The sequence below is a fragment of the Phalacrocorax carbo genome, chromosome 9 (assembly GCF_963921805.1).
Source record: "Phalacrocorax carbo chromosome 9, bPhaCar2.1, whole genome shotgun sequence".
NCBI classification, from domain to species: Eukaryota; Metazoa; Chordata; class Aves; order Suliformes; family Phalacrocoracidae; genus Phalacrocorax; species Phalacrocorax carbo.
Genome location: NC_087521.1, coordinates 20,328,852 through 20,400,940, shown reverse-complemented (window position 1 = coordinate 20,400,940; position 72,089 = coordinate 20,328,852). Strand labels below are relative to the sequence as shown.

General features: G+C 38.6%; 2 protein-coding genes across 5 annotated transcripts; one reads left to right on the top strand and one right to left on the bottom strand.

The window, feature by feature from the left end:
- Nucleotides 1-15,629: 15,629 nt before the first annotated feature.
- Nucleotides 15,630-20,741, bottom strand: LOC135315022 (one cut domain family member 3-like). Of its 3 annotated transcripts, XM_064460588.1 has the most exons (3): nt 19,664-20,741; nt 18,491-18,532; nt 15,630-16,271 (listed from the first exon to the last, which is right to left on the bottom strand). In XM_064460588.1, exon 1 carries the CDS (start codon nt 20,739-20,741, stop codon nt 19,950-19,952), a length of 792 nt encoding a protein of 263 aa, XP_064316658.1. In that variant the 3' UTR covers nt 15,630-16,271; nt 18,491-18,532; nt 19,664-19,949. The 3 variants fall into 3 exon arrangements, with proteins under 3 accessions (XP_064316658.1, XP_064316656.1, XP_064316657.1); XM_064460586.1 differs by having other exon boundaries at nt 18,491-20,741; XM_064460587.1 differs by having other exon boundaries at nt 15,630-18,532.
- Nucleotides 20,742-21,154: 413 nt separating this feature from the next.
- Nucleotides 21,155-67,636, top strand: PPP4R3A (protein phosphatase 4 regulatory subunit 3A). Of its 2 annotated transcripts, XM_064460584.1 has the most exons (15): nt 21,155-21,296; nt 29,837-29,892; nt 39,773-39,871; nt 42,291-42,908; nt 51,765-51,842; nt 51,944-52,060; nt 52,550-52,666; nt 54,013-54,144; nt 54,242-54,344; nt 55,621-55,779; nt 56,996-57,165; nt 59,001-59,143; nt 62,617-62,807; nt 63,333-63,559; nt 66,780-67,636. In XM_064460584.1, the coding sequence occupies exons 1-15, from the start codon at nt 21,155-21,157 to the stop codon at nt 66,891-66,893; spliced, it is 2,466 nt and encodes an 821-aa protein (XP_064316654.1). In that variant the 3' UTR covers nt 66,894-67,636. The 2 variants fall into 2 exon arrangements, with proteins under 2 accessions (XP_064316654.1, XP_064316655.1); XM_064460585.1 differs by lacking the exon at nt 29,837-29,892 and having other exon boundaries at nt 21,188-21,296.
- The last annotated feature ends 4,453 nt before the right edge of the window (nt 67,637-72,089 follow it).

Here is a 72,089-nt window from a genome sequence, read left to right as displayed (position 1 = left end):
CCTATCCTGTGCATCCAATATGATGTGAGCTACACCTAACCCATCTGTGCAGGCAGGAAGGAACTCATGGCATTCTTGACACTGAAGTACTTTATCCTACATGGAGCAAGCACTCTGCTGACAGCAAAGAATAATACCAGGATTTATAGCATGAATTTCCATGAGGAAATTCTTTCATGGAAAAAGTACGCACACCCTTCAGGAATGCTAAAATCTTGATAGTCGATTTATTAGTTTCAGGCCCAGTTATTAGTTTCAGTGGTACCTGTCTGACCTTTCTGCCTCTTAAGGGAAAAACAAGCAACTGTGCTGCTGCCACTGATGCTTGTGTACACTGCAAATGTACAGCCAATCTTGCTGTGATTGCTGTGGCCTGAATTGTTCCCTCCCATAGCTACCAAATGAGTCCAACCCCTGCATATAAGCCCTTCATTCTGGGCTCCCTCTCACTGCACAATGACTTTGCAGCTTAATAGTTGAACTCTGGTCTCTGATCTTAAGGCTATTGTTATTAATCACTGGAGTAAAATATCAAAACCAGTTCCAGCCATCAACCAGGAACTTCAGACTCTCTTTTTCCCCTGCAGTGCTATCAGGTTGAACCATCATGCTCTCCCATGCATGCTGTATTTCTGGCTTCGTTTCTCTCGTACATGGCTAACAGCAAGTATTTCAACAATAGGAAAGGTGGAGACAACAACATGCTCACCCAGCTTTATAAGCTAACAATCAGGATGCTCTCTTGAGAAAAGGGTCTGGACTAGGCTATGGAGGAAGTTGAACACAGGGCTTGTACTTTCTGGGTGAGTGCTCTGACTGTGCTGCCAATGATCAGCATGCCTAGCAACAGCTGGTTTTGGAAAACTAAAGTAGCTACATATACATTTTAAAAATTAAGAGGGGCACTTAAGATTCCTTTTAACCTGACTCAGTGTGCCAACCAACAGACCTCCTTAGGAAATTGATGTGCCACTCCACTTATATTTGGGTCCCTATTAACTTATGTGAGAGCTGGGTAGTTACTTGCACAGGCCAGAGCAGCCTGGTAATGCTCAGGAGGAGTGTTGAAAGAACAAAACAACAAAGGCAATGGTCATAAAAGGAAATATTTAAATACAAGAAAAAATATTTTACTCTGAAGGTGGTAAAACACCACCTGTGGACTGTCCATCCTTGGAGATACTCAAAACCTGACCTCACAAGATCCAGAGCAGCCCTTTCCAGTGGATTCTGTTTTGTGCAGGGGTTTTAAACTAGGCGGTCTCCAGAAGTCCCTTCCAACCTCAACCATTCTGCGGTTCTGCAAACACTGAGAATTTGCAGGCCAAACAGAAAGGCAAACTCTGGCTTCAGACTCAGCTTTTGGTGCTTCAAATTCAGCTAAATCCTATTTTAAGTACGCAAGTCCTTACTGACATCAAAGTAAAGAAAACCAGCTGTGAAGAGAACTTTCTTTACACTTGCATGTATTTTCTTTCATGCACTAACATGGATAAACGAGAGAGAGAGAGAGAGAGAGTGAGAGAGTGAGTGTGAGTGTGTGTGTGTGTGTGTGTGTATGTGTGAAAAAAGAAACAAAAAGAGGGAGGGAGCTGGCTTGTAAGAAAGAATCAAACCCAAGGGCAATTTTTAAATCAACACTTTGTACAGACTTTACAGTGTGAAATAAATGGAGAAGGAAAGGCTGCAGACAAAAAAGTTAAATATGCTTCCACAGTTACTTTCATTGTCCTTGGCTACAGTGCAATAAAGGACTAGTTAGCCAGTCCGCCAAACTGGCAAAGAAGCAATCGCTGGTATTGTGGAGGGAGTATACACAGAGTTATGACAAAGAAATTTTCCCTATTTCATTCATGTAGCTTTGAATGGAAGTAAGTTCTAGAGCTTGAATTATTTTTTTTCCATGTCCTTTGGATTTTCTTCAACTACAGAGAACAGAGTACTCAACATGTATCCTCACTTTCTTGCTCAATTTCACAGCCTATCCAATGTTTCAAATGCAGTTAAACCTTGTTGTTGGCAATCCATTACTGCTGGAAGTGAATGCAAAAGAGGACTGGGATGAAATGGATAGTTACACACTGGAATTCTCTGTTTCCAGCAAACATTACAAGCCAGTAAAGGAAGACCATTCTGAGCAATAGCTGTGCTTCCACCATTCTTTTATTCTGAATGGTTATTCAAATACAGCATTATTTTATCCTGAATAATTTTGGTAAATGGGGGAGTTATTTTTAGATTGAGTCAAAAAAAGTAATGATTTATTTATGTAGTGTAACAGATAATTATGTAAAATTTTACTGAAATTTCCTGAGCATCTTTTCTCAGTCCTTGGATAGAACATTAATATACGTCAACAAAGCATTCCTCTGCATAATGAACATTGGTAAAAAAATTTTATGATATATGAAAATTCAGGTAGGAGTATCCCTCTTCTGGTTTTGGATCACTTTTGTTTCTTTCTATAACTTCTTGCAGTTCCTTCATACCATTCTCTAAACAGTCAGTTTCTTTCTGAACTTTCTCAGTTTGGAGCCCTTGTCCTATTCGATAACATAGAGGTGTGCATTTAATTATAAACAGCACAAGAGATGTAGTTCAGAAAGATTGAAGGAGATCAAACTATAGGCATTGGGTGAGGTCAACCTTTGTAAGAATGTCTTCTAATGGAATGGAACTACCTTGATATAGCACGGAAATCTTAGATGGGTAATGGGAGACTTCAAGAACTGGAAAATAATCTGAGAACTCTCTCACACTGACATGTCATTAGAAAAGGCTGTAGAACAAATCAGTTAAAGAAATAGTAACTAACTGTCAGGGCATAGAATGGCCATTCAAGAATTTTAAACATTAAATTCCTCACTTGAAAGTTATGGTGAATAATCTACCATTTCAATCAGTCAGGAGAGCAGAAAATTACAGGCATGCCACCAGTTTTTAAAAACTACTTCAGGGATGATCTGAGGAACTGACTTTCATGGGTGGCAAACTGGTTGAAATTATTGTAAAATAGAACTGGCAGAAATTTGAATAAATTAAAATACAAGGGAAGAATCAACACGGATTTTGAGAAAGGAAATTGCATAGCAAATGTAGCAATCATGAGGCTGAGCTAGTGATTCTTCCATATTTGGATTTGTAAAATGCTTCTTGGAGAAAGGAGCCTTACTAAAAGATCTCAAAGATGTTAAGATGTCATGGAACAGGAGCAAAGATCATCCATGGGCTAGCAACTGGATGGGAGATCCAAATAAATGATAATTTTTTACAAATAATAAAGAAAATAGCCAGTGGGGGTACCACTGGGTCTGCAGACATCCAGATCCTGCTGTACAAGATATGCACAAATGACAATGAAAAGGTGGATAATGAAGCAGGAAAGTTTGCAGAACATAAAAAGTTGTGCAGCAAAGTCACAAGTAAAGCCGACAGCAAGCAGTTGAAGAAAGTTTTAACCAGTGCTGAGCAGCCAGACAGTAAACCCTCTCGTATAATGCATGCTTAACAAATTCAAACAAATGCACTTGAAAGAAAAATATAAAACAGAGTGCTCTTAGCTGTTACTACGCATGAAAGGGATTTGGGATTTATTTGGATGCACAGCACCATGCTCTGTGGGAAGAAAAGACAAACTGAATATTACAGTTATTTCCTTATGGAGTGAATAGAGAACAAAACAGGAAAACATCGTGACGCTGTTGTACCAATCTTAAATCAAATACATGCACTTCTGGTCATTCATCTCAAAGACTACTGTAGTAGCACTAGATAAGACACAGAGAAGTTAGACAGCAGCGATCAGAAACAATTACTAGGTTCTATACAAGGGAAACCAAATAGGACATTCCTTCATTGAAAAGACAGGATTAAAGGTGGATAGGGCATAAAATGGTGGTATAAAGATGGTGATTCATTGTTTCTCAGAAGTGCAAAAGCTCCATAGTATTTTGAAACAAACAAAAGGAAACACTTCAAACACTTTTTTTCACACATTTCTTACTCAAATTGCTGAACTCATTTCTAGAGGACGCTTTGGAAATCGAAAGTATAGATAGGTTTAAAAAGAGATTAGACAAATATCTGGACGATACGTCCCTTGTTGGCTATTGAATTCAATGGTCCAAAATGCTTTAACAACTGATTGTCAGAAATAAGGACCACTTTGTATTATCCCATTTCTTACACTCTTTCTCTGAACAGTCACAACCGGTCACTGTGCAGAATGCTGAATAGATGGACCTTTGGTCTGACCAGTGTGGCAGTTCTTACAGTCTTGTGACAGACACTTTTTCTTTGACTGTGTTCAGTGTCATGCTGAGGCAACATCAGTTGAGCAATATGAGAAGTTCAGTATAAAAATAACATCCTTTTCAAAGTATTCTTTCCGTTTGTATCAACCACCCCTCTCTACTATGGCAGGCATTGCCAGTAGCTAAAAATACACAAGCCCATAAATAACATCAGCACCAATCAAGTCTGGCAGTGATCTGCTTGTACCATACTCGTCCACCTCGTTTCTGTTATCAGTTTTTCCAGCTTATAATTGGCAACTGCTTCCCCAAGTACTCTGGTAAAAGTATGGCGTTGCCACATATGCTGAAAACTAACAAAATCAGGCTTTGTTACATTAAAAGTAGACCTATGAATTCTTCAGTCAAAAACACCTCGCTAAGCACATTCTGCTATAAGGCCATTCCTAACAAAAAGAGGGAGCAATTAAATGGTCTTCTGATCTTTACCGAAGGAGCATTATAAAGGGAGAAAGGCAGTTTTTAAATTAATGGCTCCAAGATAAACAAATCCAAACCAATCCCTTTATACCATTGCACTAGGTTAGTAGGCAGGGGGAGCAAATTTTGCGATGCAGATACATTTGTTAGTGCAAACATGGTATTTACCATATTCTTTTAAATGGCTGTCTTTGTTTTGGGAGTACCCATTTATTTTCACAGTATAACTACCTGTAAGGTAAATCTGCAATAGCTGTGATTATCCCGGAAGCATCGTGTATTTGTGATACAGTAGCATATAACACTGAAGAGTGGCAGCATATGTGGGAAATCAGTTCATTACATTTCTCCAATTCCAATGACTGCTGAACTGTGGCTACAGAAAAATCCAAAAGATTAAAATGGTTTTCCACCCTTAAATGAACTGCCAGTAAGAAAGCTAAGCGGCCATTAGGTGGTGCCTAGGAATTGGTATAGAAAGGGAAGGACTTCCTACCTTGTGCATTCATTTTTGCAAAACAGCCAGAAGCATGTGTATACTTACGTGCGTGTTTATCTGAAGAAGTTGTTAACAACAGCCTACCAATTTCTATAGCAAGAATGCATTGTGCAGAAATAAATCAGCATGCAAAATCAGACACTAGATTGAAAAACTGCATAAAATTAGTCTATTTTTAATGTATGCTAAAATATGCCTTTTTGCTATTTAGGTTGAATAAATTAAACTGCTACTTTCCATGTAACCCCATGACCTCCCAGGGCTTTTATTTTCAGTGCAGTGTTTTGAAAAAAAAGAAAAGTTTCCCTTAGGATCCCTAAGTTCTTCTGTTACGAAAGATCTGAACTGAGATAGCTGGAGGCAAGAAACAGCACAGTTCCCAATTATGAAACCATTCACTGTACTGCTAATAGAAAAGTACCATTTAATTGTCATGCCATAAACATTTCCTTTTAAATGGCTGAAGATTTCTTTTGCCAAAAGTTTTTGTTTCATTTTGTGAAATGCATGGACTTGAGTTTAAGCTATTATGAAACTGCATAATATGTCCTGTGTTTAAAATGCAACTCACTAACAGAATGTGTATCTCATATTAAACTCATATTTCTGGTTTTGTTGCCTAAATAAGATGTATACTCTGTTCATCTCTTTGATTTAAACTTAAATCAAGCCTGTAAAAGTAACATACATACTGAAGATCTCTGGGGTTCAGTCACAGTGGACTGAAAGCATGACACTTCTGAACATGGTTTCTGAGCAGTGTCAGGTAGAGGTGAGAGCCTGAAAATCCTGAGTCTGAAGGACCCAGTCAAGAAATTATGGCCATATATTAAATCACATAATCCATATGAGTAAGCACCTGTTGGCTCAGTTGTCACTGCTGAGGTGATGGTTAAGAATGAAAAAAAAAAAAAAAAAGATGGTTCTTTTTCTCTGAGGAACGTCCTGGGAACTGAAATAATTGATACAGATTAATTACTTGCTTTGTTTTATATGTTTTGGAATTTAATGTCATACCATTTCTTCTGTTGCATTATCCTGACATTAAGAATAACTTTTTATCATCCCTTCTGCACAATAAATGTATACTTAACCTACATCCCTCTGTCTTATGGTTCATTTATGTGCAGAAAGACTACAGACCTGTATCTGAACAGATAACAGATATTCCACTTGGTGAAAACATTTATAATGCAGAACCCAGCAAACTAAGAATGAGAAATTATCCTAAGGATTAAAAAGTAAGTCTTTTCTAATCATTTCATGGTTACTGAACATATCTTAAAATGAGTTATTTTACCATCATTTATGTCATACACAGTGTTCTTTGGTTTTCTACAATGTACTTTAATAATCAATATTTTGAAAAGCAGACTGTCCAGACAGGACAATTCAGTGGTGTGCTTGCTGCAGCCCATTTTCTTTCAGTTAAGACCTTTTGGTTACCCACTATTGGAGGATACATATATTTATATCAGGCTCTGAAGGATGTGATGGTGTAAAATTATGAATAACATTAGTAGAGCGGACAGACAGTGGGACAAAACAGGAATTGAAATACAAAATCAGGTAACTCCAATGTAAATGTTTAAATCATAGTCATTAATGAAGAAAGCACCTGTGCCAGAGTTTACACTTCACATCTATTCTCATCACCCCTGGCAGAAGTACTGATAAGACGTCATGAGTTAAAATAGAAATACATGAGAGGATATCTGTAAACCTAGCTCTTTCCCTCCCAAAACACTGTTATTAAAACAACTGGCATAGTGTGCCAGTCATGATAATTCTGAAATTGTAAGACATATAGGAAAAAATAGCTTTGTTATAAAAATTTTCAGATTGAGACTTTTAAACAGATCTTTATTTTGTGTGTTAATAAACCTGAAAACTTAATACAGAGTTGACACCATATGAAGAAATAGAATTTTTGTGGTTCCTCTGTGAAAATGTTGTGTGGAATGTGCTCACAGGCTTTCTTTTTAACTTATACCTGCCTGTCTACGTTCCTGACTTTTGTCTACACTACAAAAGGTTTCTAAACTTTAAAGACCTCTTTATAGACACTTCCTAACAACTAAAGCATATGTTCACTTTTTGCTTGTCGCATGAAAGGGAAAGGCCCATTAGATGGCTTGTCACCGTATTGTGAATTTAAAGAAATAGAACTTTTGGCGATGAGATAAGCTGGGCCTGACTAAAGGAAATCTCAGGTGAGAAGCATGGTAATTCAGGCAGGGTTGGCTTTAGGCATAAGTACAAAATGCCGTTGCTTAGGCCAGAGATTCATGAGGGCAGCAGAGGAGCTTCCCCAAGACCATCCTCCCCAAAGACCTCCCCCAGTACCAGTTGGCTCTGGACTCACTGCTTACACCCTTGGCCCCAGTATGCATCTGCCTTTATTTCTGCTTCCATGCTACTGAAGGGGAAGGCTTATGCAAGTAGAGGTATTCTCTCCAGCAACAAATAGTATGAAGATGGCACAGAGTGTCATCTTTCCCCTTGCCTTCCCTTCTGCTTCTTGGTTTGGGCAAGGGGAGCTGTATCCATCCAGTGCTGGTCCTTTTGTTTACCAGAGTCTTTTAGGAATTGCAAACACAGTTCATTTTTCTTCCCTAATGGAACAATTTTGTGCTGGAAAATCCTGTCTCATCAAAACAAAGAGTACTGTCAACATTTTGACAGAAAATTACTGAAACTTTAAAAGGTCAGAATTTTTGGATGTAGTAATATTAGTGGAAACAATGAAATACAGATGAAATTTTTTAATCTTAACAAAAACATTTTGCAAGCCTGGAAAACTTTTTTTTTAATATCAGAAACTTAGAAAAATCCTAAGACTTAGATATTTTTCCTGGTTAGAAATGAAACAAAATTTTTGGCCTGGTATCTGATTTGTAGCAAATATCATTATTTTGAAATCACCTGCACCATATAGGGATACGTGCATTGCTTTACTCATAACTTCTTCTGTAAAGTCTTGTATTCAGGATTTAGTCAAGAAACTGAGCTATAATCAGTTTTCATGGCCTTTCCACAGATTCCTGAGTTGTATAAAATTGTGGTAACAAGTAATCTTGAGCTGAATGCAACTGTACCTTGGCTGAGAAAACGTCTTCACTTTCAGCTTTCTCAGACTGCACAGAGAAGGTAAGAAATAAAACAGAAGTATCAAAGTTATTGTCTCTAAGCTAAATACTGGTACTTGGCCAGACACCCAACCAGTATTAGAGTAAGAACTGCTCAAGGAAAATTGTGCTTGAATTGGACTATAAAGGAGACATTCCAAACCACCACTGAAGCTTGAAAGGCTTAATAAATGCCTGAACTAACCAGAGCAGTTTTTCCTTTAAATGTAGCCATATAACAATATAGAACTTACATTTCAGGTTCTAAGAATGAAGTATCCAGTTACAATGCTCCCAATCCATTTCCAACTTAAGCATTTCCGGTCCATTAGAAATCTGTCATTTCCTTATTTTGTCACAGTTACTGAAGTCAACCAAAGGACCGGCTGGGAAGTCAAAGGGAAGGATAATTTGAAATTTAAAATTATAGAACAATTTTTACCCCAGTGAGTCTATGGCAAAACCCAGTAATTCCAGTGAAGCCAAGAATCATGATCTTTAAAGGTCATGATAAATCCAGAACTCTTTCTGAGTATTACTTTAAGAAAAGCATCCCTTTTCCCCCATACTGTTACTTTTCTCATGTCCATGCCTTCACCATAGTTTGTGGTTACAGTGGATTCTCTATACAGTTGTTTTGCAATATTATAAGGAATCTTTTTCCCCTTGCCACTCCTCATGCCTACAAAGAGGTTAGACTGAACGAAATTATAAGGCTGTGTGCAGGAATCCGCAAAAAGTCACTTCCTGGGAAAACTGAGAACAGTATTTGCAATGTGAAGAAGAAAGGGCACTATATGTGGGATAAACCAGAGGTTGATACATGCTGACTGATAGGGGAAGGCTTTCAAGGCCGTATAAGACAGGAAGGGGAAGGATAGAAAAAAATGCTGAGAATGTATTGGCTTGAGGGGGGAACCAAGTTGTATAGGACCTTGCAAGTGTAGAGATTGGTCCTATAGCAGGGGACATGGTAAAGAAGAGATTTCAATCTAGTGAGGGGTATGAGCAGAATGGCAGGTGAGAACATAACCTAAGCACAAATCATTAGGGTGTGCTGAAAGGAATCAGGAGAAATGCAGTAAAGAGAGAAGAAAGGCAGCTGCATGACTGAAGGAGGGGGATAAGCATGATTGGATCCATGGTTTCCTAGGTGAGAAGGTCAGGGAAGGGATTTAGTGCTGGTCCATGTGATATATAAAAGGTAACAGGAAAGCATAAATCATAATCCGAATGGTTTGGGATTATGAGAAGTGAGAAGCACAGAGGAAAGCAGGAAGGGATCAAGACTGCAGCTTTACTGACTGGAATTAGTCTTGTTTTCCTTTATCTCTAGCTGCCCTAGAATTCTCTCATGCCTGCAAAGCACTGTGAGACTTTAGGTGATCAGGGCTCTAGGGTGGCAGTATCAGGGGACCTCAACAAATGCCTATTGTGGGCTGGCAATTCTGTTGTCCCCATATGTATACATTAAATCGAATGGCTATGGTATCACATATTTGAAATACTAGAGAATATCTTGAAATCAGTGAGCCCCAAAACACCTATGGAGGCTAATAAAAATCAGAAAACCCCAAAAGTCTAATAGGCAACAAATGGAAGTGAGGAAAAAATCAGGCCCACAATTTTTCCATGCACTGCTGCAAGAATGCGAAGAATGCATCTGACACCTCCTGCTGCTGTTTACACACTACGTTTGCCAAATGAGTAGGGGGTTAGATTGTTTATCCAGTTTACCCTCCAGTACTGGACTCCCTGGAGCATGCCCCACACAGCTTTCATAGCATCCTGAGCCAGCTGCTAACCCAAAGACACAAGACCATTGCTACTGAAATCTCTCAGTCAGTATGAACAGCTCCTACAGCTGCCCACTAGGAGTTTGGGCTCGCTTTTTAATGGGTCTCAAGATTGTCCAGCACTCATGGTGCTTGTCAGATTGGGTTGGAGCTTATAAATGATGACTCAGGCATGGACCCTGCATGACATGCTGGGTTTTTATTCTCTTTCTCGTGAAGCTTCACTTGATATATTTGGACAATCTTTCACAGTCAGCAGCTTGCTCTGCTGATCCTCGAGCATTGTGTTAGAGACAGGATTCTAAACAATTCCAAACGCCTCTGTCAGTGGTGAATGTAACCTGTCATTGAATGGGAGACTGCTCAGTGCCTCCCAGGAATCAGTTAGGGGAAAAGTTAGAGCAAAAAGAAAAAAAAAAAGAAATTAATTAATTCTCTTTGCCTACCTGTCTGTGAAACCAAAAACTACCTCAGGTGGGGAAAATTGAAAAGTGAAAACATTTTGGAAGTGTGGGGTTTTTCTAATTTTACAGGTATTGATGAAGCACCAGGAATGTTAAAAATAAAAGACTATTCAGGAAAATACTCCAGGCTACCATATGTAATCCAGAGTCTATGTTCTTAAACATATCTGTAATTTTCATAATTCCAATTTAAAATAAGTATTATAAACAGATATAGGTATAAACCACAGTTCCAGAACTCATTATCTTTATGGCAGTTTTCATATGAATTGAAGTATCTTTCCAACAACATATTTACAATTTGGGCCCATATCTAGATGGGATAAATTGGGGCTTATATTTTATGCATCATGTAATATTTTAAGGTGCTAGTCCCAGAGCCAATGAAGGAAACTTTTGATGAGTCTTTTGTTTATGAACCTTTAGAATAAGTTGCTTTAGACATCTTGTTAACAACCCTGCCTTTTTTAACTAATGAGTTTATTCTATACACTCACCTAGATTTTTTGTCTTAGAAATATGACTTATTAATCTCTGTGATTATATTGATATCTAGATTTTAGAAGAATAAGTATGTCTTATTTGAATGGATTGAGTGATGGCAGCTGATTTTGAACCCCCTAAATGCCTCTGTGGAAGCTGTATTCTCCTGATGTGCTGCCGTTTGGGCCTGTATCACCTGTTTAGAGCTGAGCTGTGATGATGACTACATCTCCTGCAGCAGAATGTCATCCTGCTGCCCAAACTAGGAAACTGCACTTTTATTTTGATCTGACTCATAAGGAAACCTTTCTTACCGATCAAGAAAAAACAAAATATGTAAAGAAAACAGTGTCCCAGCTTTCAGTTCGCTTGATAGCAGACCGTTTGTGAGCACCAGAATGCAAAAAATACCCACCAAAATTGGTAGTCAACTGAAGGTGCTTATTTAAATCTTGCTTGATTGGTTTTAAGAGCAGCATAGCTATGTTCCTTCCTATCCTTACCTTCACTCAATTTATATTCAAAGTTCATCAATTCTTATGGAACTGACTGAAAATGGTGTTAAATGTTTCTGCTCAGCAAAGCCTACATTTTGTTTCATTTTCTTTTCTGCAGAACAAAGAATCCATCAACAACAATGATGATTTCTTTTAAAAGGATTCTGGACTTTTCTATTTCAAGATATCAACTATTCCTGCAGTTTCCAATTGTCACCTGTCCGATGAATTTCAGGTAGCATAAACAGTCTGTAATTTATGTCATTTATGGTCACTATATGTCATTGTGTCACTATATAATTGAATGGTTTTAGAAATAACAATCATGCCATTTCATATGAAAATAAAAAAAAAAGCTTCACTTGTGCAAGTCCAACCTCAACTCTTTTGTTGAACAGTGTCCCGATCACATATTTGGCCATTTGCAGAATAAGCTTCCCTCAAATATTTTGTTATAGTTTTCTAGACGTGGTAAGCTGAATCCATTTTGATCAAATACAAACTCCATCTAGATTGCGCCTGCCAGTTACACAGAGGTCTGGAACCCCTGCAGCTGTGGTCTCTGTCCAGAGACCCTGGGGCCTGTCATGGCTCTTGACCTACCTACTCTCAGTGCGCGTCTCTAACGGGAGACAATCGGCACAAGGACTGCGCGTTAACTCCCACCCAGCCTCCAGCCCTCTGCCTGTCTGCAGAGAAGTTTCCGATAAAAGGTACTGGCCTGGGACCCTTGCGACTCCACAGAGGTTTGCAAGCAGATGGTCTTATTCAGTATATATTATTTGTTAAGATAATGTTTATTCGCAGTTAGAACACAGCCAGAAAGTGCTTTTAAAAGGTCATTATTATTGTTTTTGTCTTTCAGTTGGAAAATGACAACACACAAAGATCCATACTGGGGTTTGGGACTTCATGATTCAATGTTTATAAAAAAGTAGATTTCGATACAGCCCTGAGCCCGAAACACCTTTAGTCAAAGAAAACACAAAAAAGGTAGAATAAGGAACTAATGGAACGCATGTAATCCTAATTCAGCTTTTTATTTACAAACACAATTAATACCTACTATGTAAAAACATATTTTTGATAGTCCATCACTGAAATTGCTTCCGTGTGGTGACCACCCACCTTCCACCTTGCAGCGTAGTGATTTTGTTCTGAAATACTGAAGAAGGACAAAATTTCTGCTGAGCTCCCGGATTGTTTGCATCTAAGACAAAAAGACCACACTGTTCCACCTCTGTGCTGAGAGCAATTTAGGTTTTGTACTAGAAATTATAAATTCAATGCATTAAAACCTTGATATAGAATTTTAGTAATAAATAACAGATATTTTAAATGTCTTCTGTTTCAGATTTATGTTGATGATACTGTGACCTTTTCTGAAAAACATTTTATTTGGATATTAGCAATTGTATTATTATTGGGCATTACCTTTGCAGCAGCTCTGAATTAAAATTATGGAATCATAAAGAACAAAGAAACATAAATTCAGGGGGGACAACAAAGAATCATCATTACAAACTTCAAATACTGCAACTGCTACTTCTGCCTAGATGGAGGAGCAGTGTTTTCAAATTATGTACAAGAAGATACCCAAAAGATAAATTGTTTCTTCCCCTGCATGTTTATTGAAGCACTTACAGATGCTTTTTGTTAAAAGTAGTTCCTGATTTGATAATATATTACTAATCTTCTGAAATTTTTATTTTTACATATGTAGCTTTTTCATTAGAATTTGAGTTATCATTTCCAAATTGCTTTTGAAATCTCCAAAAAGTGTATGTTTACAAGATTTTTTTTATGCATAAGATTTCAGAAAATGTAAACAATTCTCTTCTCACTGCACTGTTTTAGTCAGTATTAAACACCCATAAACAGGTAGAGCTGAGACATATTCTATAGATTCTCGCATGATTATTTTCTCAGCTTCCATCATCAATGAAAACTGTAAACCTCATAAGTAAATCTTTCATGTTAATTAGTTTAGACAATCGTGAGTTAATATTTAATAACTATTAAGTAATTTCTACACAGTGACAATATGATTAATGAAGTGGTGTGCTCTTACACTGTCTTTGGCAGCAATGTCCAAGTGTGCTCCTAGTCATATTTATTTAGGACTATTTATTAGTCCTGTTTATTTAGGACTATTCCTAGTCCTATTGGCATGCACCAGGCAGACACACGGTAGAGGCCTTGGGGCCCTGCAGCACGTATAACTGCATTCATACTACACTTCAACGCACTGGGGTGTGAAAGCTGCCACACTGTCTTTGCACCTCGCTGCCACAGACCTTACTAGCACACGCACCATTCCCAACCTTCTTCCTCCTGCACATCCACTGATAATCCCCACATGCCACTAATGCCTTTGCCCATTAGTCACAGAAAGTCCCTGACTTAAGAGCTCTGCTTTGAGGCTATCCATATGTTCTGCAAGAAAGCTTGGTAGTAGATTAGCATGTTGGACTACCACATTGGACTTCAGCATCCATGTCACCTTGCAGCAGAGCATTCCGTCACTTTCTTCCAAGCAATATGAAGAAAGGCCTCTTTTTCCTGTTTTGACCATGCCACCAACTAGCTGGAGTTCTTGCTCCTCAGTTCTTGTATTGGAGAAGATATTAAACAACTGACCCTTGCTGACCTTCTTCATGTCTTTCAAGAAGTTACAGACGTGTGCCACATCTATGTCTGGCAAGAGCCAGAAAGGAGCCAACATAAATGGAACATCAGGGGACTAGGCTGTGAATGTAGAATCAGGAGAATTTCAATGTGACTACTGAGGCATGCCCATCCCAAAACAATTTATGTTGTTATTTTTAGGTGACAATAAAAGCAAAAACTCTAATTTTGCATTTGGTCTGCTAAGCTTCACTTTTGGCTAGAGAAGAGATGGCATGTGAGGACAGTGCGCATTTCCCTCCTTAAATGCCTGTCCTCTATTACTGCAGAGCTCATCCACAGATAACAGAGCCTGGGTGCCAGGTTCTCACCTCTATTTTGTTAGCTTCTCATGCAAAATGGAAGATACTAGAGCCGATTTAGATAATTAGTAATCTCTCTAGTGGCTGGATGTGCTCCCAATCTGCTTGCTATTCATACTACCTAGTTGCAATTTGTACCACAGCCATTCCTGCTTTGTCCAAGTCTCACATTCTTTGCATTTTTAAGGCCATCATTGTCACAAACACTGACATGACGCTTAAGTTTTAAAATTGAAACAATAAGCCTATATTTGAGTTGCTGCCAGTACAATGGCTCATTCTAAAACACTTACTTCAAAAAACTAATCTTTTTTTTCACTAACATTTTTTCAGGTTTCTGATATTTTTTCACATTTAATACATTTTATTACGTAGAGGGGTATTATTAGCTTCACCAGGTTTTGTCCAGGAACCTGATCCTAAATTTACATAGGTCCAGTCCAGTCATCCCAGATAACTGCTCTAATTAAAGTATCAACCTACTGAGACTCTGTGTGTGAGTGTGTATGGATGAATGTCTACCTGTCCGCATCCATGTGCGGCTGTCCTGCTCTTGCTCTGGCAATGTCCCTTCTCCTCCCCTTTTGGTCTTTCTCCCTTTTTGCTCAAATCCACCTATGTAGTTCTCATCTACACAAACTGGAAACAGCTTTAACAGTTCCCACACTCACTCCAGGATGCATGTAAGGCAATGAGGAATTCATTTTAATGACAGTATTGCATTGGTTCGTAATTTTTTAGGTGATTAGGTAGACACATAATAGGAAAATGGGCTAGTTTTTTTCTCTTCTGGAGTTTTGGTGGGCTTTCAAATCTTCTTGGAAACAAGGTTATGAGGTAGATCTCATACTTCCTGCCCCTTATCCAAAATTTTCTCAGAAGCCAACCAACCGTATTTGTCTAAGAGAAGCCTGTTGCAGTCTGAGTTACAGATAAAGTACTGGAAATCTTGTTAAAAAAAAAAAAAAAAAGATACACAGGAGCAAAAGTTAGCGATAGGAAGTCTGCCATAGAAAAAAAGATAAAAAGTACTCGGTAACATTTTACTAAAAGTCTTTACAAATACAGTCAACAGGCACAGTAATAAATGTAAAAATAGAAATACGCATTGTATAGGGACAGCTAGCATGATTCAGATGTCTCAGAGTTCCCCTCTCAGAAAAAGTGACATTTTCACTATCAGACGAATAAATGACCCAGACATGTTCTCTGTATCCAGCAGCTTCAACAGTGCTTTGAAATCCTTCAGTCTTTGATGACAAGGCCTACATGTTTAGATAAAGTAGCACTTCCAGAGAGGAATGGTGAAATTCAAAACAAACACAGCCTTTGCACAACTATGCAGTTGCACAGAAGTTGTACAAGGAAGGTCTGTGTGGAAGACTAGGGTCTTTTCAGCACTGTGAAATTTAAGACTATTATACGGGTTGAAAGAAAAGAGATGACATTTCTGTTGGGGGGATTCATATGCACATTATGTAGGAGGAAGAGTCACAGAATTTTAACTGCTGACCTACACAGGGTCAGGTCTGTGGTTCAGGGTCAAGAACAGGGGTACTGTTTCTAGGGGATCTGCCGTATGTGAAAACTGAGCAGCGGCATCTGAGACATGATTCATAGGGTGTGCAGCAAAACAGTGCATGCTGCAGGAATCTGAGATGTTGAAGTGCAACAAACAAATCTGAAAGAAAAAAAAAAAAAAAAGTTCTTGAGTGCTCCTTTCTGACCCTTTACAATTTCTTAAAATCTTTTAACAATGAGGACACCAGAATTTATGGCTGGACTCAATGATCTTAAAGGTCTTTTCCAACCTAAATGATGCTATGATTATATGGCATTAAAGCTACTTTTAGTCCTGACGTTACATTCTTCCACAGCTTGCTGTTTTACAGCATACCCAAAAGGTACTGGATCTTACAGATACAGCGTGATATAAGAAGTTTGTGTTGGGTTGTTCGTTTACTATGCAGCCTAGCTTCCTTCAGAGCTGCCTTACTCGGCCTTACAAGGTGTGACCTTGTGTTTGGCTGTGTCTGAATGGTCCCATTTAGGAGGTGTAAGTCAGAGCACAACCAGGCCTTCCCTGGCTGACCATGGTGCTCTGACCCTGTCTGCCTGAGCTGCTCATCCGTCAGCTCTTGAATCAACAGTGTTTACAGCTCAGAATTTTAAGTGTCATTGTTTGCCTTAAAAACACAGTGATGACTTGGAGGTACTTATGAGCTCACGGACATTTATAAAGCTGGACTAAGACAGAATTAGCTGCCAGTAACCTTCCCAGCTATTGCAGGCTAAGCCATTCCTTCTTTTCCATCAGCACCTTCAGTAGGTGAACCTGTCTGTTTCTGACCACTCTGTCCTCAGCCATATGTATAACTCTTCCAGGCTCCGAGGCATACACAGTTTTTGTTCGCAGAGATTTTACGTTTACTTTCTAATCATTACTACAAATCATAAGTAGCATCAGTCCTACTCTTGATTTCTGCACAATCATCTAGAATCATCTCCATTGATCGATATCTTTTGACCAACGTTGGTCACCCCGTATCTGATGCATGCAGAGTGAGCTTTCTTCACAGAATATAACGTTGACTTTCCAGAAAAAATCCCTGAGAACTACCCAAGTATATTATACCTGCACCATGACCCTTATAAGCAACTTCATAATTTAACAAGAAATTAAACTATTTTTTCCATAAAGACACATCAGCTGCTACTGCCATATGCCCATCTTGTAATTCCTTATTGCATCCTGTATCAGCATTTATCATGTGATTGATGTCAGAAAATCAGTCCATTATTATCTGTGTTCTCACTTGTCCGATTCAGAATCATAGAATCACAGAATGCTTTGGGTTGGAAGGGACCTTTAGAGATCAGCTAGTCCAAACCCCCTGCAGTGAGCAGGGACATCTTCAACTAGATCAGGTTGCTCAGAGCCACATCCAACCTGACCCTGAATGTTTCTAGGGATGGAGTCTCCACAACCTCTCTGGGCAACATGTGCCAGTGCTTCACCACCCTCATTGTAAAAAATTTCTTCCTTATATCCAGTCTAAATCTACCCTCCTTTAGTTTAAAACCATTGCCCCTTGTCCTGTCACAACAGGCCTTGCTAAAGAGGTTGCCCCCATCCTTCCTATAGTCCCACTTTAAGTACTGAAAGGCTGCAATAAGGTCTCCCCACAGCCTTCTCTTCTCCAGGCTGAACAACCCCAACTCTCTCAGCCTGTCCTTGTAGGAGAGGTGCTCCAGCCCTCGGATCATTTTTGTGGCCCTCTGGACCCGCTCCAGCGGGTCCATGTCCTTCTTGTGCTGAGGGCTCCAGACCTGGATGCAGTAAATTTGATTTGAATACTTCTAGTCAACCTCCATGTCTTGCAGAATTTCTGTGATAATTTAAGATTTATTAAAAAATTAGTATGACTTCATGCTTCCTGAGATCACACATGCAAACTCCTTTAGGACTCTGAAATTCAAGTTCTTCAGGACCTGTGTACTTTAAAATGTTTCTTTCTAGGAAAAGTTGTTCAATATCCTTCTTAATAATGACCAGGAAGGCACTTAGTCATCATCATACGATACAAACACATCACGCATTCTTTCAAGTATAAAACAAATTTATGTATTAAGCACTTCTACTTCTTTATATCTATATCAATTTTTTAAAATCTAGATATAATAGGCCTATAATAATGCTAAGATTTAGAAAACTTGAGCTGTTCCTAAAACTACCAACCATGCATATTCCTTGATGTTCTCATCCATATTTATATGCTTTATTACTTGCAATGATTGCTAGGTTTGCAGTTTTTCTACCTCTGCCAGGGCAATGTCCTTCATTATTTACAGGAACTAAGGGAGCCTAATCTTTTAACTCCATTAAGAATGGCCTCTCACCATCCCTGAAGACATTTCTTCTGGACGCAGTCCTTCAAACCTCTGGAAATGGAGAGAAGGAATTGAGATGTGACACTCTTTTGCATTCTAACTCATGACTCTAAGAAGAATAAACTGAGTGGGTTGGGTTTTTTTTTTTTGCATCTGCTTTCCAGCGTGGGCAGTTGCCCTCAATACCCAACCTTTCTTCTGCAATCACTGGGGTGGAAATGCTTAAAAAAAAAAAAGAAGCCCTTGGCAAATATAATAAGAATTGGGATAAAACCTGCCAAGTGGGCACTATTGTTGGGCTGAACATTGTTCGGACTGATACCAAAATAACACAAGGCTGATGAGAAGAAGCTGAACCCAAAATTTTCCTAACGCAAAGTATGTAAACTGAAATCTCATTGAAGTTCCTGTTTTCAATTCACAAAAAAACCTGAAAGAATCAAAACCGCAGTGAACAGTGGTCTATGATTAATCTGATGGCCACAAGAGGGTACAATTTGTAAACGAGCATAATGGTGCCACAGAGGTTTCTCTAAGTGACATCAACCTTATTTGAAGTCACGACAATGCATTTCCAGAACTGCCCAAGAGAAATTCAGGCACAGCACCTCCCCAGGCGTGTCCCCTTGCAGGTTGCCAAATGGAGGCCATGAGCATCTTTCTGTGCACGTGCCGGCCACTCTTCTCACGGGCCACCAAAGCAGAAGGGAGAGAAAGGAGGGTAGTGCTTGACTGGAGGCTTCCTAGTGACACGCAATTAATTCTGGGGTGACAGCTCATCACCTGCGGGTTCGGCTCAAACCAGCCCCAGTAGAGCTCACTTTGACAAAAAAGTATCTGTACTTGTTTGAAAGTATAAAATAAAAATAAATGGATCTAATTGGGTATATAAATTGCAGTGAACTCCCATGTACACAGCATGTCTAGAACATGCCCTGAAATGCACTCCCTCATGCAGCGGGGGTCCCAAAAGCACTAGTGTTTTTGCATATTTTAGAGAAATCTGTCAAACATATGTTTAGATGTTGGCAGCAGCAGCAAAAGCAGAGACTCGACAGCTTCCGTTTGGTATTGCCATGGTTAGACCCTACGCCTGTGGAGATCCAAGAGCCGCTCCTCGGAAGCCGTTTAACTTTTGGATCACTCGGCAACGCGCGACAGGAGGAAAAAAGGAAACCGAACCCTTTGCGAGAGGACCGGTCCAGTTGTGCTCGACAGGGCAAAGACACCCTGAAACAAGGTTCCCGGTGCGACCCAGCGAGGGCGGGGCGGGAGCAGCTCTCCGAGGACCCCTCCGCGGCAGCACCCGGGGCCGCCCGGTTCCCGCTCCCCCCGCGCATACGCGGGGCCGCCTGCGGGCCCCGCCGCGCCGCCACCTCCCGGCCCCAGCCGCTGCCGAGCTCCGAGGCGCCGCGCAGAGCGCGGGAAGAGCCGCCCCTGGGCCCGCGGTAACAGCCCGGCCACAGCCTCACGCCTGTCCCGCCCACACAGTCCGCGAGCGATCGCGGTGCGGTGCGGTGCGGTGCGGTGCGGTGCGGTGCGGTGCGGTGCGGTGCGGTGCGGTGCGGTCCCACTGCCCGCTACAGGGCTGCTGGCCCTTTAAATGCTGGCGGGCGGCCCGTGCCGCCGCTGGCTGGGAGACCCCGCGCCTCCAGTGAGAGGTGAAACCAAGATGGCGGCCGTGCAGTGACTGAGGCGGAGACGGAGCCGGTGGGAGCCGGGCTGGACGGGCCGCGTTGCCGCTACTCGCCCCTTCCGCAGGGCAGTGCGCCTCTCTGCCGGCCGGGCCGCTGAGCGACTGGGGCGCAGCCACGTCGTGGGGCGCGCTGAGGAGCCGGGACTGAGCCGCCGCAGCACCGGGAGGAGGAGGAGGAGGAGGAGGAAGAAGAATATGGCGGCGGAGTCGGGCTGGGAGTGAAGCCGCCGCCTGCGACGGGAGCCCATGGGGGAGACGGGGCGCTGAGCCCGCCCGCGTCGTCCCGCCCCGGGACAGGCAGCGCCCGCAGGCCCCGGCCAGCCCCGGCGGGAAGGAGGGCAGCTTCTCGAAGCCCCGCGCTGACGGAGGGCGAGCGAGGGGCTGCGGGCCTGGGCAGCTGCTGCACAATAGAGCCGAGCTCCAGGCCGGGGCGAGCGGCCCCTCTCCCGCCTGCCTCACCCCGGCCTCGCCAGCCTCCCGCCTGCTTCCCTCGCCAGGGCCCCGGCCTCCAGGGTCGCCTGCTCCTGTCACCTCGGGCCGGCTGCCCGCTGCCACCCGTGCCATCTGCTGTCCGCCGTTGCTTCCACTCCGTGGATCCACTTCTTCTCCAGGATCCCTTCTTCACCGTCTCTCCTGCCTGCCCTTCGCCCTGCAAGGAGCCTCTCTCCTCTCTGCGGCTCTCTCCTGCGTAGTCTTACTCGCCTTTTGTGCAGCGCCTGACTGTGCCTGGAGCAGCTCCCCTTTCTTTTCTTGTTCCCCCGCTTCCCCTGCACCCCCCTGTTCTCTGTTACCCTCGATAATGAGGATGCCGGTGGAGCACTGAAGAAGAATAAGAAGAGCTTGCTTGGCCTGCCCGTGTGGGGTTGCTACCTTCTTTCCCGCTCCCCTCCTTTGAGGGGGGCCAAGCCCCTAAACAGCCTCCTGCTCCTCCAGCAATTGCAAGCCAGAGTGGTGGCTGTGGTGTAGCAGGCGGCAGGATGACTGACACCCGGCGGAGGGTGAAGGTTTACACGCTAAATGAGGACCGCCAGTGGGATGATCGAGGCACGGGGCATGTGTCCTCTTGCTACGTGGAGAGGCTGAAGGGCATGTCCCTGCTAGTCAGGGCGGAGAGTGATGGTAAGTTTGTATGTCTGAAGGTAGAGTCTTTCCTCATCCTGCCCAGAAAAGGAACTGGGCTTAGCTTTGTGTCTGTTGCCTTAATGTTTTGCTGCATAACTCAAGTGTGATTCCTAAGAACAAGTAGGTACTAACCATAGTTCATTCGTGGTAGGCCAAGTGCAAGAAATGGAAGATTGCCATCAAGTGCAAGCATAGTAGGTACTTGCTTCTTAGTGAATACACGGTGCTGCGTACAAAATACGTTCAGGTCTTGCTGTAGATCTTGTATGGGTTTGGATATCTAGTTATCTATCACTAGATCCCCAGTGTACTCCAGTTTCAAAACATGTGTTCTTAGAAGTTACTGGAAACGATCCCCATGTGAAAGTTGTTGTTCAAAACTTAGATCATGTTGTTTTAGTATACATTTTTTTAAAGGTCATTGGATGGCTAACGCCCCTTTTTTTTTCCCTCCCCCACCCCCTTCTTTGGTAGCAAGAATTATGCAAGACATTCTTAAAGTTATCAACAGTTATCAAAGTACAGTTATAATAGTAAAGACAATGCAGCGGATAGAACAGCATTTTCAGAGATGCGTTTTTTTATGGAATAGTAGTTCTCAGTTCTTCAGCAGTTCTAGATCTTCCTGTAAATAAATTTAAAACAATGCCTTATCAACTTCCTTCACGTTTTCTGACAACCTGTGACAATAGTGTAGGTTGAGTTGTGCTGTCTACTCCTGTAGCTACGTGTTTGGGCTAGTCTTGATTATTGATTGAGTTCCTGACTGCAATGATCAGTGCAGATTTTAAAATGTGTACTTTGCAATATCTAGACTATACCATTTTATTAGTAAAGTCTGTCAATGAACGACTTATTACTTCATTAGATATATAGCTACTGTATCTAGTGACTTGTCGATCTAGTTGTAGCTTGTGACTGTCAACAGACCCTGTAATTTTCTTTATTTGGCTTTTTCATTTTAGGAACTAGGATCAAAAGCAACTTGAGAATCATTAATTTTTACTGTTTTAGAAAGTTCTGGCACACTGTACCATAATCTCTACAGCAAAGATCATAAATTGATATGGAGGAATCAAACTTTCATCTAAGCAGGATTTTGATAATTGCACTTCTGATAAGCATGAATCTCAGGGGTTTTTTTTGTAGTTTCTTGATTATACTTTAGAAAGTTAAATTGATACTTGATTTTATTTATTTTACACTGAAGAAGATGCATTTATAGTTTGGTCACCTTCATAGTGTAAGAGAAAACATTGACATGGAAATAGTTTAATTTCAACATGAGGGAAGAAGGTGAAAAGGTTATCGCTAAATTTTTAGGGTAACTTTACAGTATATTTTGTTGTAGATATAGTCCTTTCTGTCTACATGGCTGCTGTGCTCGTGTTTAATAACCACCATGTCTTCTATACACTAAAAAATTTCCTGATTTTTTTTCTTTTTAGAAAAGCAAAAGAACTGCAGTTCATAACCTCCTTGTGAAGAAATAGCCCATTGAAACTAAAATCCCGTTATTGACTTTCAGTGGAATATGTATGCTTAAGACTAATTAGAACCTGAATTGGACTGTTGTTGCTAGCTTGTTTGTTGTAAATGAACATCTGTAAGAAGTAAAATACAGATTGGTATAAATGATCCCAAACCAAAATGAAGTCATTACTTCGTGTTGCATAGCTAAGATACGCTAATCAAAGCAGAACTGGCTCAAACTTACTAATTGCACCTAATACACAGAACTAAATAGGATACGCACACTAGACCTCTCTCAAACAGCATACATATACTTCAAGAGTATTGAATAATATACAGAGCTTAAGTTCTTAATTTAGTAGGTAGTATCAGTCCTGTGTAAATGTGCACTCTATTAATAGGGTAGTTTTTCTAACTTGCTTATGTAAACAGCTTATAAAATTTGATTTATATTTTGTTTACTCTTAGTGTCAATTGTTTGTGGGCTGGTTTTTGAAGGCAAGTGCAGTCATTTTTATTGAAGTAAATGGTTTGAAAAAAGGTAACACCAGACTAGTGTTTTAGGTACTATGCAATTTGTGTTTCCTGGTGTGCCTTTTTTTAACCTACATGAAGTAGTTAACTGTGATTTCCCCCCACTCCCCCCAGTCATCAAAAGCATACAAGTGCTAGGAACCTGACCTATACACCATTTGCCTCCACGTTTCCATTGCGTTCTTGTATTGTCTGTCTTTGTCAGCTCCTCCTCTTTCCACAATGGAACTTCTTCCTTCCTCCTCTTCTAAACAAGCTTATCCTAGCGTCTGAGCTGAGATTCATCCTGTGCATGCTGGCGTGTTCTTACTGACTTACTCCAGGAAGCTGACTGAAAACCTCGGGGTCTGCCTGAAGCTGAGGGCTCCGTTTCCTGAGTGGGGGAGGCCGTGGGAGATGTTAGCAGTGGTTCCTGCTGTGTATGGGAAATTCCCACTCCTGTTAAAGGGCCAGTTTGGCTGTGCACAGAGCAACAGCCAGAATTACCAGCGGTTCATTTTGGCTGACTGTGTGGGCTAGCACATAGTTCAGTCTTTTGATTGTGCAGCTGTGACTTGGTGTAGCTAAGTAGCTGCTTGACAAGTGGTTGAGATTTTATGGCAGGGTCAGGCTGTTCAGATAAGGGAGCTACAATCAGTATGCTAAGGCAAGCTATCATCTGGAGCTGGAGCAATAAGAACTGAATAATAGTATAATTTCTTTATCTGTAGGAGTGGTGTGGTTTTTTTTCCTTAGGTTGGTGCCTTTTTAACACCATCTTAAAAGAAAATATTTCAGAGCAGATGAGTGATTTGTGTTGCTATCTGAGATGTCTAATGCTCCCAGGCACAAAACTTTAAGAGTCATTGCAATTAGGAGTAATCTATTACAGCACAGAAATTCTTGTAAGCTGCTTTCAGATCAGATATAATGTGCTTTGAAACAGGGAATTGTTTGGTTTTTTTTTTACGCTTAAACAACTGTTAACTTTTTTCACTTAAAACCCTGAAAAGCTTCTCTGATTCCTAGGTCTGGTATATTCTACTTGAATTGCAGTAGAGCAATAACGAACTCTTTTCTTATGAATGATCACCTTCCATGTGAGTTTCTGTGTATAATCAGAAGCCTTTCTTACCTGTTTCTCACATGGTATTTTAGGCTGCTGTGGCCTGCCTCATTCTTAAAATGTCTACGTACTTCTGGATTTTTACTGCATGGTTTCAGATTGCCTTTTTTTGTTTGTTTGTTCTGAGCCTAGATGGCAGAAGTGCCCTCTGAAATGAACTTTTCTGTCCAACTAACTTGGGTTAATTTGAAGGCTTAAACTTTTAAATAAAGCTGACTAGTCCCATAACTAAACTTTTTGTCAAGCCAAAATGAACTCCCCCATTAGAGGCCATATTTGCCAGCTTTCTTTTAGGCACTATCTAATCACTTCTGAATAGAAGTTGTAGTTTGCCAAATCTGAGTTCTGCATGTTGTGACTTTTGCCACGGGGTAGGTATCTGCATCCTTGCTGTTTCTTTGGACCAGGTATCAGTATTCCTGTAATACTGGCAGAAGGCTTAGCCAAAATTTGGCTTAAGTTTCTTTACTTTGCTCAAATTCAAGGTATGAATTTCATTTATTTTCAGGAAAGTAACACAGAAAATTTTGTGGTTATGTACTTACCTTAGGATAAAAAGAAAAAAATATGGGGGGATTTGTTTTTCTCCTTGCTCTCCCCTCTCGTTAACGTTTGGGTTTGACCCTTTAGAAATGTTAGACTGAGGAGTAGTCTCTTTGAATGCAGAGCACATTCTTGGACCTTGGTTTGAGATGTTTCCAAAGTTCCTGTGGATTCTGAGATTCAGTAGCAGCAGAACTAATTGCAGAACTTAAACCTCTATATGCATCTTGCAGAAAACTATTGCTGAATTGAAATTTTCATTTGAAAATAAACGTGTTTATACTGATGAGGAGTAACGAGTGACACTGTACCTTTTCTCCTTTTGAGGAAGGATCCACATAACAGTTTGATGGGAGAGGAGCAGTATTCCGTATCAGTAGGTCTCCTCCATATGCATATATGTAAACAGGTCTGCAGATTTGTTGTTTAAGACTACTGGATTGGGATATTTGGTGTTGTCTAATATCTTTGAAAATAGCATTGTATATCTGTATGTAATCTTTCGAGCACGTCTTTCCCTCTACACACATTCCTTTCACAGCACAGAACGGTGGTGTCGTACTAACAAAAAACCCCAGCTGTGCTATATTGCATTACAGTGGCACAAAACAATTCTGCAAATCAGTGTTTTCTTCTTTATAGGTGGTTTCAGATGTTACTTTCTGCCACCAGTGTTTTGCAGTTACCTTCACAAATTCTATCAAGGCTATAATTTAGAAAATACCTAGATCTGCATAATTTTGGGGGGTTCATTAAAACCATAGCTTGTATTAAGGCGAGTTTCCAAGTGTTACCTTTGAATAGAGTAGTTGAGTCCATGAAGATGAAATTTTGTTTGTGTATTTTTATGAAGTAGACTGGATAATCTTAACATATTCTAGGATAGTACGAAGAGGAAAATATGTACATGGAAAGTAATTGCTTATGAGAAATGGAAGAGTAAGCATCTTGAACCGTGTTTAGGAAGAAGTACTGGTATTGCCTGAATGGAGAAGGACTTTATTTGCTATATGTTAAATTTCTGTAACCTTTTTTTAAAGGATGTATTTGTGTTACAGGCAGCTGTTACTGTTGCCTAGTTCCCAGAAGCAAGTAACAGAGACCTAAGACTGCCTCATACCAGGAAGGGGCCTGATCCTGTAAAACTTACTGTATGAAAATAAACTCACTGAACTAACTAGTTGCATAGTCACTGATCTTGAGTCATTGAACCCTTTTTGGGGAACAAATTGCACAAATGGAGTATCACGTTCTCCAGAAGGATGGATTTGGAGCAGTTATAGGTTTATACTTTGGTATGTTTCTATCTCCAAATTAATATTTTTCTGGTTATTGTCCGGAATGGTGAGGAGTAAGTTGAATCATGTGGTAATGAGAAGCAAGTCAAGCCTTATAAGGCTTGATTCATCTTTCCTGCAAGTGTCAGGTTTAGTAGAGAAGAAGAAATGCTCTTTTGTGGTAAGTCTAGTAAAGAGGTCATTCTCTAGTGTCTGCTTCCAGCCTGGAAGATGAAATGTCTGTATTCATTTGTCTTCAAGACTTCTTTTTTAATAGTATTTTGTCAAACATGGTGTTCAAGTTATGTATAATATTCTGCTAATTTCAGGATTTCCATGTCTGTAGTTCTGAGTTCAGCAGTTAAAATACAATGTTGAAATTAAAAATTGTTTTTAATTCTTACAAGATTCTAATTAATATTTGCTGCTATTAAATATTTCTAGACAGTAAAGACTTCCTGGAAGTTAGTCAACCAAGTTAATAGCACAAAATAATGTTATAAAACTTCATGTAGTTGAAGTTGAGGCTTTGAAACTGAAAGTAAGATTGAAGTTAAATACTGCCTATAACTGATGATGACAACAGAAAAGGGAATTCTGTTTCTAGATGTTCAGTAAGCAAACCCAGAATTCAAGGCTCGAGACTATTGCCTAAGTACCACAGTGTATTGGATTAATTAGTAAAGCTCATCTTAGATGTTTTCCTTCTCTGTCCTGCTCTATAGTTTGTGATTTTTTTTTCGTTAGTTGTGCTGTTACATTTAACCAAATAAACTGCTATAACGGAGCTGATGTGAGTTAGAAAACTGCAAAAAAATTTTTTTAAAAAGAAGGGTAGCATATGTGCTTTTGGGGGTAGAAAGCTTTTTCGTTGTGTCTTGTTTTCCCTTGAGGGCTATGTAGTTCAGTTTTGGTTTTGGGTTTTATCTTAATTTGTAAACAGCTCTTACTGCAAGAACAGTTGAGACAGGGCGATAACTTCTCAAGCCAACTTCATTAGTGAAGGCTGCTTCGTGTAGAACAATAGACCTAGAAACTAGGAAGAAGCAGCCATCACAGGTTCATTACTTTATTGATTTAAAAAAATTAATTAATTGTATCTGATTATCACATACATAGTAAGGTATTGAATATAAAAATCCTTGGTAAAGCTTCTAAATTCATGAAGCAATAGCCTTTCTTACCCCACCTGGAGTGCTGCATGCAGCTCTGGAGTCCTCAGTACAGGAAGGACATGGACCTATTGGAGCGCATCCAGAGGAGGGCCACAAAAATGATCTGAGGGCTGGAGCACCTCTACTATGAAGAAAGGCTGAGAGAGTGTTGTTCAGCCTGGAGAAGAGAGGGCTCCAGGAAGACCTTATTGCAGCCTTTCAGTACTTAAAAGGAGCTTGTAAGAAAGATGGAGACAAACTTTGTAGCAGAGCCTGTTGTGATAGGACAAGAGGGTAGATTCAGACTAGATATAAGGAAGACATTTTTTACGATGAGGGTGGCAAAACACTGGCACAGGTTGCCCAGAGAGGTTGTAGATGCCCCATCCCTGGCAACATTCAAGGTCAGGTTGCTGTGGATTTTGTAATTGGTATACTCCAGATAGAGTCAACAGTGACTAGCTGGTTTTCACTATTGTGAGATTTGGAAGTACAATTTGCAAATCAAAGTAATTTGTTCTCTTGTCCTGTCTTCAAGTTCTCAGGCTTCCATATCTGAGATCATAGAATCACAGAATGGTGGGGGTTGGAAGGGACCTCTGGAGATCATCTTGTTTAACCCCCCTGCTTGAGCAGGGACACCTAGAGCAGGGGGCACAGGAATGTGTCCAGGTGGGTTTTGAATGTCTCCAGTGAAGGAGACTCCACAACCTCCCTGAGCAGCCTGTTCCACTGCTCTGGCACCCTCACAGGAAAGAAGTTTTTCCTCAAGTTTTGCTGGAACTTCCTGCATTTCTATTTGTGCATTGGCCCTTGTCCTGTCATTGGGCACTAATGAAAAGAGTCTAGTCCCATTGTCCTGATACCCACGCTTTAGATATTTATAGGTATTGATGAGGTCCCCCCTCAGTCTTCTCTTCTCCAGGCTGAACAAACCCAGGTCTCTCAGCCTTTCATCATATGGGAGATGCTCCACTCCCCTGATCATCCTTGTAGCTCTCTGCTGGACTTGCTCAAGCAGTTCCCTGTCCTCCTTAAACTGGGAAGCCCAGAACTGGACACGCTACTCCTGATGTTGTCTCACTAGGGCAGAGTAGAGGGGGAGGATAACCCCTTCAATCTGCTGGCCACACTCCCCAGGTACCATTGGCCCAGGGGCAGCTTGCTGTCCACTAGCACTCCCAGGTCCTTCTCAATAGAGGCACTTTCCAGTAGTTCAGCCCCCACCCTGTACTGGTGCATGGGGTTGTTTCTCCCCAGGTGCAGGACCTTGCGTTTGGATTTTGTTGAATTTCATGAGGTTCCCCTCAGCCCAGCTCTCCAGCCTGTCGAGGTCTTGCTGGAAGGCAGTACAGCCTTCTGGTGTATCAGCTACTCCTCTCAACTTGGTAGGAGATGGTTGAAGCATTTTAATTTTTCTTTAGTTTAGATTTTGTGAGGATATTTGGCAAATATTCTACTAATGTAAATATAAGACTGCCTTAGAACTATAGCTATGAAAACTGAGACGTTGAGACTTTTTTAAGAAAAAGTTTGGAATTTTCTTAAAGAATAAATTTAAGTGGGTAAATGAATGGAGAAGTGCCTCTGTCGAGGGGAGCATGCAGCCTTATGTTTTAATTACAAGACTGATTATGCAAGTTCATTTATCAGTACTTCATATATGTTGAATGAAGCTCTGCAGGTACGTAAATTTAACACATGGCTGTAAAGAATCACTTATGCACTGGCATTTGTGCAGCTGAGCAGCAAGGTGGATGAGGGAAGTGATTGAACCAAAAATAAAAGCAGTTTTGAGGGTTGTTTTCACCCATATCAACCCTCTGAACCATTTAAATATGACATGTATTAACACTAATGCTTATGCAGAAGGAAGGGCAAGAAAACCCAGACATGAGAATGGATTTGCTGTTTTATGTCTTAAATCACTATAAGCTGCTGTGAAACCATTGTTCCTATATTTACCATGTCTGAGGTTTTCTTGGTATGGACAGTCACAATGGTTGCTGCCTCAAGCATTTGTTTCTAGATATTCGTTCCAGCTAACTAATGTGAGCATTTTAGCTAAACTTTAGGAACAAATACCACATGATCAACAGATTTCGTGTGAAACAACTGTAGGTGATGTATGGAACGCAGCTGTGATGCTTTTCATGTGCTGATTTTTTTGCAGACTTAATAATCTCTAATAAATTTTCCATAGAAAAGTCATTACTCAGAGTAAGAGGGAGGTTAAAAATCAGTCCTTAAAACACTCTTGAATGTTCTGTACTATATGAGAATATCTCTGAGGAAAAAAATGGAATAAAAAGCTGTAGAATATGTGTTTAACAGACTTATTGTTGGGAGGAAGGGTGTTAATACCTACTAGAGGAAAGATTGATCAGAAAATTCATGTTGAGATTGAAATTTTAGTACACATGTAAATAAGTGGAACTTTTCTTTTCCTAGGCTCTCTTCTTTTGGAGTCCAAAATTAATCCGAACACTGCATACCAGAAGCAACAGGTAAATGTACTTTTTTCCTCACATTTCAAGGCTGGTTCTTCAACTTCAGAAATACAGTAATTTTTTTGCTTTTCTTGCAAATTATATATTCTTGTACCAAAAATAGGAGGCAAAGTAGTTCTTGGCATTTTTGTGCATTTCATGATACATGTGTGTTATTTCTCTGCATTTTTTGTGAAGTTACCTATCTTGCACTCTGTTTTCCACCAAAAAATGCTTTGGGAGAGATGGGCAAAGCATAGTTGTGAAAATCACAAAGTAGCTGAGGTTCCGGAGCATTACAGTGTCTTCAACTTAATATCATCTGGCTTTTTTCTTCTTTGTATTTCAGATACTAAAACTTTAATGTATTTTATTTAAGAGAAGACTAGAAGGCTTTGAACTTGTTTGCATGTTTACTTTTTGTTTGTCTTTTACTTGGAAGATGGATATGGATTACTACTGCTTCAAAGCTTTCTGTATACATAAAAGCAGCTTCTCACCTCTAGTTTGCGCCTTGCTTCAATTATTTATGCCATACCTTGTGAGACCCTAAAGAATGCTGCTGGGATGGGTGAGAAGTGAATTGTAGGTCTTGCACTTTGTTTGCTGTTCTTATCTGATGGATGCTGAGAATTACCCTTAGAGGCTTAGAAATGCTGAACCAGATTGTATTTTGTTGCCTGTCTGGTCAGCTCAGACTTGATAAAATCCTGTCAGGTACAGTTAGTGTATTAAAACACTCTTGTCTTCAGCTTTAATTGTTTATGATAAGCGTAGAGGTACTGTATTTTTGCTGACAGGCAGTCCCAGTGGTTGGGTGGCTGCAGCTGTTTGTAGGATTCTATGCTGAACTGAATGGGTAGAACTGGTCTGGGTTTAAAATACCCTTCCTTTGAAAATCTGGCTTGTATCTGCCCCTTGATGTAATTCATCATGCACTGTATAAACAGTCTGTACTGAACAACTGGCAAGGCCAATGTGGGGTGGAGAATCAATTGCAGGGAGTAAGAAAAGACAAGACCAGCAAAAATGCTAAGCAAGCTAACTCTTAGTTGTAATCCTGACTAGCCTGAGGTCATGGTTCTATGATACAGTAACTTGAGCATTAGGACTCCTAAAATGACATTGAATATTTCACAGCTCTGTGACATAAAGTGCTGATCTAGTGTAAACTTGCTTTGCTCATTGAAATCTGTTCAAAGAGCATTGAGGGGCAAGCTTTATATCAGTAGGCTTTATGCCAGATCAAACATGAAGCCTGCTTTAAGTAGGCATAAAATTATAAGATCAGTGCAAACTACCGCACATGCCTGTCAGTGCAGCAGCATTTCGTATCTGTGCTCATTGCTCTGGGTCAGACATGCATTGTAATCTAGCACTGCACAAATCAATAGTGGTGATAGTGAAAACATGGTTAGAGAAATGAAAATATTAAACATGAACCTGTCCTGTTAGAACAGTACTGTAACATTTTCTGTGCGGGAGAAGGAAAAGTGCTGTTCTTAAAGCTTTCAAATGCTGCACAGACAGAAATTTGTATTTGCAGGTGGATTGTTCATGTTATTTAAGCAAAGCCATATCTAATAGAGATTAAGTGTAGGGCTCCACTCTGAATCTTAGAAATACCCGGTCTTTCGTGGTGTGTGTATTAATCCTACTTTGTAGCACGTTCTCTTTCAGGTGAGGCCTGCTTATCCTTTTCCTTAGCAAAAGGCAAGTTCAGAGTTTCAACCTGATTCTATATGAGTTAAGCTTGGAGCTTAGCAGCTGAAAGGAAGAGTTGCTTGTTTCCAGCTCTGCTCATAGAATTCTGAGCTGCCTATATTCACTAAACCACAAGAAAAATCAACTTGGGTGCTTCAAATCCCTCTTCAAAAACCGGCAAGTCTCTCTGTCAGCAGAAGTTTCAAGCCACCTCACACAAGATCGATTTGTGGAACTGTGGGATGGAAGAGTGAGTGAACTCTTTCCTTTTTGGCTGCACAGTGCCACTTACTTCACTAGTAGCTTATTTCACCTTGCAGCCTGAGATAGAAGACTTATTGCCTGCAGTTGTAAGTTGTACTCCTAGAATTGCAAGAAAAATCTCTCAGAAACATAAGACTTAAAACTTCAAAGTAACTTTCCAGTTACTTTGTTACCAGTATTATGGTCTTACCAGCCTTTTATCTCAATTTTGTTGTGAGGGTGAAGCCCCATTCCCTTTTAAAGGGGTACAGAGCAATACATCAGAGCTGTTTTTACTGTGACATACTTAACATGTGGCTTGTGGGCACTTTGGATATCTAATGGAATAAGTGGATGAGTTCTGACTTTTGTCTAGGTTGACGTGAGGCTTGTAAGAAGCAACAATCTTTTATTGGACCAGCTAACATAATTTGTGGAAGGACAGATGTGTGATAGATAAGCTCTTGGGGAAACTTGTTATGCCAGTTCCTTTGGGTTCTTCAAGCCTATCAATAACTTTGATATAGTTAAGTTCTGCTGGTGGAAGGTTCTACCTATGCTGCACTATTAGTGCCAACATGAAACAGATTGTCTCAGTAATTGTTAATATCACAAATTATGCAATGCGTATAAATATGTATACTTTAGTGGTAAGTGTCACAGCTTAGATCATTATTTGTCAAAATAATAGTGTGAAGATGTGAAAAAAATGTTGCCTTGCTGCCTCTGTTCTCTTGGTGCCTAAGACATCATAGAAACAACAACAAAACACACGTGTGCACATACACACATGTGCGCACACACAAAAAACCAAAAACCACCAAAACAACTCACACAAAACCAACAACAACAAATCCCACCAAAAGCAAAATCCTCAAAAGCAAAAAAACCCCAAAGAAACCAAACCCAACAAAAGCCATACCCTCTGAACCTGCGCTTCAAGTACAATTTTAACAAATTCCCTGCTTTAGATTTCTTGGGGTTTAGGACTGAAAGCAATGGTGCCCTTTTTTTGTGGATTAGTCAGGTCTCTGTGTGCATGTAAATGTTGATCTAATTGGTGGTAGGTAACAACTGTCAGCTTTTGAGAGGAAGAATACTTGGCAGATCTTGACCTGCTCGAGGACTCATTATTCGTAACATCAACATGGTCCTGAGATACTTCAGTTTGCACAATCTAGTCCTCAGTCTTCCCAGACTTACCTGCCATCTAGAGGTTTGAAATAATTCCTTAAAGCATGAAGCACATTAGCAAAAAGCTAGTTAAAAGGCTGCTTGTTAGATAAATTAGATTAGCCTTTCTGTCACAATGAAAGGTTATTTTCTGCTGTGCATTCAAAAAGGAGGATATGTCTGTGGATCTGATTCTGTATTATAGAATTGCTACCAAGGGAAGTTTTTAGATGCTCTGAACTGTGTACTGCCTGGAAAACTCATCCTTACTTATGCTAGAACTAAAAGAAAGGCATCCATATGAGGAAGAGAAGCTAGAAAGAAAACAACTTGAGAAACTAATGTCCTGTGGCTCAGAAAAAGGACTAAAATTTCATGTGTTACGGTACTATTTATAGACAGAAGATATCTTCTGGAAAAGTCTGTACTGATGCACATTTTACATTTGTCTTCCTGGCTTGTATTCTTTTTTAGGGCTATATGTGAAGTTTTATTGTTATTCTTATTTTTAAATGTTACAGTAAGGGTCCTATAACTGTGATATGGAATGTATTGGATTTAATTATGGGTAAGTAGCGTGCAGCTTAAAAGCAAATTTTGTTTAGTAAGTGGAATTTAATTATACTATGAGTTGCTGGACCACACATGGAATACTTAGTTTTCCTCTTCTCTTGTTGATTGTTTTCTTAATATACTGGTAAAGGTAGAAGATACTTTAATTGTTTTGTCTTGGTGAAGTCAGTTTACACATCTCCATTCGTGCTCTGGTTTTTTTTTTAAGACATTAGAATGATGCAGTTCCAGAATGCTAGTGACAGAGGTGCTGTTCTTAAACAAGTGATCCTTATTCAGAAAATTAATAATTGCACTAGTATTTTAGGACAACACACCTCTTCCGGTGCATCCTTAAAGGAGAAATAAACTCTATATACATAGTGTTTAGGGAGAAAGCTGATATGGTTGTGGACTGGGGTATATGCTTTTCAATATACTTTGGCAGTGCTTTAGCAATAGAACAGTAAAGACTTATATCCTGAACTTTGTTTTAGATATATCCCTGTACATCCTGTAAGCCAGTGATGAAGTGTGTATTGAATCCCTTTTTGTGCCTGAAACAAGGAAGACTTGAGTTGCTTCCAGCTACAAAGTCTTGCCTCTGCACTAGAAACTTCAGTGTCTCGTGTCATCTGCTTTTGCAGTCCCTTTTTCAATTCCTCACAACAATACAAAGCTTAAATTCATCTGGAGTACCATCTACTAGCTGTGTGGCTTGAAGGTGGCTATTCTTGAATGATGGAGAACAGACTTACTAATAACAAAGCTAAATTTTGAAAAGATCCAAAAAGGCAATGGCAGAATGCTCACAAAAGATGAACTTTCTACCCTTGCTGTCAGGACAAGCAAGGCAACAGTGAAACTATTTCAATAAAATTTCTTCCTACTGTAGCTAAGATAGTAAGGAAAGGTATGTGTTTTTGTGTGGTGAGGGGAGAAACAAGGGGAGTGACTGCTGTTGGTTTTGGGGTGGGTTGGTTCATCTGTTTTAAGTGATCACATGTTCCTTTATCTTCATGCATGTTTTTGTGTGAAATCTAATATTTTTTTGCTGTTTCTGGGTATGGTCACTAGGCCATTGAGTCAAGATTTTGTTATAGAACTAATAGACTGATTTGATTCCATGTGATTCATGGGAATGCAGCTATGACATGGCTAACTGAAAAGTTATGTATGATAGTTGAGCCTTTCATAGAAGCTAATACAATACATTCTGCCAAAAGACTGAGTGTGCCCTTGACGTGTTTATTCCAGTTTTGGGGATAACTTGTCAGCAGATCCAGATATCCATGTTTTGGGTGAACAAATGTGCAAAACCAAATGCAGAATTGAAACTTTATATTACATTACTGGGGCGTTTTTTTAAGCTTGAAGATTCTGCTGCAACTTACCACTATAACTTTTTAATATATGTAATATTTATATGTGTATTATAAATATATAGTGTATATATATTTAATGTAAAAACCTGGGTACTGCCAGTAGTATACTTTGTAAGCAGAAAGCTGCTTATGAAACTACTTTTGGCTGTAAATAACTAGCTAGCCAGGTCCTGAAAGGAGGTTTGGCATGTCCAGGGAAGTTTCTAACTGTAAACAACATAAGGACCTAGATAGGGAACACTAGTAATCAGGCAGCGCAACAAGGGGAGAAACAACCCTTCTCTGTCAAACTTCCAGTGCAGGCCAGGAAAGTGTCTTAGGCCTAAATTGTTTGAGGGCTAGAGATTAATTTGCTTTTTATGATGGAAAGCAAGGATTTGTGAAAGACCTGTATAATTTGGGGGATCACTACTTCTTGAGAGTAGCCTAAATCTCATAGGGATGCCAAGAGGATATTTTGGAGCTACAGAGAAGATTAGTGTTCTCCCTGGATGTGAACACCAGCAAGAGGACACTGTCAATAAGTTTTCTTCATTTTGTTACATTAGGAAAGAAATCTTAAATCAGTTTTACAGCAGAATCAAATCCTGAGTACTAATTGCTCTGAAGTTCTTCATTGTGAAATCCCAGGGCTTGCTTTGGAGACTGTATGAATGCTGTACAACACACCTGCTAATCAGCTGCCCAATGGTTAAATAAAACTGACTTAGTATCTAAGAAAAGTGTGACTTCTGGTGAGTGATATGGCACAAACTTGAGACTGATAGTGTGTATTCAACAACCTTTCTATTAAGGAAAGTAAAAAGTGAGGAGAAATCACATAGTAGATGCAAAGCCTTGTTCATCAAAGTACAATTGCAACCGCTGCTGGCTGAAACTGTTGTGGTAGTAGTTCTGTTTGAAGGTTAGCTTCTTAGGAATGAAGTCTCAAGTAAAGCTGTAGCACACAGTAGTGCTTCCTTGAAAACCTCTAACTAACCAGAACTTGCTCCATGTGGGCATGATGCAGCCAATTATGAGACGTGCAGCAGAGAAATGCCCAATTGTATTCTGAAGTAGTTTTGCCTCAGGCCATGTCTTTATACTGATAAGAGTACAAAAAGTTAACCTCCATTGGTAGAGATGGTTGATATCTCTTTATAGGAATGTTAAATACATAGGTCTTCTAGAAAGAGGCCATGAGCCATGATCAGGGTTTTTACTTAAAATTAAGAATTCCTCATTATATCTTAGCAGTCATAATGAACAGTAATATGAAAGACGACATTTATTTAAACAGTCTTAGGGAGACAGCAAATTTAATATGGGCTAAGGTAGTGATGACACAGCTAACTGGCACTGTTGTCAAAATATTTTTTTTGCAAAGCAGCAAATGTTTTTTCAGACTCTGAATATGATCATAAACTCTACGGAAGTAGTTTCCTGATTATCATCCTATTTTAAAAAAATCTTGCCAAGAACTATAATGCATCTTGAGAAATGTGAGGAGCTAGAATACTAGGATTCTTGCAGAGCACACAATATAAAAGCCTTCAGTAATAAAACATTTGTCCATGTTTATAACTCAGTTCACACAATGTAGCTGCGATTTAGTATTGTGGTCTTACATTTTAATTGTTTAACAACAACCTAGATAAGAAATTTTACATGTTTTAGTCATCCCATCTAGTTCCATGTCTAGAGGCTAACATCTTGTATGTAATGTGAAAGAAGGACATGTTTTTGACCAAACTGAGCCAGAACTGCTTTTATGAATCATAGAAGATTGAAGATTTTATGCTTACAGAGGGGTAATGTGTGAGACTTGTCTCTTTACCTCTCTAACCAATAGCTACTGTTACTAAGCATATTTATTCACGCTCGTGTGTTCTCTTGGAATGGAGGAGGCAAGCTTAAGAAATTTCATTTGCTTTTTGGAGTTGCAAGAAGTAATATTTGGCATTTGGAAGCAACAGGTAGTCTATAGCTGAGAAAGCAGAATGGTTAGTGGATTCAAATTACACTGAGATGATTTCATATAAAACACATAGAAAGATTCCCTTAAATAAAACAAGAAGAAACTAGACTTTTATTAATGCTTTTTTTATCTTTAACTGCCTCTAAAATTTCTTTCGGTCACTTCTCCCTACATGTACAAGTCTTGTACTGCTCTTCTTTTTGATGATTATAAGCTTTGTAGGATTAAGAAAATGGAATTACATTGCTAACTGTCTGCATTTAACAGTGAATTTAAACTTTGAACTGTGTATTAAGCAACAGAATGAGGTTCTTTTCTCGCTTTATTCCATGCTCTCTTTTTAAAAGCGCTTTGAGGCAAGAAAGGATGTACAAGCAAATACTCTCTTACTAAAGATATGGCGAGTAGCAGTTGAAAGATTTCTGTTGAGGTGCTGATATTAATCTATAACATGAAATCTTTGTGTGATAAGACAACAGACATTGTTTGAAATTGTTAATGTTGGCAGTTGGAAAATACTTTTCTAATATTAATAAACCAAACTTGAAGATTGTTCTGCTGCTCAAATAATTTCTTTTAGCAGTTTTTTTGCTGAAGAAACAATTAAAAAATATTGCTATACGATGGCCAAATATACTTCTGTACATCTGTGACTGTAGTTTTCAAAAGCAGTTGTACCTTTGTGTCTTCTCTTTAATTTTTCCTCCCCAGAGGAAGAAGATGGACCTGCCTTGGTCCAGTGCTGGATTTTGTTCATAGTCTTAGGGCTTTTGTTTTTTAAACTTATTGCACTTAATGTAAATAACACTGTCCTTATTTGTGTTCTTTTAGTCATTTCCCTATTTGTTAGTCATTGTCTTTATGGAGAAGAAAATATATTTTGATCTTTTGGAAATTACTTGCTTTGGAATCAAAACACTTTCACTTAAATGGAAATGTAATTAGATAGGAATGTGGCGAGTTCTGCTAGGGTCTACTTAAGATTTAGTGTTAGGTTTGGTGTGGTTTTTTTTTTTTAAATAAGCAAGCGCTACTCAGTGGGAAGTTGATGAGACAATGGCCTTGAAAATTACTGCAGCATAAATACTAATTGCAGAGATTAATGAATCAGATTTTGAACCTGATACACACAATGAATACTGCAGTAAGGTGTCTACTGTTTTTAAAAGGTGGTTAAAAAAGAAACCAACACTTTTTCTTTTAGACCTTCCCTTTCTAAATTTTTGTAAACTTTTTTTCTTACTCTGTAGGAGTCAGCAGTACTAGGTGCTGTCAATCTGTTATTACCAGAGTATTTGCACCGTGACCTGTCTTGTAGAGAACAAACTATTAATTGTGACTTTCTTCTTCCTTTTGTATTTTGGAGGTGGTCTTCCTAAATCCCTTTCTTCTGTGTACCACCTCTTCCTCAACCCTTTGGAAAAGGAAAAGGTAAACTATTTGCCATTTGCAAGGTAAAGCCATTAGTGCCTCTGAAGCAGTATAGCTGCTCTGGTAATGGCAAATTGATTATATTGTATTGCTTGACTGAATCCTAATGGAGCTAGCTGGTCGTGCTCTTTAGATTATAGTTTAGTTTAAGAAGTTTTCTAGTGAGTGCATATCAAAATCTAAATATAAGATTTCTCTTCATCCTCAGTGTTCATTTTAATTTTTGAAATAAATTAAGCATAATTAATCAACTGTCTTAAACTTCATAAATGTCTGGCAACTTACAGTGCTTTTGCAAATATTTAAATTAATTCCTTTAGGAATAATCGCTCTAAGCAAAATATATACTTAATGACACAAAAATACTCTATGGTTCTCATTGGAATATAAGTGGAAAAATTCTCGTGTCTCTTGTCTAGTGAGTAAATGCATGTTTTAGCACTTAAATGATGCAGTTTCATGGGGCTATATAAATTTAATATGGCTATATTTCAGCTAGCTGTTACAGGAAGACAAATGTGAAATTTGATTCAATATTTAAATAATGCATTTTATATTTTCATCTCTTTTCATGGTTTTTTAATTCTAACAGTGATTTAGCATACTCTCTGTAAACTACTGCATCAAATAGCTTCCCAGTGTGCGATATTGCTGCTTTCAGCATCAGCTTCCACTTCCATCTATTGTTTTTGCATGCAGTGTGAAGGCTCTGATAAGCTCTTGAACTATTCTAGTAAGTAGATGAGACCTTAAGTGTCTGGGTAGTAAACATACCTACGCACAGTTTCAACTGACTTCCAGAATTCTAGGGCAAAACATCCTTTCAGAATTGTAGTTTGGGATGAGTAAAAATGGTGTGTGTGGTTCAGTGTAATAGGTATGTGTACTCTTAGGCAGTTAACTGTGCGTATTCAAGTTTCTGTTCTTGTTTAAAGTGTGTAGGCATCTTGGGGCTGCCTTTTAAGCAGCTGTTCTGTGCATTAGCCTATAAAAATGAAAAAGATGGTTGTAACTTTGATACTACAAAAGATGTGCAGTTTTATGTGGTGCAATTGAAACGGATTAAAAAAAAAAACACAAAAAACACCACCTCAAAATCTGTTGGTTTTGTTACCATATTTTATCAGAGGATGCACTGAGCTAGAACTACATACTCTAAATCAGCCTTTTTTGAGGTTTATGATATTATAGTCAGGTGAATTAAGAACTAAAACTTTAAGTATCTTTCTGGAACTTCCTTAGTCTGATTTATGCAGAAATGTTTTTAATTCTAAGAATCTCAGAACATATAAAAATCTTACAAAGTATGAGGATTACATTTGTGTTGTAATACTGTTCTGTCATAATTGGTGTCAAGCTGTTTTTATTATTTTAAAATTTTACTCTTTAAACACTACTCAGGATTGTAAAATCTGAAATGCATTGCCTGAAAATATTCTTCCTCTCTTTAAAGGATACCTTGATTGTGTGGTCTGAAGCTGAAAACTATGATTTGGCACTTAGCTTTCAAGAAAAAGCAGGATGTGATGAAATATGGGAAAAAATATGTCAGGTGAGTTTGATAAATGTAAGATTGAGACAACCTAAATCATCTTTATGTTTCTGTTCAAGATTTTTAGACTGTTCTAAGAGGTGAATCTGAACACAGTAGGTAGAAAGTAAAAACTATTGCTTAGCCACCTCCCCCAAACTGAGTCTGAAAACTTTTTCCTTCCTCCAGAAATTTGATATGAACTTAAACTATGTTGGGGGGTGGGGGGGTGGTTTAGAGCATTTTCAGGTCTTTTTGCTTAACATAACACTTTAGCGGTATTATTGCACAAGGAAGTTTAGCTCAAAATGAGTGCTTAAAAAGTTCTGTAAGAATTAATTTCATAATTAACTTTTTCCAGGTTGGCCAGAAGGGGAAATACTACCTGTCCAAAGTTTTATTGTAGAGACAAAAATGTATGTGAGCTCTTAGTGAATTTTATAATGTATTTCTTGTGAATAAGATAGGGTTAAATCCATATATCTATTTCTACATTTCTCATTCTTCTTTCTCTTATCTCATTCTTTTGTTTCAGGTGAGGGGAGTATTGAGTTTCTCAACAGAACTTTTTTCCATGTAAATGTGACAGTACGCTTCTGTTGATTGTCAGGGTATGAAAGATTGATTTGATAGTTGAAGTAGGAGATAGCTCTATCTCTGTATATCACCTCAAAGCTATAATTCTTACAGTTTAAAGAAATCAAACAATTTATATGTAGCATGTATATATTTTAATATGTGCTAATTAACTCTTGATGTTATACTACAATGACTGCATAACTATAGTCACCAAATCAGTGTTGTTTCTGGATAACATTTGGTCAGGTATTGACCAATACCCAAAAGAGTTTAGTCAATATATTCACTGATTCAATTTGTCAGTTCTTGTTTGGGTTTTTTCTTCCATTCCAAGCATTACAACTTTTCTTAATGTCTTATGTTACACCAGGTGGAACTTCTCTAAATTTGTCTAATTCTGAGTGTGCTCTTTCTTCCTGTTCTTAACAATTATCTAGTACTCTCTGCTCTGTCTTTTGGAGTTTGTTCTCACTGATTTAAAAAATAAAGCAAAAGAAATCTATTTTCATAATTGCATGTGTATAGATCAATCTTCTCCTTTAGGAATGAGTCTTCTCAACAGTTTATGACTTATGTAAACAAGTACAGAAACACTTCCAGGGAGGTTAGCAGTCAAAGGACCAAAAGCTGGGGATGAAACAAAATGGGGGAAAGGGGAAATTGTGTTCTTGGGAAACACCCAGATAAGAAGCCCAGCTTCCTCACCTTCATGTAAAGATCTAATATTTTTCTAAGAAGCCAGTGTCTTTACATCCTGTTTTGAGGCCATGCTATTGTATGTGTGCCTGGTGTACTTTAAGGATCTTAAGCTTCCTCAGTCATTAAAGCTTCTTCTAAAAGGAAAACTTTGATACCACTTATACTGGAAGTGGTTGCTGATGTATAAGCAAAACATATGTGGATTTTAACAGCATTCTGAATTTTAATGGAAGTATAGGCTTGCTGCTACCCATGAAGAGTTTTCTCCCAGATTTTTGGGGGTGATTTTCAAGATTAAAAAGAACAGTACCGTCTACCACTCTACACAGCAGTGTTTTTCTGGATTTGACACAGCAGATACAACAATTAGGATGTCATTAAAGCTGAAACACTCTGGTGCCCAAGCATCTCTGTCTATTTTTTTTCACTAATTCATACTTTCTGCAATTTCTTCGTTGTTTCTCTAGAGAGATCTTTGCAGGTTCTGTGCCTTGTTTTTCTGACAGCTCCAGATTTCCACTGCTCTTTTTTTAAATGCTGGGGTTTTCTGTTCTTAAAAGGAGATTCTGTTCCTCTGTTGAGTAAGTGCACGGTAACAGATTTTGACTTGCAGCTCTCCAGAACTGAAAACAACAATTAAATTAACAAGACTGGCCTCTTTCCTCTGTTTGAGGTAGCAGAAGCTTTGAAAAGCATCAAGAGCAGTTAAATACCCTATAGAAAAATGTTTAAAGCTATCACTGCAATAATGTAATAGTGGTTTGCATTTGAAAATCTGTCCACAGAGAATAAAGGCTAGAAACAAATAGCTTAGTTCAGTAGTCTGTAAAAAGTTGTTGTCCATGATAATAATATGAATTTCCTTTTTTTAAGTACTCGGCAAATGTAGCTTTTTTCTTTATTCTTCCTCCTTTTTATAGAAAATAAAGAGAATTAAATATCTAATGAAGAAATTATTTTGTAAAGCCTTCTGTTTGAAAAAAATCTTTTAATTATATCTTATTTTCCAAACTAGCTGTACTCAATGTCAAACTTATATTTACACTACTATTTTGGCCATACAAAGAAAAAGCATGTGACATTTGAAATGGTATTGTTAAAAAAGCATTCAAGTAGCAGTAAACATTAAATTCCACTTTTTTGAACACATCTTATCTTGTAGGTTCAAGGCAAAGACCCTTCTGTTGATATTACTCAGGACCTTGTCGATGAATCTGAGGAAGAGCGTTTTGATGATATGTCATCACCAGGTCTAGAATTGCCATCTTGTGAATTAAGTCGACTAGAAGAAATTGCAGAACTTGTGGCATCTTCATTGCCTTCACCGTTACGTCGTGAAAAACTCGCACTAGCACTGGAAAATGAGGGCTATATTAAGAAGCTCTTAGAAATTTTTCATGTGTGTGAAGACTTGGAGAACATTGAAGGACTACACCACTTATATGAAATTATCAAGGGAATTTTCCTTTTGAACAGAACTGCACTTTTTGAAGTCATGTTTTCTGAGGAATGTATAATGGATGTAATTGGATGCCTAGAATATGACCCATCTTTATCACAGTCACGGAAACACAGGGAATTTCTGACTAAAACGGCAAAATTTAAAGAGGTGATTCCTATATCTGATCCAGAGCTGAAGCAAAAAATACATCAGACATACAGAGTACAGTATATTCAAGATATGGTCCTACCCACTCCCTCAGTTTTTGAGGAAAATATGCTATCAACACTTCATTCTTTCATCTTTTTTAATAAAGTGGAAATAGTTGGTATGTTACAGGTAAGTTTCAGAGTTTCACAGGGTCTTTATTTGCACTTGGGCAGAGAAAGTTGGTTAATTTTTCTTGGAAAGATTGAGGTGCTTTGGTGGAACTGTCACCTCTGATTCTGAAAGTCACTTTGAAGTATGATGTAAAAGGCATGGATCTGAGTACTGAGGTGGTAAATACATGTTCTTAAATTTCAGATTTTGGACTAGATTCTTTGTAACTGATTTAAATGGAGCAAACCTACATAGAATCCTGAATGAGGTTGTTTGGAATGAATGGTACTGTTTGCATTTTGAAAGGTTGATTTGTTTGGGTTTTTTTCTGTTTTTTGGGACTTTTTAGGCATAAGGTTAAAGATAATTTTTGTCATGTTACCATGACCAAAAAAAATCAAATTACTTCACCTAAATTTCATAAATATAATCTGACACCAGGATATAACTGTTTCTAATTTGGAAGTAAATTAAATTAGTTGTTTGGAAAGTACAGTTTCAGAACATAACATTGCCTTAGGTGCTTGAATGTTTTCTTAGTTTGTCTTATAAGTCCCTAAATAATACAGCTTAGAATTACTATTTTTTTTGTGATGTATGTCTTACTGCAAATGTGAAGAGTTTATATGATGCTTTAAATATCTTACCTCAATGTCTTAAGTACTCTGCACCAGCCCGTGAACTTCCTGAACTGTGTAGAAGCAGGTGGCACATCTCTGTAATAATGGGAGCTTCCTAAAGCTTTCAGCTAACTCAGCAAAGTGTTGCAGCACATCTATTTTGGTTTGTAGAAGTTAATTATCATTATCTTAATTCTCCTAACATTTAATAAATGAATAGCCACTGTCTTTGTAGGGGCTGTCTGATCTGGAGAAATGGACAAAGTGATAGATGCTACTGATTAAGTTAATCATATTTATCTTCAATTGAATCTCAGAATGCACCCTGTTTAATTTCATGGAAAATAAAGCAAAGGAGAGTGAAAATTCCTTTTGCAAGCTCATACATTAAATCATATGTCAAAACTACGCCTCCCAACTCTTCATCCACCACACTCCGATGACCAGAATACTGATACTATTTAATCCACTGTCTCGGAGCTTTAATCTGTCATGTCTACACATGGAGTATTTGATAAGCAGCCAGATGTGCAAGATGTCAACCAGCCTGGCAGCTGAGGCATGTGCCTCACTTGTTGGAGACAGACCATCACTTATTGGAGCGGCAGCTAGAGGCCTGGGAACACCTGGGGCATCTCCAGTAGTACTAGGCCCCACCTTATGCCCAGCTGAACCAAACTCTTTAGGTCTGTATGTGTGTCGTTAATCAGTGAAGTCACAAATGCGTATCTGAAACAGTCAGAAGCCCTTAATCATTTTGGAGCTGCGAGTTTGACAAAGCGTGCAAGCCTGACGTGGAAGGAGTGCTGAAAAAGCTGCAGTTAAGGGGTCTCAACTTGAGTATCCAGCATGACTAGTGTCTCTAAAATATCTTGACCTCTTTGCAAGTGTTGCTAAATACAAAGTCTTGACGATGATATTTTTTGGCCTGAGGAGGGGAGGAATTATTTGGGAGTCTTGGTGTCAATGGCTGGTTCTGAGAGGGATCTTGAACTTTGAAAAGGAAACTGGGCAGGGAGAAAGGGGACCTGATCCTGCAAAATTATTAAGGGTGTGTTTGACAGAAATCCCAAGGTAATGTAATCAAGGACTAGTGGCTGATTAGTTTCCTTTTTTCTGTCTCCTGCAACCTGTGTTAGGTTAATAGATGTAGGGTAAGCTTGGGTTCAAATATCAAGGTTTAGTGTGGTTGTGAAACTTGGTAGTTGCAGTTTACAGTTGAAATGGAGGACCAGATCTGATTTTGATTTGTTGTGTGACGGTGGGTTTCTGAACCTTATCTCTACTTCTGTTGCTGTTGTCTGTGGTTGAGAATAAAGTATAGTCCCTGTGTGGTAGAGCCAAAAGAATTAACATTGCATAACTTTGAAAGTTTGATAAATATTTCAAATTGTTCAAGTGCTTTTTACAGCTTTGAGGAGCCCAGAGTGGTAGCACACGAGGAGGAAAATATATCCTGTGCTATATTGCATTGCCTAGCCCTTTCACAGTACAGCTGTACAGTATTGAGGGGGAGTTCCCTGAGTTTATAAGAATGTTGGGAATTATTTGACAGTGATGATCAGTTCTTGGTTTCGAGGGATTTAAAGGGGGCTATCACAAATTATATGCCCATTGTATTCCTAAGAGATTAAAAGGCTGGCTTGCTTGCTTGATTTTTATAGTTCTCATGGTGTAGATCTAAGCCAAGGTATTTACATGGCATTTATTAATTTATTTATAGAGCAATATGTCAGGTTGCACTTTTCTGTAATGTCTGTCCCCTACAGTTTCATTCCCCCCTTTCTTTCTCCATCCCCCTGCTTCCCACAGTCCACGTATAAAATGTATGATACCATTCTTATATGTTTCTTTAAGCAGAATAAATAATGTTCTGAGAACAAAATTAAGACTGCTTTTGTTGATTTCACCTCTATAATTCTTAAGGTGTTTCTTCCATTAGTGCATGGTTTAACAGGCATTTCTGTAGCTGATTGTATCACAGTACTTCGGTGGCGGTGTGTGTGTCATTTCATGGAAGATGTAAAGTTGTGTGTAACTGGAGTCCCTGGAATTCATTATTTCAGATCTTAAGAGATCCTGGTGCTCGGTGACCTTACATGTGTACTTAAGAAGCTGTTTCTTTTATGAGTCATTATTAATTGAAGAGTTTCTGGTATGCTTCATGTTAGTTTATTGGGAGCCATAGATGAGTCTCAAGTTCTTAGATGATGCATAATACAAGTTGTTATGCTTCTTCTGTTGACTTCAGCTTGTCTCTTCTGGGCCTTTGAGGGTGTGACAAAAGAGCTATCTTTTTAGGAAATTTTACTTCTCAGGTCAGAAGTGAACAGCCTGAGCAGCTGGTATCCTGTAACCTACTGCAACTATTGCACATACAAATGGGTTGTTTTATATTCCGTTCTTTTCTACCTCGCTGGCTCTGAAGGAAAGAATAACAACTCTTACCTCCACCATGAAAAAAAGACGAGCTCTAAAGAGTCCTCCCTCCTCATGTCAGAGCATGTATGAACTAAAGTTGTGCTTTGCAGTTCCACCCTCTCAGATTAACTCAGCCATACCTTAGTTACAGAAAAGTGACTAGAAATTTGTACAATACTCTGTGCAGACTGTACCTTATGCTTTTTGTCAGGCTGGGTGACTTTGCTCAAAATTACCACTGTGTCTTATTTAAGGTATTTGGTGTCAAGATAGGACATTTAAGGTCATTAAAGGGCACTGACATTTAAGGTCAGTTTTTCAATTATAGCTAGTGAATTCTGTAAATAAGAATATTCTGGTTCTTAAGAATTCTAGCTTTCTTAGTAGAGATTTTGGACATCTTTAAAAGAAAAAAATGTACAGATTCTGTAGCCATGGAAGATACCTCTTCCATGATTTTGCTTTCTTTGGTAGGTAAATAACTGTTGCCTGTTCTGTGGTAAAACCAAAACTAGAGAATGGGTCATCTTTGGCACTTAGGGTTATGAACTGTATTCTTCCCTCCTTCATTAAGGTTAGCTTTCCCATAATCTTTATAAAAATGCTTATACTGGGCTTTTCTGAGGAATGGAGGTTAGCTTATTTGTGATTTAATTGTCTAAGATCTGTCATTTTAAGTAACTACGTCAAGATCTCACTAAACGAGATACTGTTGGTCATGATGGATAGTAAACCCACAATACTAGTATTTCCAGTCTACAGAATTAACTGCTGTGGAAACCTACTCAATTACAGGTTTTATGATCACTGTTTGTAAGATACGAAAGAGGTGTATAACATTTTTTTCCAATTTCAGCCCCTCCTAATATGCTCTTACTGCTTGGGCTCCAACCTGTTCTAGTCTTGAGATGTCATAGCCACCAAGAAACCTTGCTGAAACATGAAGTTCGCCAAGTTTTGAGAGTGGGGGTGGGACAGGTAAGTGGTGTTTCTTACTTTATATGACGCTCTTTTGCAATTTTAAAAATATATACTAATGTTCACACTGGAGGCCACCAGTTCTTTCCCTTTGTATTATTAACTAGTTCTTAAAAACCAAAAACTTGCAAAACTGCGCCATAGAGTGAGCAAACACTGTTTCCTCCTGTTCCTGCCCCCCCTTTCTCATTGGCATGTTCTTTTTGCCAGCAAGATCCTGTGGTGTTTTTATCTTCCAGAATACAGAATATTGTTAGGGCTACTTTTGAGTGTGCATTTAGACTTCAGTCTTTTATTTTCAGGAAAGTGGAGAGTGGAAGGGGAAAATTGGATGTATGTTAAGATAATTGATGTGCCTAGTAGAGCAGTGATTGCATGGCATTATGGTACTGGTAAATCAGCTTTTTTAAATACAGTAATCGTATTACTGATAGTCCTCCCCTTTTCAATAACTAAAAAATTGTAGGAATTTAGGTACATCTGTATATTTTACTGGACTTACGTATAACAGTGGGCTGTTTTTAATTTTGCAAGTGTTTTTACGGATAGTTCTTAACAGGACCTCGTGGATGTAAATGTAATTATCTGTAGTTGTGTTAGAGGGAGGATTGTGTCAGTGTGTGTTGGTAGTTCTGCCCAAATGTGTTAGGATTGGAACATCTTCTGCCAGTCTGCTGTTTTACAGTAGTTGGCTCAGGGATAACTCTAGAGATTTACCTTCGGCAAAATTTACCTTGAAATAAAAGTAAAACGATGCCACTTTCTAGGGGAAATAACTTAGTGAAAGTAGTTTTCAAGTGGTGCATGCTAATAATTTCTGAGATCAACTTTTTCATTGTAGAAAATTATTTTCAATGTGTACAGAAACTCCAGATGTGATCAGGTGGATCCCACTGCTGCTTCAGTATGTTGTCTCGAGTGGAAATAGCTTATTGATGGAGAATGAAGGCATGTGTGGGAAGGCAGTCTGAGATAAAGGAGACTGCAACATTTTAAACTACGAAATCTTCTGGTGTGGTAGCAGGAAGGAATGCATGTTTGAAGCTGCAATTCTCTGTTTGCTGGTAACATTTTATGAAACTTTCACTTTCTGGGCTGAAATATTATTTCTGCCTAAAATGGAGGTGGAAAATTGGATGGGAAGTATGCTTGTTTTCCAGATTAAGTCACTGAATTTCTTGGATTATTTTTTTTTTTGAGAAACGGATGTTTTTTGTCATTTATCTGTAATCACAGACATGAAGTATCTGATAACTGAAAGTTAATTATATTTGAGAGGCCTGCTTTCGAAGAACTTTTTTTAAGTGCCTTTTGGGAGGAGGAGGGCTGCTCTGAAAGTTGAATCACAAATGTAAATAGTGTCTTTTTTTGTGATCTTACTTTGAGGGTTTTCTTGTTTCTGAAGTCATAAATGAGTGAGTAGATAGCCTGGCTTAATTTTATCCTCATGAACTTTGAAAGGTATTGAATCCTAGGAGCATCTACTTAGGTATTGCAAAAGCATAAATGAATAAACTTACTGTTTCGTATATCTGTAATTTAGGTATTGCACATGCAATAATCTCTGTGCATGGAGAAAATAGCTAGATTGTGCATATACCCCGTAAACTATCATTTGCAGTTTTGTTGTCTTGGAAAACAGTTGTGACCTTCACAGCTTCTAAGATACATCCAAATGGGGTTTGATACTTGTCTGCATGAAGAGGCCAGATACTGCAAAGAATTATGCATTTGCACTGTGTTCACTTCACAGACATATTTTTGGGGATTTTTGCAAGTTGGAAAAGAAACCAGAAAACACTTAAGTGTTTGTAATACTAGCATTTGGTGTTGGTGCTTTGTGGCTTCTAAAATATGTGAACTCTGCTGTCAAACTATGCATTTCCATAGATTTTGGTAGTGTTGCTCAGGAATGTATCTTTAGATATGCTGCCCTTGTCATTAATTTTACAACTTAAGAGAGAGCATCTTGCATTTAAAATGTTCATTGCAATCACCATTTTTTCTATAAATGTGAGAGGGTTGGGGGTTTTCCCATCAATAACAATCTGTCTACCTTTCATTAAGTATCTGGAATGAGACAGCACCTAAATGCATTTCAGGGCTAAGACATAACTGCAAATTTAGTAATAAGTTGTTCTAATTTTCTTGGAATAACTGCCATTTACTGCATATTATCCATGTAAGGGCGGGATGTTTCGAATCACTCAGATCCATCTTTATTTGTCTGATTTTAAATAAATCACGTTTTTTCTGAGACAGAGATTTCATATCTGAGACCCAGATAATCCTATTAACTTAAAAATACAATGTATTTAGTGGACTTTGGGAGAGATGGTGTGGGAAATGTGTCAGTATTTTATTTAAGACAGAATTTTCAAGTGCTGTATCATAGTATATATGTGAGGTGTTGAAAAATGGTAACATACCGAACTTCTCAAAATTCTTCCTGAAACGTTGTCAGCATTGAAGTCTTCCTCACTTGCCAATGTTAGGAAGTCCCCTCTGCAAGCCCCAAATGTTTGCAAGCCCAGTAACAGGGCGAGTGGGTTGGCATTCAGTGTGGATGGCCACATCTGGAACCAGGCAGGGGTGCGGTGGGATCTGATCAGAAAGCTGAGCTGGGGTCCTGCCCAGCAAGGCTCTGCTGTGTAGCTCTGGATGGAGGTGCAGCTTCCCTGGCCCCCTTGGTCTCTGGGGCTCTGCAGTGGGTCGTAAATGAGACCTGTGTTATCACCAGCAGTGCAGGGTCTCCTCGTCTCCTTCCACATTTTGACTAAAAATAATTTGATACTTTGGGTAATATCATGTGCCTTTTTTTAATGCAGAAGCACACCAGTCATGGGTCTGACATATATAAATGCTGAAATTCCCATTATTTTTTTCCCAGTAACCATTCTGAGATATATCTGTGGTATTGACTTGCACTTACTGACAGGTATTATGAAGGAGGTGAAAAGTTCATTTCACAGTAAGAGTGGAAACAGGGGTTACACTTCCCAGTTGGGGATCTCAGAAGTTTTGATAGATTATTTCTACATCTTGATCAAAATAGCAAAAAGAGAAATGAAAGCAAACTACTTAGCCTTTTCTTGAACACACTGCTAATTGTGGTAAATAACTTGCATGTTCTTCAAAAGAACTGGATTTGATGGTTTTTGATTTGGGGGTTTTTTGGTTTTGGAGTTTTTTTTCCAGTAAAAAGTATGTCATTATCTCTACTGCGGGTTAGCTATGTTAACCTGTAATGTGTAATGAGTAAAATATTAGAACAGGAAACTTACCAAGCCATGTAACAGCTGGGTAGCAGGTAGGCAAACATCCTTGCATTCTTTCATCACAGCTTAAATTATGTTTATTGAAATCAAAGACCTTAATAGTTGTTTTGAACATGTTTAACTGTTGAAATCTGAACGTCAAGCTTTATATTTCCAGTGCTCAATCCTCCACAGTGAATTTAAGTAAACCTCAAATGAGGCCTCTCCTGTCTTATTTTGTTTTTGAATTAGTCACAGAAGTAGCACCTGAAATTGTGTCTAGAAATCATTCTTTGTTCATTATCACTGGGTTGTTGGGTCAGGTTAGAAGCACAGCATCAAACGAGGAAACGTGGCATACCCTAATTATAGGGTTTACCTTAGAGTGGTGAAATGCCTTGTAGGGTAGTAGCTCATGCCAGCCTATTTTGGGTTTATCTATGTTGTGCAGTGCCATGGTTTGGGTTGCGACAGCATTATAGCTGCATTAGCATGGTGTGCTGTTGGAACTGAGGTACTCATTTTCTCAGCAAGGCTGCAAGGCGAGCCTGGATGAGGTGCCTAGATAACTTTGCAATATAAGAAAGTTTATGCGGATGTATCTGTACTGCTTCACGGTTCTGCTTATTACTGTGTAAACATAAGCAAGGCAACTTGAGTTTCTAGCACTGTGGTGTTGGGGTGAAGGGATGGGCGCATGGTGTTACTGACTTCACAAGAAGCAACACTGGCAGCTTTTTGAAAAAAATCTATTTGCACCTGATGTACAGGTATCTTTTTCAAGCAAGTGCTGTCTTATTACTGTATAATATTGGGGGAAGGTTTATTTCTGTTTTAATAATCATCCAGTTGTTAGGACTGTAAAGGTTATGGGAAGCTAAGTATTGCCGCCTCTTTCAGTCCACATACTTGTTTGTAATGTGATGGCTGCTGTTAGTAGTTTTGCTAAGGTACAGCAGTATGAAAAATAACAGAATGGTTTTTGTTTGCTGCCAGCCAGAATGCCCAACAAATGCTGTACATAATAGGAATGGTTATTTTGATTTGGTTTCTAGAATTCACCCTTTTCATAACAGTAGGGGGAAAGAATCTCACCCCGTTCCTGCTATTACGTAGCTCTCCCTTTGTTGTGTACTTGCTTCAGTTCTACCAAGATCTTGTAACATTCCAAAGACGTGTGTGTAGAGCTGAGTGGGAGATCATGTTTATCAAAACATGTGAACAGTTGAAGCAAGGGTATTTTAATGTGGTTTAGGGGGATGAGCATGTGACAGTGGGGAAGGAGGTTGGAGAAGAAGTCATAGACAAGATGATGAGAATGGCAGTAGAGAATAGAAAAAGGACTGCCAAAAGGCAATACAAGATACATTGTAACTGAGGGGTCGGGGTGGTGTTTAACCTTATAAAAGCTCAAAACCCAAATTCATATGAATTTGTTTGAAAACTGAATTAGAAAGTTGATACTGGTATGATTAACTACAGTACGCAAGCGTATGTTCTCTTCACTGCAGGAGACACGGTTTAGATGAACTTTATATTATACTAGGATGGCTTTTGATATTGTCAAATAAACAAATGGTATTGTTTTGCCTTTGTAGGAAGATGAAAAATTTCTGACAGACTTGTTTGCACAACTAACAGATGAAGCCACAGATGAGGAGAAAAGACAGGAATTGGTAAGAAATCTGTAAAACATACATGAAAGGGACAGTTACTACAAAGTGATACGTACATCTTTTTTTTAATTACTAACTAGTATATTATTCCTGTTTTTCAGGTAAATTTTCTGAAAGAGTTTTGTGCATTCTCTCAAACACTGCAACCTCAAAACAGAGATGCGTTTTTCAAAACCTTGTCAAATATGGGCATACTGCCAGCACTAGAAGTCATATTGGTAAGTCGGCTCAGTTTTATTTGTGGTAACAATATTGTATATCTCCAGAGAGTTTTTCTTAAAAAGTAAGTATGCCAAACTTCAGTCACATGGTTCTCAAGTGTTTGATTCATTTGTCTTGTCTTAGCTTGAGATTCAGAACACTTAATAATTTTTGTAAAACTTTAAAAGCAGTTACAATATGGCATTCGTAAGTGCCCTGGCATTCTTATATTTTTGTTTTCTCATTTGCTTTCCAATCTTGACATGCTTCTTAGTGTACAATTGAGTAAGAAAACAGGAAAATAGACCACAGGGCAGGGAAACAATGAAATTTATTGTTGAAAGTACAAAGAAGAGGTTAGAGCCAATTCAGCTTTAGAATATAGTTTCAGTAATAGTTAGGTATGGCTTCTAAGCAGGAATTAAAAGCTATATGCTTTCTGTTTTTCATTCCATTTAAGCCTTTTCTTTTAAGGAAACATAAGTGACGTTATTTGACCTTTCCAGGGTATGGATGATACACAAGTACGAAGCGCAGCCACTGATATATTCTCATATTTGGTTGAATACAACCCATCCATGGTACGAGAGTTTGTCATGCAGGAAGCACAGCAGAATGATGATGTAAGTAGAGGGTCCCCAGAAATGTGTGTATTGTTTTTTGAAGTTACTGTTTTATGTTTAGAACTCTATTAAATGATATGAGCCCTAGTTCTGAAGAGTATGGAATATTGCCATGATGGTTAAAGGATACTGAACTACCATGTTTCTAGAAGTCCTTCTAGTCAGGTGAGATGAGTGTCCACCTTTTTCCATATCCTTGTTCCATTGTGTGTAAAGTAAAATAGGTTACCCTAAGCCACCATTTTGGTTAACATCAACTGTCATACAGGCAGAACAAAATGTTTTTGAATGATGGCCTCCTTAAAATGTGAAATATAAATTTCAGTCTTGATCTTAGCATGTACATGTGTTTTTAATTTACTTGTAAGAAACCTGTGTTCAGTTTACTCACGCACATTGAAAGTGCAGTTATGGCCCTAAGTGTTTAAGAACCCTTTTTGACAGAGGTTTATGTTTCTCAGAGATACTCTGTAGCTGGTTAATACAGAATGCTAGCACACAGCTAGTAGTAAGAAGGGCATTGCAACGTGGTATTCAGTGGAGAAAAACCATCGTGCTGCCTCCTCCATAGAGGAGACAGCGTTTTTTCCTGTGTCTGCCAAAAACATGCCAAAGTACAAGAAGCTTCTGATACTGCTACTTCTGTTCTGGAAGAAAGGGGCAGCTGGGACAGGGAATATTGCTGGGATGGTTCCAGCCATTTGAATCTGATGGCTGACCTCTTTCGTGGGGACAGTGGTAACCAAGCAACTTCAAGTGCAGGGATTCCTAAATGTAAATATTTTTTTCTACATTTATGTGTTATTCTTGTTTTCTGCAAATACATGATTGGGTTATTTTTAGGTGAAAATAATCTCATCAAGTTCAATAGCATTATAAAAGTTACTGTTGTATGTTTGTGGAAATAAAACTCTTGGTATGCATTCTAAAGGGGGATACAAATTAAAACTTCTGTACTCTGAAAATGCTTCCAGAAATCAGTTGATTTTGAGACTGTTAAGCATCTGTCTCTGTACTTTTTGTGTTTTGGCATTTCAGTTCAGACTGAGTTCTAAATTAGATTATTAATTTCAGAACTATTTTTAGTTGCTTTGAAAGATTCTTCTTCACTGCTTGCTGCCTTACTGGTGAACCACTAACCAGAATGTGTCACTGGCATGTAAAGTTCATTTGTTTCTGTTAATTTAGGGTTTTTGTTTGGTAGTTGTTTACATTTTACAAAATTTTGATGGAACACCATTTTTAACCAGGTGGTAACTCTTCTAGAAGATAACTTCAGATTTGGGGCAAGGGAGTAACGTTAGAACTGATTTTTGCTTTTCTTTTTTTCTTCCTCACCCCGTTAGGATATATTACTCATTAACCTCATTATAGAACACATGATTTGTGACACAGATCCAGAACTTGGAGGGGCAGTGCTACTCATGGGTTTGCTTCGTACCTTAGTTGATCCAGAAAATATGCTTGCCACTGCCAATGTAAGTAAATACTTTCAAATGAAATGATAGTTGTTTGTTGTAGAGTATTTGTTTATATGTTACATATTTAATTTTTAAAAAAATTTTTGTTCTTTAGAAAACAGAAAAGACAGAGTTCTTGGGTTTCTTCTACAAACATTGTATGCATGTTCTGACAGCCCCGTTATTGGCCAATACTACAGAGGACAAGCCTAGCAAAGGTAATGCAACTCTGGATGTTGGGCTTATCAAGGCTGTTGAATGTCAATGTTTAAAACAGAGTAACTGTCAGAGGATGTTTTCTGTCTTATAGAGAATCTCAGGCTATGATACATAGTTTGAAGTAAAATGTAGATTCATTATTTAGTCATTTGAATAACTCGTAAGTATAAAATTCAGCAAAGGAATCTGATTTAAGAAGTGAAAAGCATTTGTTACAGCTTTTGCTTCAGCAAAAATTAAAATACTTGTATAAGTTTTAGTAACTCATGGGGCTGTTCAGTAACATAGACTTGTAAATATGTGTAAATGTTTTTTAAGGTCGGGAATTACTAGAGAGGATACAAAACTGCCCCTGAGAAGGTGTGTGACACAATACTGTGCTGGATTTTGAGGATATTGGTTCTAAATCAGACTAAGAAAGCAGAGATCAGTGATGGCTACTAGCAGCAGTACTGTTTGTTTATTACTATTATAAAACATCCAAAATGGATGTGAAAGGAAGTACATAAATGATTCATAAACATTCTGTAAACTTTTGAATTTATTGTAGAGATTTACAATAAATTAGTTAAATTAATCTGTTATATCTGATAGTTTGGAAGTGAGATTTTTACTGTTTAAAATACTTGTGGTGTTTAATGGTCAACAATCTGTCAATATTTTTGAAAAGGTAGCATTACCTTTTAAAATAGATTAAATCTAACATGTATTTCAATTATTATTTGTCTACTTAAAAGCAGGATTTGAGTTACTTTTTTGTATATGCTGATATGATATGTCTTAGGAAGTATTAAAAGAGCCTGGGATATTTCTTGCATAGTACTTCTGTCAAGAGGTGTGATAGATCACATTTTTGGTACAGACTTAGTCAAGGTGCTGTATACAGGGCAGTATTTTGTGATCTATACATGTGGACATCATAATGAGATTTGGGTAAATAAGCCTGCCTGCTTATGTTAGTGTACTGTCTGTACAACTTACGTACCATACTCTGAACCTTCAAACACTGATTTAAGATAGACAGAATGTAATTGTTTCTATAGTTCAGAGGGTTTCCTGCCATAGCTGTATAAACAGAAAGTAAAATATTCAGTCCCTAACAGCCTTGTTCAATTTCTATTTTAAAAACTAAACATACCCTGCAGCACGTTCTCTAAACTCTCTGCGAGAATATACAAGAACTTGGAAATGTTTACCAGACTGTAGTTGGGTATTTGATGTTAGCTTCTGAAGGCAATATCCTAGATATGTTTAATTGTTTTGTTTTTATTACAGATGATTTTCAGACAGCCCAACTCTTGGCATTAATACTGGAATTGCTAACTTTCTGCGTAGAGCATCATACTTATCACATAAAGAACTACATCATTAACAAAGATATCCTGCGAAGGGTACTCGTTCTCATGGCCTCAAAGCATGCTTTCTTGGCATTGTGTAAGTTTGAAAGCTAAAGAATAAACTAGTATTTTCTGAAGTGTTACATAACTTCATTCTGCTGGAAGGAAACTGTTCACAGATCACGAAAGTTTGTGACTGAATACAGAAATTCTGTTGTACTCTGTGTTTCTCATACCAAATGTCAGCTAGTATTAGTAAATAATTTTGATTTATAGAGGCCTTTTTTTCTAAAAAGCAGAATTTTTCTTAATCTCAAATGTAGAGGTGAATTGAAAAGACAGTATGTCAATATTGAATATCCGAAGATAGCCATTGTAAGTTTTGATATTTTTAAAGTAGAAATTATCAGAGGTATTTTAGAGATACTGTTATCTGACTGCATTGAAACAGCACAGAGGTTCAGTGTGCTGCTCTTCAAACTCTGATAGTTTCTTGGCCATGCTCAGCACAGTAATAGCAAAGCATTGTGACTTAATTCTGGAGGCAAGTAAGAGATTTTTCTTTTTTTCCATGAGTGTTGTGCACGTTGAGTAAAACAAAGCCTAAAGTTGACTGAGCAGTACAATAAGAATTTCCTTTAAACTTGTAACTGAATCACCTGCATTTGGTTTTAGAACCCTTGAATCTTTCTTTATATACACCTAGTTGCTAAGCAAAATGTGCTGCCTTATAGTGAGACGATGGTCTACTTTCTATTTATGGACGTTCACATGCTTGTTTATGCTTTGGAGTTTTCAGAAGAGCTTTAAACTGGATGTAAATTAAGTCCTAGCTTTACTATGCGTGTGAAGAAAATGTCACTTACCAATTCTAAAATTAGATAGTTTGCATCCTAATCAAATAGGACTTCAATAAATGTAATCAAACTTACATTTGAATAGTAAGAATGATAGGCAGATTCCCCAGCTCTAGTGAGAAAGTATTTTATCATAAGTAATTTTAAAAAATTAAAAATACACCTTTATGTTAGTAGTAATATGGTTAAACAGTATATAATTTCTTCAGTGAACATAGGTGGTTTCACTTGTACATTTATGGTGGAGGATCACTTTATGATAAAATAGGTAAGTAACCTTCAGCAGTATAGTCAAGACTGTTGAGAAGCAGTGAATAGGTGAATATATTAGCTGGTCCAAATAATTTAATGCTGTATAAGAACTGAGTTTGTAAATTGCCCTAACTAATGCTGAGTAGTTTCTGGATTTTTTTTCTTTTAAACTTAAAAATTCTTTTGACGACACTTCTGTTTCAGGTGCCCTTCGTTTCAAGAGAAAGATAATTGGACTAAAGGATGAATTCTATAACCGTTACATAATGAAAAGTTTTTTGTTTGAACCTGTGGTCAAAGCATTTCTAAATAATGGTTCCCGTTACAATCTGATGAACTCTGCCATAATAGAGATGTTTGAATTTATCAGAGTGGTGAGTGCTGTTATATGCTGAAGATAATTACTGTATTGTTTGTTCTTGTAGTTCAAGAAGACTTTTCTTTTGCTTGTACCCTAAATTATGCTATCATAGTGATGTCACCATATGATACAGTATTTCAGTGAACTTTCTTTTCTATCACTTACATATTAGTACATGTTCTTCCTTAAGTTCAAACAGTACCATGACTGGAAAATTAAATTCAGTTGATACTCGGTGACAGTACCCAGATTTGCAAAGGCAGCCCTAATCAAGTTTCATCGTGCAGATTGGAAGGGCCTGTTATGACAGGAATGTCATTTGAAACTGCTGCTACAAAAACATCAAATTTAGTCATGCTCTGTAATGTCAATTCAACAGAATATAGAAACATACAGAAGAGATACCAGTCTCTTTTGATTATATTAATGGAGTGCTACAAAGTCCCTTCTGTGGGGAGTCTCTTAAAATATTCATGCATTTTTGGCTGTCTGCACAGTGCTGTTTCCTCACTGTTGTCTGCATCCAGATTCTGACAAGCTGCTGTACAGACTGTAAATGTGGTAAGTGGGGCCAAACTAGGGGCAGACAGTTGTGGAGGAGTAAGTGGGTGGGGAAAAAAGGAGGCTTTGCCCCCTCTTGACATCTTCTGTGCTGTTTACCTCCTTCCTCTTTGAGTTGGGACTCAAGGTAATTCAGGACTGAGATTCGAACTTGATCATCATGGAAGAGTTGGTTTAAAAGTGGTTTTGAAGCTATGGAAAAAGATAATCCATATAGGTGGCCCTCACTTTTGTGCTGTGGTCGTTCAGTACTCTGTGGGGTTGTGTGCTGATTCTACAGCTCATGCTATGAGGAGATAAATAATCTTTTATTTTCTTATCCTCCTTTTCACATAGATACCTAGGTTGCATTTCCAGAATACTTCTTGGTATCTGGAAATAATTTTTGTCAATTTTATTTTATTCAGATTTATTCTTAAAGACCTCAGATTTTAAAAGTGTGCTTTTGTTATTATGGGCGTATTACCATTCATTAAGAGGTGACCTTTGAGCATATAACCAAAAAAGAAAATAACCAGTGTATTAAGATTTATGTTGCTTTTCTTGCCCTTAGTAGATGACACTGTAGGTGTTTATTCTGCAGTGCATTGCAGGAGCTGTGCAGTGCTAAGGAAGCCAAAGAATGCACAGGAGCAATTTTCCTCCTGCAGGATGCAGACCTGTGCTAGTCTCAGATACCTAGAGTGGCTTTGGGCAGCCACAACACTAAACTGAAATAGCAGAACAGTTAGGAGGTTTTTGAAAAGGACCTTGACCAGCACTACGGGGCCACAAAGGAAAAACTTGGTGTCTGATGAAAAAAGTCTTCCTTGTTCTCATCCTAAAGAAATGCATTGAATAATTATTTTTACATAAGTAGTTCATTTGCAGCAAGGAAAGAAACAATATGAATGATAAGTCTGTATCTTGTAAACATATTCTTTATTTCACTGATTACAACAGGTATCAGTTAATCTATCAATATAAAAATAAAGTACAGTAGGAAACACTTTCTAGAACTGTTTTTAGTATAATTTTCTGTCCAGGTTTTAGGGTTGTATTCATGTGTTTTGAAGGTGATATTGCTAGAAAATTGCTGCTATTATGCCTGTTTCACTAATCGAATATTTAAAGCTCTAGATCTTTAACCACGCCTGTAGGCATAATACTCATTTTCACATAAGCTAATTACTATGATGCTACCTATAGAATGCTTAAAATTAATCTCTCATTTCAGTTACTTTTTATATTGTATTAAATAAATTCTTGTGAACGAAAATAAGTCACTTTGTTTGTTTGTTCCTATAGGAAGATATAAAATCGTTAACGGCTCATGTAATTGAAAATTACTGGAAGGCACTGGAAGACGTAGATTATGTGCAGACATTCAAAGGACTGAAACTACGATTTGAGCAACAAAGGGAAAGACAAGATAATCCAAAACTTGACAGGTAAAAGGCACTAAATGATCTTATTAGTATATCAGTGCTTTAATTCTGGTTTGGGTATATTGGTGGGTTGTTGTGTGATAGTGGGAAATGTAAATAATTTATTACTCCTGCTTATATCTCAGGCCTTGTTGAATTTACTTGATTAATAGTGTGATTTCCAGATGCGTTGCTTCAAACTTGTGATCAGCTTTCAGCTAACATATTAGTCGTTGGACTCCCAGTAATAATGCTAAGTTGTCATATCCTAAACTTATGTACACAACTGTAATGAGGCTGGAGGCCTATCAAGTATCTGAAGTTCATTTGATTAGGTAAGATTCCCACTGTTTGATTTGGAAGATTTTTCAGTTGTGAATTATTCTGTGGATTTTTCCTTCAAAAATTCACATCAGATTTCCTTTTATTTTAGTTAGTTGTGGGAGTAGATATTTAGAAAAGCTCTACCAAAGTGACTGAGAAAAAGAATATACAAAGAAATTTTCAGAGGGTGCTTTTCAGTCACTGTGAAATTTGCTGATGGAGTAAAAAAGAATCTGATGTAGCACTTGAATCACTCCTGTTTGCCAGAGCAAAAGTTCACAGAATCACAGAATCCCAGGTTGGAAGGGACCTCAGGGGTCATCTAGTCCAACCTTTCTAGGAAGAGTACAGTCTAGACAAGATGGCCCAACACCCTGTCCAGGTGACTCTTGAAGGTGTCCAACGTGGCCGAGTCAACCACTTCCCTGGGGAGATTATTCCAATGGTTGACTGTCCTCACTGTGAAAAATTTCCCTCTCATGTCCAATCGGAATCTCCCCAAGAGCACCTTGTGTCCATTCCCCCTCGTCCTCTCCATGTGACTCCGTGTAAAAAGGGAGTCTCCATCTTCTTTGTAGCTGCCCCTTAAGTACTGGTACGTGGTGATGAGATCCCCTCTGAGCCTCCTTTTCTCAAGGCTGAACAATCCCAGCTCTCCCAGCCTATCCTCATATGCCAGGCTTCCCAGTCCTTGGATCATCTTGGTGGCCCTTCTCTGGGCCCCTTCCAGCCTGTCCACATCCCTTTTGTATAGCGGGGACCAGAACTGTACACAGTCCTCCAGGTGTGGCCTGACAAGCGCTGAGTAAAGCAGGATGATGACTGCTTTATCTCTGCTGGTGATGCCCTTTTTGATGCAACCCAGCACCCTGTTGGCCGCCTTGGCTGCAGCAGCCCACTGTTCACTCATGTTGAGCTTCCTGTCCACCAGGACCCGCAGGTCCCTTTCCACAGAGCTGCTCTCCAGCCAGGTGGATCCCAGTCTGTGCTGCACTCCTGGACTATGTTTTCCCAGGTGCATGACCTTACACTTTTCCTTGTTGAACTTCATAAGGTTCTTGTTAGCCCACTCTTCCAGCCTATCCAGATCTCCCTGCAGAGCAGCTCTCCTTTCTGGAGTGCCTACTTCCTCACTCGGTCAGCCAAGGTTAAAAGGTTAGGGTGTATAAAAATAGGAAGTTTAGGACTTCTTACTCAATTTATTTTTGGCAATTGGTATTACTTTTATATGTAGTATTACTTTTGTATGTAGTTTAATTCAAACAAAATGGACTGCTTGTTTGAAGAGACAGCTTACTCTGAAGAATCGTTAGCAAGAACTGTTCTTGTTTTGTTGTTTTGAATTAGTTTGAAAACACATTAAAAAATTAATCCTGATTAGTCATACCAGGATGTCTTAAAATATTAGACTTTTAAGTTATTTTATTTCCTGCTACAAGGTTGCTTAACCAATATTTGAGACTTGTACAATAAAATGAGAGTATAATCGTAGATTTCTTGTAAAATGTTGAAGCACTTTTTCAAGAATATGTGCAGGATCTGCAGTTTTGAGTACTAATGTTTTACAGGAGAGGTGCTGTTATTTTGGCTTGTGACAGCTAAGCTTATCACTTAAACAGCTTTAAAATTCATGCCTATGATTCTTACTTTAATGCATGTATTGGAAAGAACACCCAGTCACTTCCTTCAGTAATTTCCATCAAGTATAAGAAGTAAAACATTAGTCTTCTCTTGGCTTAAGTTGAGCTAAGTGATGGTGTATAGTTGTGCCGCATGAGTTTATCCAACAGAAAATTACAGCTTCAAGAGGTTTGTAGCTCAACCGGCCCAGTTTTTACCTTCTTCCTACATCTTATATAATGGCTGCACAAGCGCTGTCACAGTCCATGTAATTTCTTAAGTGAAAACCCAGAAATAATAAAATGCAAAAATAACAAGGGTCTATTGACACGTTTTAGCAAAGAATAGTTCAGTAAGAAAGGAGGCCAAAAATTTTGTTGACATGGGTCACAGAAGTATTAAGAGTGCCACTTAAGTAATAACTTTGCACTATTAGCAGACCTTGAATTTAAATGCAGTGTAAAATGATGCACTATGTATAGAACAAGATGATAGTGCTGGCAAGCAAATTATTCAGAATTAGATTTATTTTTAAAAGTACATTTAGCATTCTTATTTAATACTTTGTAATTTCCTAATTTTTCCGTTCTGGCCTTTTCCTGCAGTCAGTAATGCAAGACCTCTAAATAGAATAAGCTCAGATTGTATTATTGGCATTTTGATTCCAGTAACAGAGGCTTTATAAAAAACATTAAATTCTGGACTTACATTGTGGCCAGTAAAATTTGAACAAGTGTTACAGAAAATTTGTCAAGTGTTTCATGCTTTTATTGGAAAGTGACTGTTAGAATCAACATCTAGCAATGAAAAGAGTGTGTTCAACCTCTCTTCCACTTCTCACCCTGTTCTTCAGGGTGCACATCACTGTCCCTCTCTTCCAAGGCCATAATACTGCTTCTGTGAGAAGAAGAAAAGGAAGGTGGAGTTGAGGTAGACAAACACTAATAATAGATCAAATGGGGAGGGAAAGGTAGCACTTTGTATCCAAGCCTCTGAAGGATGAAAAATACTTTTAGTGACCAGAAATTGTAACGTGATATGGTAGAGATACCTTTCTAATGTATCTATTTTAAACTGGAGTCATATTTAAGTTAGATTTTGGGGCTGGTTTTTTTTCTTTAACACATTGAACCCCAAATACTAATGAGTTATAAAGTATTTTCAGAAAAAAAAAAGTCTATAGTTTCTAAACTCTTTGCTTTACAACTTTTTATTTGCCAATGCAAACTGTTAAACCAAGCCTGAATGCAACACTTTAGTGATATTTATTAAAATTACTTTTAATAGTGCTGTTTGTAAGATACAGAATTTTTGAGAGAGTGAGTAGTCTGAATGTGCTATATAAAGTTGTACTTTGATTCCTTATAAGGAAAATTTTTTATTATATTTACGTTGAAAATACGAAGAGTCATGTTACAGAATGATTTGCTGGTATTTTTATTGCTCTACAGTATTTGTATCTGTAAGCTCTCACTGTAAATGTCGAGTAGAAGTTTTATTGTTAATATGAGCTGGTTTTTGAATCAAAAGTTTTAAAACTTACTGTTCTGCAGCATGCGCTCCATTTTAAGAAACCATAGATACAGAAGGGATGCAAGAACCCTGGAGGATGAGGAGGAAATGTGGTTTAATACTGATGAAGACGATATGGAAGATGGAGAGGCAGTGGTGCCCCCTTCTGATAAAACTAAAAATGATGAAGATATTATGGACCCTATCAGTAAATTCATGGAAAGGAAAAAATGTAAGTGATGAGAAGAATAATGTCATATGGCTTATGCAGAAGTTGTAACTTGTATTCTTTAGTCCTATTGCAGTGAAGGATTTGCATGTATTTATTCTGAAGTTCTGAGATTTTGAAATTGTGACACCAAGTTGGTGGACTGCCCCTTCAAAACGAGTTGTGTTTTCTTTAAAAGTGGAATGATACAAAATCCTATTGTTGATTCCTTAAAGTATTTGAAAGACAATCTTAGCTGATAGTCAGGTTTTTCTGTGTTTTATTCAGGTTTAGAATTCAAATTTTTTTAATGTAAATGTTGAGGTGATATCATTGGTAGAGTTAGTGTTAATTTCGGGCAAATTACAGCAGCTGGTAGGTGGTATAGTAGTATATATTAAAAAAAGTCTATGATGACTCACTTTATCAAGTTGTACATAAAGTATTAAGCCTTTTCCCACACAGTGAAGTGATTTATAATGAAATGTTTTGCTCAGTGACATTGCTTTACTTTTGCTCTTTTTGTGTGTTTTATTTTTTTCTTTCCAGTAAAAGAGAGTGAAGAAAAGGAGGTTCTTCTAAAAACTAACCTTTCAGGTCGTCAGAGCCCAAGTTTCAAGCTTTCTTTTTCCAGTGGTACAAAATCTAACCTTACCAGCCAGTCATCTGCAAGTAATCTGCCTGGATCCCCAGGGTCTCCCGGATCCCCAGGGTCCCCTGGGTCCCCAGGATCAGTTTCTAAAAGCACATCTCAGACGGCAGCTATTACAACTAAGGTAATTTTGGATTGACATAGGTTGATGTTGTTACAGACTAGGAATTTGCTTAAGCATCCCTTTCAAGTTTTGTGTGAATTCTGACACACCAAGCAGTAATGAGCTGTCTGGTTTGTGTGTACTTTTTGTCTGGCCTTTGGCATTTTTAAGGAGATCTGACACATATATAAAAAGAAGAAATAAGCCCCTTTAATACCCGGACTCTTAAAGTATGAAGCATACAACCAGCCGCTGTTTGCAGCAATCTTTACTGTGAAATACAGACAACACTTTACTTTTGTTAAGTTGCACAGGGATATTTTGCAGATAGAAATGTAGAAATACTTTGGAAACATTGCCAAATTTTGCCAGGCTTCACAATGTCCCACCACCCCCATTGACAACTTATACTGTTACGTTTTTTTAACATTGTTCAGAATTATATAACTGGCACATGTGAAAGAAATAAATTATATTTTGGAGGGGTGGTTGCTGTAAGCCAAAACATAAACAATTTTTAATATTCTAGCTTGACACTTTTGCCTTTTGAAATAGCATACAGTTCTGGGTTGAAAATATGAAAGTAGAAGAAGGCCCATTCAAAAGAGTCAGTATAACTTGCACTGACTATCCAAACCCAGCATTTTAAAATACTTTTTAGGATGCCGTTTGATTTTCAGTTTTTAGGCTAAAACTCTATTTAAACCAAGTCAGAGAAATAGTGTGTTTTCTTAGCACTGGGGGACAGATAAGATAGAATCATAGAATCGTTAACGTTGGAAAAGACCTCTAGGATCATCAAGTCCAACTGTTAACCCAACACTACCATGTCTCCTAAACCATGCCCTGAAGTGCCATGTCTACATGTCTTTTAAATACCTCCAGGGATGGAGACTCCACCACCTCTGGGCAGCATGTTCCAATGCCTGACCACTCTTTCAGTAAAGAATTTTTTCCTTATATCCTATCTAAACCTCCCCTGATGCAGCTTGAAGCAATTTTCTCTCATTCTATCACTAGTGACCTGGGAGAAGAGACCAACACCCACCTCACTACACCCTCCTTTCAGGTAGTTCTAGAGAGTGATAAGGTCCCCCCTCAGCCTCCTCTTCTCCAGACTAAACAACCCCAGTTCCCTCCACCTTTCCTCATAGGACTTGTTCTCCAGACCCTTCACCAGTTTCGTTGCCCTTCTCTGACATGCTCCAGCACCACAGTGTCCGTCTTGTAGTGAGAGGCCCAAAACTGAACACAGATTTCAAGGTGCGGCCTCACCAGTGCCCAGTACAGGGGCACAATCACCTCCCTGCCCCTGCTGGCCACACTGTTCCTGATACAAGCCAGGATGCCATTGGCTGCCTTGGCCACCTGAGCACACTGCCGGCTCATGTTCAGCCACCTGTCAACCAGCACCCCCAGGCCCTTTTCCTCCAGGCAGCTCTCCAGCTACTCCTCCCCAAGCCTGTAGCATTGCATGGGGTTGTTGTGAATGAAGTGCAGGACCCAGCACTTGGCCTTGTTAAACCTCATACAATTGGCCTCGGCCCATTGATCCAGCCTGTCTAGGTCCCTCTGCAAAGCCTTCCTGCCCTTGAGCAGCTCAACACTCCTGCCCAACTTGGTGTCATCTGCAAGCTTACTGAGGGTGGTGTTGGTACAGTGTAGTTCGGATAATGAGAACTTATTCTCATAATAGGTGTGTCCATTTCTGAAAGGTCAGGTATGTATCTCTGTTCCCAGGTATCCTCGGAGTAACTCTGATTCATCCTTATTTTTTAATGCCACCACAGTGCTTGTTCACCTAACTTTTCTAGTAAAGGCAAATGGAGTTCTAGGTTTTTTTATTTCTTGCAGTCAAACATGACTTCAGCATTTGTGTTGGATTACATTCTGTTGAAAACACCTGAATGAGAAAAGTTTGGCTGATGCAAGAACTAAGTGACACTTCCTCTAAATCCTTCTGTGGAGGAAGGGGAAGCAGATTTATTTCATTTATGAAGAAAATCCAATAGTTAGTCAAGCACTTTTTAAAAGGGATAGAATTGGCTTGGAACTGAGTTCAGTCTGTTCTGTATTTCTGGTGGAGGCTTGTTCTCTCCCAGACAGTGTAACTCCTTGAATCTGAAATGGAGTGTCTACATATGGAGCATATTGCACCACAGTATTGGCTCCAAAATTTCAAATCATGGTGGCAAAAGAAAAATGTTCAGGTTACACTGAATATGCAGTGCACTAAAAAACCATCCACAGATACAGGCGTAGGCTACTTTCTTGCAGTAAAATGTACACTGTTTATAAATGTGCCACAGCTGCAAACCAGAAACAGTGTTGAAATTGGGTTTTTCATTCATTATCTGATCCTGTTCTTTTATGCGCAGTATACTCAGTGTTATTTTGTGTGTGACCGTACAGAGTGTGTGTAATTGTTCATCAAGTTGTATTTTGGTATACAGTTGGCTGAAATTTTCTGGTTTGGATGTCTGTCATTAGACACCTGAGTAAGTAATATGGTTTTTGAGTAACATAGCAGTAACTGTCAAAGTAGTCAAATGCTGGTTAAGCTTTAGAAATTGCAACGTACTGTAGTTAGAGGAAGTTTTAGACGTTCATGCTGCTTTTTCATGGGTCCAGAGCTGCCTAATCTTAAAATCTGTGGTTATTTGCTGTACAAGGGAGTTGTTAATATTACTAGATATGCTTCCATTTCCAGCTGCCAAGGTGTTTAAATTTTAACCTGTACAGCACATTCAATTATATTATACAAAACGTGCTTGAACTTACTACACATTTAAACTAGCTTTTGTGAAGACAGACTGTGTTTTAAAAGTATTGTAATGCAAATTGAAGGATATTCTATATTTGTTTCTGAAGTGCTTCCAGATTGCTGCTTGTTGCAGTCAGCTATGGTCGGTAAAAAAAAATTACATCTTACAGATAAAGCTGCAGTGACACTTAGCAAAACTAAGTAGATTTTTGGATTTTCTTAAATTTCAACTGGAAATATTGCTATCCAGTTGGATAGGTAAAAATGCCATTTTTGATTTATTCATTTAAACATTTTTCATACAATGTAATTTTCGTTCCTACTGAAGGATTTATCTTTGTTCTGTGTCATTTTATTCAGAACTTCACGAATCAGTATGATTAAGGCAATCTGTGCAAACATCATTTTCCAATACAAATGTGAAGTATCAATGTGCAAACATTTTCTTAATTATAGTAATTGTGTCTATCTTTGCAGGGAGGCCTTGTTGGGCTTGTAGATTATCCTGATGATGATGAAGAGGATGATGAAGATGAAGATAAAGAGGAAACTTTACCTTTGTCAAAGAAAGCAAAGCTTGAGTCATCATAATGGCAACTGCTGAAGAACATTACCAGCTGGGGAAGGATATTTTTCCAAAAACAAAACAAACCCGCAGCAATCTTTTGTGAATTACTGTGTGTGACACAGCTCAACCTATACAAACGGATTTCTGCCAATCAAGTGCCAATTCAAAGGAGCAGAAGAAGGAGAAATATTACGTTTAGGGGAAAGACTTATGCCTTTGAGCTCTCCAGCTTGGACCACATGTTGCCCTTTTCTCAGGGAAGGAAATGGAAAACAAACAAACCAACAAACAAAAAAAGCCAACAGGGCAGGAGTTTTGTTAGTGGAACTCTGGATTGGCTGGTCAGTTGCTACAATCAGAATATGCTTTCTTGGACCATGTATGAGACTTCTGAAGAAAAGGTGGTTTTTGCCATAATTCTTCACTAGTTAAGAATGCCAGCAGTTTCTTTGTATAAGAGACCTGCCTTTGAAATCGTACATTCTGAACATTTTAGTCAAGCTACAACAGGTTTTAAAAACCTCTATGGGGGAGGGCTGAATATAAAGTTTCCTCTTTTTTTTTAATCTGTTCCCTTTGCCCTTTAAACTGCAGAATTTTTTTTTTTTTTTGAGGTGGGGGATTTGTTTGTCCCTTCTTGATTAAAGATTGAGTGGAATTCTAGATGTGGTCACTTTTGTGTCATAAATTTTTTTTGCCCCCCTGAGTGTATGCTTAGTTGTTGAGTATATATTTGGGACCATTAAAATTTTTTGATGTAATATAATCTCACTGTTGTGCTGGTACCTGTTTCACCCTGTGTAATTTTGTTCTGCATCACAGTTCTTAATATGTTTAGGATTTTATGGAAGATGGTATAGTTTTTACTGGGGGGAGAAAAAAAGTCTTACCACAATGTGCATAAAAGCAATACTATTTTGTGACTAAATATTTTATATTAAATTTTACATCAGCAACTGTCTTGAAAAAAAAATTCAGGGAAATAGGGTGGAATCAAAAATTGAAACCTATAAGTATGAAATTAGTATTCCAAAGAGACTTTGAAATTTCATAACCGAGAACAATAATGGTAGATCAACTCATCAAAATGCAAGATGGATGATTTAGGAATACCAATATATTGACTCATTTGACTTACAAAAATAAAAAAGAAATAATTAAAGCTGAAGGAAAATGGCATTAGTGGTATTTTTTTAAAACCTCCGATTCCCTTTGGAATACCAGTTTTAGTGAATTAAAGATGGTTGTGGAATAAACTCTTTACAAGGATACCATCTTTTGAAATTTATTCCAATACTCGATTGAAAAACAGCAATTAAACTGTGGGTCTAACTCAATGACTACATTCTTTCCCCTTTTTTCAAAAAACCTAAATAATATTAGCTATTAATTTGAAACTAATTGCTTCCTTACTGCTTTTACAGAAGATGACTTCGATTGCACAGCAGTGCTTCCTGTGAAGGGGAGTTTATTCAGTTCCTTTGCAAACAAGGGACCCCTTCTTACATGTATTCAAGGATTGATTTCCTTTTGGACATTCAAAGCACCAATGTTGCAAGAAGCGTGATGTGTTACACACTAATGTTATCACATACAAATAGAAATAAGAGAAATTAAAATCTGAGGCTGGATCATATGTGGTCACACCCAACTGTAGATTAGCACTTTGTTCTGAAAATTGTGGGTTGCATGGCACATTCTATGCTAACTACAAATATCAGAGCTTTTGTGCTTGGACTTTATTACATGTTAGTAATTTCAGATTTAAACAAGTGTGTATTAGGGAAAAATAATTAGCCAACTCTTTGCCTTAAAAAGTTCATTTGAAATCACTTTCCAAAGTTCAGTTTTTACGTGTTTGAAATGTCTGTGACAGGGCACTTGTCAGCAATAAATTTTAGAGTGTAAGAGTTGAGCACTTGGTCACTACAAGACTAGGTTCAGTCTTATGCTGCAATATGAGAACTCCCATGCTGTCTCAGTGACCTGTTCAGAACCTGATTTTTGCAGCTGTGGTGTCAGAGCAGACATTGTGACAAGGAAAACTGTAATTTTGTAGGTTTTCTTCATTAGCCTGAATTTAAATCCTTCCCAATCTTGAGTATAAAGCTCTCAGAATTTATCCATATAGTCATCTTCATGTCCTCTAGGCTGTATCTTAGGAAGTCATTCTTCTGAGGTGGTTGAAGGAACATTTTTATTTATATTTTCTGTGTTCTTTCAGCTATCAAGCGCTTGATGTTTTGATGTTTGATGCTGCAGTCTTTTAAACTTCCAGATACTTTCATAATACTTGTAGGACTCTTGGATTTTGGATTTTGAGTACTTGAAGCATTACATTTAACAGAAGAAACACTATCCTTAAGTTTCTGGGTTCGGTCAAAATAATACTAGAAGTAGGAATATTTTTCAACTTTTTATGAAGCTCTGAAGGACTGGTAAAATATTAAGCTGCACATCTTTCAATGCTGTCTAACCTGTAGTTAGACTGTTAGTTGTGTTCCCAGAGTTCTCGTGCTTGTGGCCTGACAGGACATGCCTACACATAAATGATACATTTGTGGAAGTTGGAAATAGTCAGCAAGTAGGTGAGTTTGGGACAGCGGTGGGTATGCTCTTGCCCAGTGACTTTTCACTTCATGTAAATCTTGAAATATACTTAAAGAAAAAAGGAAATTGTGGGATTGTGAGAAGTGAAGGATATAAAAAAAGTGGGTGTGAGTTAGAGATGGAAAAAATGTTAGACAGTGTTCCATTCTAGATATTTCTCTGGGCTGATGGGAGTTTTTTATTCTTTTTAATACCATTTTTCCACATCCCAGGAGAGCTGTTTGTATATTGTATTAAACAAGGCTCAGTTGTCTTAACTGCATTTTAACTGTATCCTTAAGTATAGTTTACAGTGTGAACCCTTAAGTATTGTACAGGCAAGATACAACATGCTTGAATTATCAGTACAGGCTCCTATATTCCCTCAGTGGTTGAAAAGCTTGATGCTGAAAGGTTGATACCTTTATCAGCCATTTTACAGCTGAAGTCATCCTGGAGCAATACGGTCTGTGCTAGTGCTGCAGGTCCCCTGCATTGAGGATATCGAGACCCATTCCAGGTGCATTGTGAAAGTAGGAGACCAATGGGTTACTGTGTGGGCTCACCCGCAGCATCAGTGTAAAGCCGGGCAAGCATTCAGAGAAGTTACGAACAACTGAAGTTTTTCAAGAAGTTGTCCGTGTGCATGTCCTCCACCTGCTCCTACTGCTGCTTCTTTTTGGAGTCCAGAGGAACTGAAGGCATATACAGCTTATAGTTCAGTCCAGAAAGGAGATTTTGTAGATGAGCCAGGAGAGCTGGCACTATTTCACCTTCAAAGCATGTGCTCCTCTCTGGAACCAAGTACGGAGGTGCGTGTATTTTGTTATACCTGTTGGGTTGTGGGAGATTGTTTTTGATACAGTTGTCCATCAGGGCCATACAGATGCTCTGCACAGCAGAATGAGAATAACCACAGTCCATGCTGTTGCCTGTTTTTAACAGGACAACAGGTGGAACCTCTTGAGTACCCAACTAGCTGACCTTCGGACTTTCTTCTTGGTCCGTTTGGTGGATGAGCTTTCTATATTTGGACATTCAAAAGAAGCCCTCCCTAATTCATGTTAGTTTTGTAGTAAGGAAGAGCTACATTTGCATGACATGTTTGCATGCAAGTCTATCTTGATAGCTCTTCAGCTGAGAGATATGTGACTGTGGCTACATCATATGTGATGTGATACCCAAAGGACATGGCTGCTGCGGTAGTTCCGTAGTTTGGTGCTGAGTTGTCTTTTGCAGCCTAATGCTAATGGAGGTAAGCTTGATTGTAACTCCAGGGAAAAACACATTCCTACCTCATAACCTGGCAGCACTAGGTGCCGGATGAAGTGCCCGATCACTTTACGGGGAACACACTTCAGCCCCTCATCCCTGAGCACAACTTGGCTCAAGTTCTATGCAAGTCACTGCCCAAGTATCCTTATTTTTGATGCCTAATAACTGTATTGCTCTTCTGCCTTTAGAGACACTCAAAGAGGTCAAGATGGGAGGGAGATCACTTGAATGGCAGTAGTGTAAGGGGAGAAGCAAGGTGCCAGTCTGGCTCTCCAGCTGCAAGAGGCAAGTCATTTTGGTACCTGCAGCCATACCTTCTTTTGATACCCAAGAACAGGTCAGACATTTTCCCAATGTTGCTGTCAAAGTTAGGAATAACCAGCGCATCAAGCTTGCACACTAGACCTGAGAACGGCAGGCTAGTTGCAGCATCTCCATCAAAAGACAGATCACCTGTGTATTGTGAGGCAATTATGCTAGCCCGTGCCGTGCGCTGACAATTTTGTAATGGACTGCAAGATCTCTTGGTTCCTATCGTAAACATCAGAACAGCAGCAAAAATTCTACTGAGCTTTGTGTGTGTGTGTGTATTTTGATTTATCATCCCTAGTGAGATGACTAGACTTACTCCCATTTTCAGTGTGCCACAAGCCTCAATGGATTCTTACAAATCCAGAGTATAAGGACAGGCAGGAGGCTTGTACAGTTGAGGGAGAATGGCTTTTGAACAGTAGCATCACCAGAGTCCTTGTATGCTCTACAGGGAGTTTACAGTCACTACAGCACCTGTGGAACTCCGGTGTTATAATGCAAATAACAATCCTCTCAAGCATCTGTAATTGAAAAATAATCTCACTTCTAAGAGAGTGAGCCAAGTCCATGTGAGTTAAAGTCAGTTTCTGTTCACACCTTCTCTAAATAAGATTAAATTTTTACATAAGTCAGCTAGAATCAAAGCCACCTTCTGTGTTCCAGCACACTAAGTCATTGCACGCGATACATAAACCACTCATCACCAATTTTTACCATATTCTTGTGAAACAGCTATCTCTAACACTGTCTTTGGGATTATCACTGGACAACCTTAGTTTCGTGCCTTCTGTCACAGCCCCTCAAAACTGGAGTCTTTAATTTCATTAGTTCCTCGAATTCTTAAAATTCTTCCCGCATCTGTCTGACTTGCACACAGAAGGGAATTCAGGTGCTGCTTGAGCAGGTAGCATGGACACGAAGTTCCCCATTCCCCACGTTGTTCACTGTTCCAAGAGAAGGATCTCCTCTTGGTAGATATCTGAGGTGGTGGTCCCAGACCTACTGTCATCTGCCTGCCTGCCGAGGCTTTGTTAGCTTCTCTC

What these genes read in the sequence shown, in the direction of transcription:
- LOC135315022 (XM_064460586.1), bottom strand. Translation starts at nt 20,741, where the DNA reads ATGGCACGGGTGGCAGCGGGCAGCCGGCCCGAGGTGACAGGAGCAGGC.
- PPP4R3A (XM_064460584.1), top strand. Translation starts at nt 21,155, where the DNA reads ATGACTGACACCCGGCGGAGGGTGAAGGTTTACACGCTAAATGAGGAC. An exon ending in GCATGCTTTCTTGGCATTGT is followed by an intron (nt 55,780 to 56,995) that starts GTAAGTTTGAAA and finishes CTTCTGTTTCAG; the next exon opens with GTGCCCTTCGTTTCAAGAGA. An exon ending in ATTCATGGAAAGGAAAAAAT is followed by an intron (nt 62,808 to 63,332) that starts GTAAGTGATGAG and finishes TTTTCTTTCCAG; the next exon opens with TAAAAGAGAGTGAAGAAAAG.